This window comes from Nerophis lumbriciformis, linkage group LG04 (genome assembly GCF_033978685.3).
Source record: "Nerophis lumbriciformis linkage group LG04, RoL_Nlum_v2.1, whole genome shotgun sequence".
Taxonomy (NCBI): domain Eukaryota; kingdom Metazoa; phylum Chordata; class Actinopteri; order Syngnathiformes; family Syngnathidae; genus Nerophis; species Nerophis lumbriciformis.
This window is the reverse complement of record NC_084551.2, coordinates 39859247-39931335: the sequence shown is the minus strand read 5'-3', so window position 1 is coordinate 39931335 and position 72089 is coordinate 39859247. Positions and strand designations below refer to the sequence as shown.

Genomic DNA, 72089 nt, shown 5'->3' with positions numbered 1-72089 from the left:
AAAAAGAAAAGTGATTTTATGGTTCCCTTTTTTTAGAATATGTACAGTTAATACATGTGATCGGTATCACTTATGGATAATGGGTACCGGATTTGGCAGCATCAGATTATTTTGAGATGCCACCGTAGAAAAGGAACCTTTGCACTGTAAAGTGTGCAAATTAGAAATGACTTTTAATGCACAAGCACTTCAAAAGGCATCAAGGGCGATTCTCCAAGATGGCGGAGGAAGTCAAAATGTCCCCGAACAAACAACATGCACTTCCAAGTTCTGCATACAAGAACATTGTTAGTGTATCTTGGGGGGAATACATTCATACATTTTAGATACAGTTAAATAGGAAAATAAATGAATCCCCCCAAAAAACTAATCATGACAGGTTTGGACTTTGTTTACTTATGTTCCTGTGCTTTGTATTATTTCCTATCCATTGCTCTTATTTTAATTACCACTTCCTGTTTGTCATCTGTTCTCCAGTCTGAGCGCTGACCTCCTCATTTGTCCCTGATTGACAATCGGACACACCTGTTCCTGGTTGCTAATCAGGGATGCTTTATATGCCTGGATGACGCCGGGTCATTGTTTTGCCTTTCTTTATCTGGCTTGCCTTTGCGCCACTTCCCTGTTGCTCTCGTTTTTTTCTGTAATAAATAAATGTTTAGCTGCACTTTGCCTACCGTCTCTGCATCCAGTAGTCAATACAAACACTACAATAACACGTTCTGAGCTCTGCTTCACTGGAACGTAACACAATAGATGAATCAGTTCAAGAAACAATGGTTGGTATGTTGGTTAGCAGCATGACATGGGGTTGGACTCTACCCTTTGCTCTCCACAAAGCAGGAGGAATGCTTATTGTGTCACAAACGTTTTGAATTTTTTATAAAATTTGCAACAAAATTTAAAAGAATATTGCTCAGCCTCAGTGTAAATATTTGTGTAATGTTTCCGTTAACTTGGTAACAAACAATCAAACTTGGTCTTCCACCTAGTGTGGATGGTTTGTTTGCAACGTGTAGTTTCCCAGTGATTACTTTTGGTATGTAAACCAACAAGATGATACACAAAGGGACTCTCTTCTTACCTAATGTCTTAAATGGTAAATGGGTTATACTTGCACAACACTTTACCTTCAAGGTACTCAAAGCCAGAGGTGTGGACTCGAGTCACATGACTTGGACTCGAGTCAGACTCGAGTCATGAATTTGATGACTTTAGACTCGACTTGACAAAATGTGAAGAGACTTGCAACTCGACTTAGACTTTAACATCAATGACTTGTGACTTCACTTGGACTTGAGCCTTTTGACTTGACATGACTTGACATGACTTGCCACTTTCCCCAAAATCCAAAGCTTAAAAAGTTATTTGGGAGCGCTGCGTATTTTTCATTTTCTTCGTCTGTCTATCAGCGTGTTATTGCTGTCAGCTGGTGTGCTGTCAGTACAACAGCCAATCAAATTAGATATACGTTGTTTTCATCACACAGCATTCATCCAATCAAATTGCAGGACAACCAATGAGGAAGAGTTGTCCAACAACGTGCCAGTGATAAACAATTATGTTAAAGTTGGTTTCGTTCGGGTATAAAAACTACGACTTGGTCAACAAAAAACGAATTGCGGTATGCAAATCACGCAGTTCGAATATTACAGACGGAGACGCAACAACTTCCAACTTCGTTCGACATTTGAAGTTGCACAAAGAAGGGTAAGTTTTGAATGTAAGATAACGTTTATTGGCTAAGTAACGTGACTTTTATTTGCTGTGTAGTTAAATCAGTGAGGCTGCAAACTCACTGCTAACGTTATAACCATAGACATCTTATAAGTAGACGCAGCATCGAGCGCTACTGCCTACTGGCGCAGACGAGGCGTGTGGCCGCCATCTTGGAGTGGTGATCCGCTCCACTCAGTGCAATTAATTTGGCAGGAGCAATGAACTGTCAGCGCATTTAATTCATTTTACCTCACTGAATACGACTGATTTTCACCCCCTTTTTTGTCATACGTGTAGCCATGATAACAGACACATGTTTTGGCGTGTTTTATTATTCATAGTTTGCTTAACAGTAATATAATATTCTTATACACTATAAATGACCAGACGTCCGAGATCAAAACTGGGAATATAATCCCAGAGAAGGGGGAAAAAACGGTAATCTATTTTTAAATTGAAGAAACAATATGATTAGGTTATATATACATATGCGTGTATTCTACACAAACAATGTATGAATACATTAGATATCTATATATCTTAGGGACCTATAGACTGTATCTCTGTTGCTTCAGCAGCAGAGAGTTTATTCTGTCTTGACACTTTGTATTGATATTTTCTATTACATTCTTCCCTTAAATGATAATGTTTGCAGTGATTGTTTTATATGTATTATTTTATGTAAGTCGCTTTGGATAAAAGCGTCTGCCAAATACTTAAACATATATAAACACCTGAAAGTCTTCATATCAGCTAAAACCACCAATCTGTTTCACTGGATTCAGAATAAAACCAAATTCTGTTCAACCCAACAATGTTAGTATTTGAATATTGTTACTTGAAGACTGATTCCTGGTTACAATTATACTGTTAAGAAAGTATTGTCTTATACTTTGCCTAAAATGAGAATGCATCATAATCAGTGGAGGCTGGTGAATTTTGTTTTAGGTGGGGCTGAAAGTTTGTAAACCAAACCCCTGTAGGGGGGTCATCCTCCCCCAGAAGATTTTTTTGTGATTTTCACATACAAATATTGAAGATCTTTGATCCTTCTCAACTCTGTGGTAATATTATTTTCATAAAATACAACCAATAGTACGTTAATGTTAAATCTCACTTGTGAAAAGTAATCCCCCGATTCCTATTTTCAACAGTCCGCTCATTTGAGCAGGAAAACGGTGAACACCACCATCTTTGTTTTCTACCTGTCATCTGTCAGTTTCGGCTGCTCGCCGGCTCCTCATCAGCACTTCAAGATGGCGGCCAAATTGCTCACGTCACAGCAATCAATGCTGCGTCTACTTATAAGATGTCTATGGTTATAACGTCATTGCAAACACGGCAATCTGTTGCGTCCACTGCAGTTTGCTACCTTATTCATACTTTTTGTCAAGTGATTTTTTTTTAAGCAAGGTTTCATGAGGTACCTATACATAACGTTACGTTAGTCCATGTATCACACACAGTAACGTAACGTTAGTCAATGTATCACACACAGTAACATTACGTTAGTCAATGTATCACACACAGTAACATTACGTTAGTCAATGTATCACACACAGTAACATTACGTTAGTCAATGTATCACACACAGTAACATTACGTTAGTCAATGTATCACACACACTAACGTAACGTTAGACGGTGGTCAGCAGCACCACGTATTTTAGCCACCTACAAAAAGACAAACATAGTCAAATAAAGGTCAGTTAAAATGTATACTATATTAAGAATATGTGTACATATTGCATAGGGTCCTGACATCTAAAAAGTACAACTCTGTTCATTGTTATGTTCATATATTTGTTATGTTTTTCATGTGTACGCACACATAAACACACATACAGTATGAGATGAGATCAATGAGATAAGGTAAGAACAGGATAGAAACTGCTGTGGAACTAGTTACAATGCAATATGCCATGGAAATACAATGTTAACACTTTTGTGCAAATAAGTACAGTTGCACTTGTTTTTTTTTCAAATGTGTTTATTCTGTAAAGGAATGAGTTACATGTTTAAAATGACTGGTTAATAGTGCTATTTTGAAGTGCAATGTCAGCACTATCTTTTTCCCTGCAATTTCAAATGCACTTGTTTTAATAAATAAATACAGCATTTTAAAAGCATACACAATCTGTGTAAATATATTAGTCTGTGGTTAAATGACTTGAAAGGACTCGAAACTCAAAATGCAGGACTTGGGACTTGACTTGAGACTTTCCAGTCTTGACTTTGGACTTGACTCGGACTTGCCCTGTCTTGACTCGGGACTTGACTCGAGACTTGAGGGTAAAGACTTGAGACTTACTTGTGACTTGCAAAGCAATGACTTGGTCCCACCTCTGCTCAAAGCGCTTTGACACTATTTCCACATTCAACCATTCACACACAAGATGGCGGGAGCTGCCATGCAAGGCCCTAACCACAGCCCATCAGGAGCAAGGGTGAAGTGTGCTGCTCAAGGAAACCACGGACGTTACTAGGATGGCAGAAGCTGGGGATCAAACCAGAAACCCTCCAGTTGCTTGCACGGCCGCTCTACCAACCGAGTCAAGAGAACCAAGTTTAAATGACACTGAACACACCTTTTAATGTTACCTGTTAATCATACAATGTTTTAATGACTGTAATTATAAGTTTTACAGAGTAGTTACAATACCAGTCCGACCTTTCTGCTGGAATATATTTTAGTCTGTAAGTGTATCGCGAATGTGTGCCATTAGCTTGTTGCAAATCTTAAATATGTGCCTTTTTTCAACTCTAAATCTGATAATACACAAATTGAACTACTCACACTAGGCCCGATCTCCTAATATCCAAATACCACAAACTATAAACTAGAAAATTGGGTGTATTTACAAACCCCGTTTCCATTTAGTTGGGAAATTGTGTTAGATGTAAGTATAAACGGAATACAATGATTTGCAAATCATTTTCAACCCATATTCAGTTAAATATGCGACAAAGACAACATATTAAATAAATAATCATTAACTTTAGAATTTGATGCCAGCAACACGTGCCAAAGAAGTTGGGAAAGGTGGCAATAAATACTGATAAAGTTGAGGAATGCTCATCAAACACTTATTTGGAACATCCCACAGGTGAACAGGCAAATTGGGAACAGGTGGGTGCCATGATTGGGTATAAAAGTAGATTCCATGAAATGCTCAGTCATTCACAAACAAGGATGGGGCGAGGGTCACCACTTTGTCAACAAATGCGTGAGCAAATTGTTGAACAATTTAAGAAAAACCTTTCTCAACCAGCTATTGCAAGGAATTTAGGGATTTCACCATCTACGGTCTGTAATATCATCAAAGGGTTCAGAGAATCTGGAGAAATCACTGCACATAAGCAGCTAAGCCCGTGACCTTCGATCCCTCAGGCTGTACTGCATCAACAAGTGACATCAGTGTGTAAAGGATATCACCACATGGGCTCAGAAACACTTCAGAAACCCACTGTCAGTAACTACAGTTGGTCGCTACATCTGTAAGTGCAAGTTAAAACTCTCCTATGCAAGGCGCAAACCGTTTATCAACAACACCCAGAAACGCCGTCGGCTTCGCTGGGCCTGAGCTCATCTAAGATGGACTGATACAAAGTGGAAAAGTGTTCAATGGTCTGACGAGTCCACATTTCAAATTGTTTTTGGAAACTGTGGACGTCGTGTCCTCCGGACCAAAGAGGAAAAGAACCATCCGGATTGTTATAGGCGCAAAGTTGAAAAGCCAGCATCTGTGATGGTATGGGGGTGTATTAGTGCCCAAGACATGGGTAACTTACACATCTGTGAAGGCGCCATTAATGCTGAAAGGTACATACAGGTTTTGGAGCAACATATGTTGCCATCCAGGCAACGTTACCATGGACGCCCCTGCTTATTTCAGCAAGACAATGCCAAGCCACGTGCTACATCAACGTGGCTTCATAGTAAAAGAGTGCGGGTACTAGACTGGCCTGCCTGTAGTCCAGACCTGTCTCCCATTGAAAATGTGTGGCGCATTATGAAGCCTAAAATACCACAACGGAGACCCCGGGACTGTTGAACAACTTAAGCTGTACATCAAGCAAGAATGGGAAAGAATTCCACCTGAGAAGCTTAAAAAATGTGTCTCCTCAGTTCCCAAACGTTTACTGAGTGTTGTTAAAAGGAAAGGCCATGTAACACAGTGGTGAACATGCCCTTTCCCAACTACTTTGGCACGTGTTGCAGCCATGAAATTCTAAGTTAATCATTATTTGCAAAAAAAAAATAAAGTTTATGAGTTTGAACATCAAATATCTTGTCTTTGTAGTGCATTCAATTGGATATGGGTTGAAAAGGATTTGCAAATCATTGTATTCCGTTTATATTTACATCTAACACAATTTCCCAACTCATATGGAAACGGGGTTTGTACATGAGGTTTGTACGACGCGGCTTTCACCATGGAGACACTCATTTACTGTACATTATGTTATCATGCTCTTACCTGTGGTGTTTTGTTATCATTTCAAACAAGCAGCGGACAGTGTACACATTTTTATGAGCTTTTTACAAGCAGTCCTGCAGTGCATCTACGGCGTAACCCACGTTTTTAGCGCGCTGAAGGTGCGCCTCGGGAAATCCTGGCACTAATTGCGAACATGCCCTGGAATGTTCCAGCAGCAATAAAATGCATATTGCAAGAAGTCTTTTTTCATGTACATGAAACAACTGCAGCAGACGCCAAAATACATTAATTTAATGTGTTTTATCTAGCACATTAAGTCATTTAGCAGCTATAAATTTATAAAATGATATTGCGGAAGAGACGATGTGTCTGATTTTTTTTATTTTTGACAGTCCATATATGTTGACAAGCTTACGAAGGACGGAGCTGCGGTGTGATCGCCTCCTGTGTCACATATTTCTGTGCATGCTCATTTCCAGACCAACTAAATATACTGTAGATACAAAACAGTGGCCACGGAACACTTTCAGCCTTGATAAATCACACTGAATGGGCTAAATAATTGTGTAGTGGAACCTCAATGTACGAACCCCTCTACTTGCAAACTTTACGATTTAGGAACTTTTAGATCGCTGAAGCATTCGTACGTTCATTCGCTTTGTAGAGGGAAAGCCCCCTACGTCATGACCTGTTAACACGGTCCATTACTCGGTCACCACCTGTCAGTGTGTGTTTTTTTCTCACCATTCACCAAATTCTGTTTATTTACATACACTTTACAAGTGTATGTAAACTTTTGAACTTTTGATCACGACTATATATACAGGTAAAAGCCAGTAAATTAGAATATTTTGAAAAACTTGATTTATTTCAGTAATTGCATTCAAAAGGTGTAACTTGTACATTATATTTATTCATTGCACACAGACTGATGCATTCAAATGTTTATTTCATTTAATTTTGATGATTTGAAGTGGCAACAAATGAAAATCCAAAATTCCGTGTGTCACAAAATTAGAATATTACTTAAGGCTAATACAAAAAAGGGATTTTTAGAAATGTTGGCCAACTGAAAAGTATGAAAATGAAAAATATGAGCATGTACAATACTCAATACTTGGTTGGAGCTCCTTTTGCCTCAATTACTGCGTTAATGCGGCGTGGCATGGAGTCGATGAGTTTCTGGCACTGCTCAGGTGTTATGAGAGCCCAGGTTGCTCTGATAGTGGCCTTCAACTCTTCTGCGTTTTTGGGTCTGGCATTCTGCATCTTCCTTTTCACAATACCCCACAGATTTTCTATGGGGCTAAGGTCAGGGGAGTTGGCGGGCCAATTTAGAACAGAAATACCATGGTCCGTAAACCAGGCACGGGTAGATTTTGCGCTGTGTGCAGGCGCCAATCCTGTTGGAACTTGAAATCTCCATCTCCATAGAGCAGGTCAGCAGCAGGAAGCATGAAGTGCTCTAAAACTTGCTGGTAGACGGCTGCGTTGACCCTGGATCTCAGGAAACAGAGTGGACCGACACCAGCAGATGACATGGCACCCCAAACCATCACTGATGGTGGAAACTTTACACTAGACTTCAGGCAACGTGGATCCTGTGCCTCTCCTGTCTTCCTCCAGACTCTGGGACCTCGATTTCCAAAGGAAATGCAAAATTTGCATGGTTGGGTGATGGTTTGGGGTGCCATGTCATCTGCTGGTGTCGGTCCACTCTGTTTCCTGAGATCCAGGGTCAACGCAGCCGTCTACCAGCAAGTTTTAGAGCACTTCATGCTTCCTGCTGCTGACCTGCTCTATGGAGATGGAGATTTCAAGTTCCAACAGGACTTGGCGCCTGCACACAGCGCAAAATCTACCCGTGCCTGGTTTACGGACCATGGATTTTTCTGTTCTAAATTGGCCCGCCAACTCCCCTGACCTTAGCCCCATAGAAAATCTGTGGGGTATTGTGAAAAGGAAGATGCAGAATGCCAGACCCAAAAACGCAGAAGAGTTAAAGGCCACTATCAGAGCAACCTGGGCTCTCATAACACCTGAGCAGTGCCAGAAACTCATCGACTCCATGCTACGCCGCATTAACGCAGTAATTGAGGCAAAAGGAGCTCCAACCAAGTATTGAGTATTGTACATGCTCATATTTTTCATTTTCATACTTTTCAGTTGGCCAACATTTCTAAAAATCCCTTTTTTGTATTAGCCTTAAGTAATATTCTAATTTTGTGACACACGGAATTTTGGATTTTCATTTGTTGCCACTTCAAATCATCAAAATTAAATGAAATAAACATTTGAATGCATCAGTCTGTGTGCAATGAATAAATATAATGTACAAGTTACACCTTTTGAATGCAATTACTGAAATAAATCAAGTTTTTCAAAATATTCTAATTTACTGGCTTTTACCTGTATATATATATATATATATATATATATATATATATATATATATATATATATGTATGTATATATATATATATATATATATATATATATATATATATATATATATATATATATATATATATATATATATATATATTCATGAAGACAGACACGCTAAATGGATTGTGCTCATTATTTTGCTCACTAAAGAGACACAAGTTTAGTAGATTGTGTGCTTGTGCAATTAAGTTTGCCCGTGTGTTAATACACTCGCGTATTAGATCATGCCCTATGTGTATTGGTCCATTTTCGGCAACTTTATTCTGTTTTTGTGCAAGGTTCCAACAACAAAGATGGTTCATTTTAATAACAGGAGTGAGGATCTTTTTTTAGCATAGAATTATAAAATCAATGAAATACTGCCAAATGGCATTTATGCCAATAGCATGTACACACTATATATATATATATTTTTTTTTAATTAAAAAAAAAGGAAAAAAAAAAAGACGTGGTAACAGAACTTGGCTGAGATCTTTTACCCCCACTTGACTTTTTATGGTATTAACAGGCCTGAGTGAAAACCCAAGGACAAGACTAATGTCTGAAATGTATCACATTTTTATGTTATAAAAAAAAACAAAAAAAAAACACACAAACTTTTTTGGTCAAATCTAATTTTAGGGAGCATGGCAGGCAACAAATGCTATGATTTCATGTTTAAAGGAATGTTTTGCATCACATTTATCAAATATACGTTCAAATCAATGTGCTAAAACACTTTATGTTGTTACAAAAATGATTTTACCATTGTGTAATCACGCGTTTTATTTCCTGGGAACACAAATGGCACAGATGATGATGTATTATGTAACTCAGCAATCTTTTATTAATTAAGTTCCAAAGAACAATTAGTAGAGTGTGGCCTTGACAAACATGTTTGTAATTAATGCATCAGAAGACAGGCTGCGGGAGTGTCAACATTTGTTTCCTTGTTGGCTACAACCTCTTCTTTGATGTCGTTTTTGGACATGCCTCAGGATTACTCGCCCGCCTATCACCGATCAATTCTAACCGCTCGTCCATTCCACGCTTTACCAACCGTGTGATGTGCCGAAAAATAAACACACACATTTCAGACATGTGCGTGCATGAGCTTACCTTAAGAAGGCGTATTCAGCTTCAAGGGGTGTGGAGGGATGCACGCCTCCAACTAAATGTGTTTAGTGTGTGTGTGTGTGTGTGTGTGTGTGTGTGTGTGTGTGTGTGTGTGTGTGTGTGTGTGTGTGTGTGTTCTTTTATTATTGTATTATTACCCTTCTTGAGACATCAACAAGGAAAAGTACCTTCCATATGAGGACCGGTGAACAAGTCTGGACATAAATCATGGTCCCAATACGGAAAACCATTGCATCTAATAGAGAGCCAAATACTCGAGTCTGTGAACATTGCTCCAAAGTCAGGATTTTTTGTTGATTTAATGTGCATACAAAAGTAAACATGGACAGGTGCAAAGGCAGCAATATATGATAAAACAAGACGGCAGCGAAATAATGACTTCCCTATTCATCCCCGAAAAGGTGAACAGCTGATTTTACGACTTCCGGTGCTGCCGTAAGACAACCCGCGTCCCATATGTGACCATAGGATGAACAAATACACTACGGTACTAAGACTATAGTGGCCATTAACAGTTAGCTTCTACAGCTGGGTTGCCCAAAATGCGGCACAGGAGCCATCTGTGGTCCGTGACTTGTTTGTCCCCGACCTTGAGCACATTACAAAAAACAAAAAATACAGAATGTCTCATTTGCACCCCTGGTGGTGAAATCTATCAAAATGAGGGTGGTCCCAAAAAGGAGGGATTTTTTAAATTGACTGTGTGTCGGTTTTAAAAGTGCTCCCCCTCTGGTCAACATATCAAATAACAAGTGTGTGTCAAAATTTGAAGTGCTCCCCCTGTGGCCAACATATGTAATAACAAGTGTGTGTAAGAAATTGAAATGCGCCCACTTTGGCCAAAATTAATTTAAACAAATAAATAAAATATGTATATAGAGACATACTGTAATAACTTGAAGTACGGTAAATAAAAATACAAAAATAGAAAAATTTACTAAAAGCAGTCTTTTTCTCACTATATGTCGACTTGTTTCCTATAAAATTGGTAACAATTTCTCGTATTATTTCTGTTTCCGTAATATTGCATTATTTTCTCGTAAAATTATTACTTTTTTATATGAAATTATTAGTTTTTGATGCAAAATGGTGAAATTTGTCATATGAAATTATTAGTTTTTGATGCAAAATGGTGAAATGTGTCATATAAAATTCTGACTTTTATCACAATATTGCCAATTATTTTGTTGTTCTTGTAAAATAGTGCCATTTTTTGAGTAAAATTATGACTTTCGTCATAATTTTGCCAAGCAAAATTCCAAATATAATATTATAATATTGCCAAAATGTTTAAGTTTTCTTGTAAAATTGTGACTATTGTCGAGTAAAATTGTGACTCTTTTCATAAAATTGCCAAAATTCTAAGCTTTTATTATACAATTGTGACTGTTACAGACTAAAATTCCAACTTTTATCATAATTTTGCACAAATGTTCAGTTTTTCTTGTAAATTTTTGACTTGCGTTGAGTTTTTCTTGTGAAATTGTGACCTTTTTCATGTGAAATTGTGACCTTTTTCTTGTGAAATTCCAACTCATTTCACAAGCTTTTTTATATTTGCACAGTATGTAAATATTATTATTAATTATTATTATTATTATATCATTAATGTTCTAAATACAAATCCTTATTTGTCTAGAAAGGGCGGTCCTAAAGAGGTCGCCATTGAATACATTACATATGCATAAAAATGTTTTCTTTTGTACAACTTTTTTAAATGAATTAAGTAACGTTAATGACAACCTTTTTCCAAAACACAATATAGAATGTGAGATATGACAGGATAATGCATACATTCATCATTTGTTTTCAAAACAGTTACAAAAAAGTGGGACCCCAAAAATTTACTGTGGGACCTCATTTAAATGACTTGATGGGGTCCCAGGGACCCCATTTTGAAAATACCTTGCGCCAACACTGATGGAGTATTGGTGCGTGCAAAACAGCAGCAGGTGGCTGTAGCCTGTGAGCCAGTTCTCATACTAATCAAATATCATCAAATAATTCATTTGCGGGCCGGATCTGACCCGCGGGCCTTGACTTTGACACCCCTGCACTAGACTGTCTTGAGTTTTATCCTGCTTTTAAATGTGTATTTTACCTACAGTGTAGCACCTTGTGAACTTTAGTTTTTTATTTTCTGCTATGTAAAGTGGATTGCATTGGATGTCTGCGTGACCACAGGATACAGGGACAGAAGGCGGCGTGCAGGTCAAAGAATTGAGTTATTTACTCAGAGAACCAAAGGCCGGTGCACGTAGCAGTGTAATACATACACGCTGATAAAAAGGCATTCTGTCACTGTGCAGCATTTCTAAGTTAAAGTTAAAAGTTAAAGTACCAATGATTGTCACACACCAACACCGGCCCGTGGCATAGGCCGTATAGGCAAATGCTAAGGGCGCCATGCCAGTGCCACAAATGTTGGAGAAAAAAAAAAAAGAAAAAAAAAGTTGTTACTATTATTTCTAAATACAAAAAAATAATCTCACGTTAATTAAAATGCAAAGTAAAGCCTATTTAATAGAAATATTATTTGTTACAACATTACGCCCCCCCTCCCTTCCCGTATCATGACTCTTGTTGGACGTCACCACATCAAAAAATCAACACAAGATGTCAAAACGGCCAAAACTGTCAGGTGCCCAGGGAAGAAAAAAGAGAAAAGAAGAGGAGGAGAAACGAGAAAAAGACAGAGGTAGCAGGTAGGTAACGTTAGCCTACATGAAATTATTTGTCTGTTACAGAATGTGATAGTAACCTGGCTTTTTAGCATTAAGCTAATGTTACATGATTCGGCAATTGCTAATCAATAAATAGCTAGTTCTGTTTTAACGTCGGGTTAATATTGTGGAGGGGGCTAAATTGTTATGGAAAATAATAATGTAACATTAGGTAATTACAGTACTCCCACCTTACATTCCTCAGGGACATTTGTATTAGATCTTTTAAGCAGGTGTTTTTTGTTTACATTATTGCCTTCTGGTTAGCTAATGTTTGCCCTGCAGGTAATAGTCACTTTTCCACCCCTTTATATATTAGGTATAGTTGTAAGTAAAAAAAAAAAGGTCAAAGACAAAGCTATTCGGGTTCTTGTGAGTATATACACTTCACTGCCGATGTGGGGGGGCGCCACCTAAAATCTTGCCTAGGGCGCCAGATTGGTTAGGGCCGGGCCTGTCACACACACACTAGGTGTGGTGAAATTTGTCCTCTGCATTTGACCCATCCCCTTGTTCACCCCCTGGGAGGTGAGGGGAGCAGTGAGCAGCAGCGGTGCCGCTCCCGGGAATTATTTTTGGTGACTTAACCCCCAATTCCAACCCTTGATGCTGAGTGCCAAGCAGGGAGGTAATGGGTCCCATTTTTATAGTCTTTGGTATGACTCGGCCGGGGTTTGAACTCACAACCTATGTGAGTTCAAACACTCAACCTAGTGGTTGAGTGTTTCTCAGGGCGGACACTCAACCACTAGGCCACTGATTTCGGCTGTTGGCGTGACCCCAGGATGCAGAGACCAAAGACGACATGCAGGTAAAGTATCATTTTATTGTCTTTAGTAGTAGCAAAGGAGTAAGGCAGAAATAAAAACACAAATCACAAGGAAATAATGACAAGTTCTAAACTGTCATGAGATCATGACATCCATCCATCCATTTTCTACCCCTTGTCCCTTTTGGGGTAGCGGGGGGTGCTGGAGCCCATCTCAGCTGCGGAAGGCGGGGTACACCCTGGGCAAGTCGCCACCTCATCACAGGGCCAACACAGATAGACAGACAACATTCACACTCACATTCACACACTAGGGCCAATTTAGTGTTGCCAATCAACCTATCCCCAGGTGCATGTCTTTGGAGGTGGGAGTAAGCCGGAGTACCCGGAGAGAACCCACGCAGTCACGGGGAGAACATGCAAACTCCACACAGAAAGACCAGGAGCCCGGGGATCGAACCCAGGACCTTCGTATTGTGAGGCACATGCACTAACCCCTGTTCCACCGTGCTGCCTACCATGTAAAATCGGTATTGATAATCAGTAGCAGGTCAATAGCAAAGCAAGTGTATATTAGCATCAAGCTAGCACATTTTTTGGAAAAGTTGAGCATTACTTTACTTACGTTGTTTGAGTACTTTGCTTTGTTAGCATTGGAAATTGCAACATTAGACAAAGTCCGCTCTCAGACTCAGACCCCGGGGATCAAACCCAGGACCTTCGTATTGTGAGGCGTATGCACTAACCCCTGTCCAACCGTGCTGCCCTAGATCATGACAATAAGGCCAATAATAAAAAAAGACGGGGGGGGGAAATGGAGACCCCTGCTTTAGACGCTCATTGAGCTGAAGTCTTGCAGGCATACTTGCCAACCCTCCCGAATTTTCCGGGAGACTCACGAATTTCAGTGCCTCTCCCGAAAATCTCCCGATTTCCAGCCAGACAACTATATTGGGGGCGTGCCTTAAAGGCACTGCCTTTAGCGTCGTCTCTCACCTGAAAAGGAGACTATTATATATGTCTCCGTTATCCATAGGTTTATCTATAACCCATAAAGTAGGCTGGCACGGAGCTATTTCTCAGCGTGTGTTTATTCCAGCTGGCACATTAATACACTGACACACAACATCCGGATTCCCATCATGCATTGCTTCAAAACTACGGCAAGTTGTAATATCCAAAATCTCCAGCCGGACAAACAATATTGGTGGCGTGCCTTAAAGGCACTGCCTTTAGCGTCCTCTCACCTGAAAAGGAGACTATTATATATGTCTCTGTTATCCATAGGTTTATCTATAACCCATAACACGGTGGCCGGATGGATATAGTCACTCATGAACGGTCAGAGAAGCACAAGGCGGCAACAATGCAGTATTATGGGCCACCTTGCAAGCAACATTCCTTTCTCATTTGCGGATGTTTTCAACAAATCCGTGAAGGATATGTTCCCGGATTCAGAGATCGCTCGCCAGTACTCAAATGGCAGAACAAAGGCTACTCAAATAGTGAAAGGTAAGTGTTATTTTTATTTTTAAGTAAGCAGCAAGTACAGTACAGTTAGTAGAACAACTGTATTTTCATTACTGTGTACTGTACTATATATACAAACCCCGTTTCCATATGAGTTGGGAAATTGTGTTAGATGTAAATATAAACGGAATACAATGATTTGTAAATCCTTTTCAACCCATATTCAATTGAATGCACTACAAAGACAATATATTTGATGTTCAAACCCATAAACTTTATTTTTTTTTTGCAAATAATAATTAACTTAGAATTTCATGGCTGCAACATGTGCCAAAGTAGTTGGGAAAGGGCATGTTCACCACTGTGTTACATGGCCTGTCCTTTTAACAACACTCAGTAAACGTTTGGGAACTGAGGAGACACATTTTTTAAGCTTCTCAGGTGGAATTCTTTCCCATTCTTGCTTGATGTACAGCTTAAGTTGTTCAACAGTCCGGGGGTCTCCGTTGTGGTATTTTAGGCTTCATAATGCCCCACACATTTTCAATGGGGGACAGGTCTGGACTACAGGTAGGCCAGTCTCGTACCCGCACTCTTTTACTATGAAGCTACGTTGATGTAACACGTGGCTTGGCATTGTCTTGCTGAAATAAGCAGGGGCGTCCATGGTAATGTTGCTTGGATGGCAACAAATGTTGCTCCAAAACCTGTATGTACCTTTCGGCATTAATGGCGCCTTCACAGATGTGTAAGTTACCCATGTCTTGGGCACTAATACACCCCCATACCATCACAGATGCTGGCTTTTCAACTTTGCGCCTATAACAATCCGAATGGTTCTTTTCCTCTTTGGTCTGGAGGACACGACGTCCACAGCTTCCAAAAACAATTTGAAATGTGGACTCGTCAGACCACAGAACACTTTTCCACTTTGTATCAGTCCATCTTAGATGAGCTCAGGCCCAGCGAAGCCGACGGCGTTTCTGGGTGTTGTTGATAAACGGTTTTCGCCTTGCATAGGAGAGTTTTAACTTGCACTTACAGATGTAGCGACTAACTGTAGTTACTGACAGTGGGTTTCTGAAGTGTTCCTGAGCCCATGTGGTGATATCCTTTACACACTGATGTCGCTTGTTGATGCAGTACAGCCTGAGGGATCGAAGGTCACGGGCTTAGCTGCTTACGTGCAGTGATTTCTCCAGATTCTCTGAACCCTTTGATGATATTGCAAACCGTAGATGGTGAAATCCCTAAATTTCTTGCAATAGCTGGTTGAGAAAGTTTTTTCTTAAACTGTTCAACAATTTGCTCACGCATTTGTTGACAAAGTGGTGACCCTCGCCCCATCCTTGTTTGTGAATGACTGAGCATTTCATGGAATCTACTTTTATACCCAATCATGGCACCCACCTGTTCCCAATTTGCCTGTTCCCCTGTGGGATGTTCCAAATAAGTGTTTGATGAGCATTCCTCAACTTTATCAGTATTTATTGCCACCTTTCCCAACTTCTTTGTCACGTGTTACTGGCATCAAATTCCAGAGGTGGGACCAAGTCATTGTTTTGCAAGTCACAAGTAAGTCTCAAGTCTTTGCCCTCAAGTCCGAGTCAAGTCCCGAGTCAATACAGGCAAGCCCCGAGTCAAGTCCAAAGTCAAGACTGGAAAGTCTCAAGTCAAGTCTTAAGTCCTGCATTTTGAGTTTCGAGTCCTTTCAAGTCCTTTTAACCACAGACTAATATATTAACACAGATTGTGTATGCTTTTCAAACGCTGTATTTATTTATTAAAACAAGTGCATTTTAAATTGCAGGAAAGAAAATTGTGCTGACATTGCACTTTATAATAGCACTATTAACCAGTCATTTTAAACATTAACTCATTCCTTTACAGAACAAACACATTGAAAAATAAAGTGCAAATGTACTTATTTGTACAAAAGTGTAAACATTGAAAAAACATGACATATACGTGAACATAACAAAAAAGTTGTACTTTTTATATGTCAGGGCCCTATGCTGCATTGCATTTGCAAAAGACCAAATTAGCCAAGAGTCTGTCAGTCATTTGTGCACGATGGGGGCGTAGTATGATGCCACCATGGCTGAAAACTCGCTCCACTGGAGCACTGGAGGCAGGCACTGCCAAGACTCTCATGGCCACTCGGAACAGTGAAGGAAGAGTCTTCATGTTCAATGCCCAGAACAAAAGGGGGGAGAGAGTTGTTTTGGGTTGGTGCACTACTTGTAAGTGTATCTTGTGTTTTTTATGTTGATTTAATTAAAAAAAGAAAGAAAAAAAAATTATTTCTTGTGCGGCCCGATACCAATCGATCCACGGACCAGTACCGGGCCGCGGCCCGGTGGTTGGGGACCACTGAGGTAAACAACCAACAGTATGTCAGAAAGCTAGCTAAAACGGTACACATATTCATAATATAGTATACATTTTAACTGACCTTTATTTTACTATTTTTGTCTTTTTTTAGGTGGCTAAAATACGCGGTGCTGCTGACCGCCGTCTAACGTTACGTGTGGTATATTGACTAACGTAACCCTGCTTAAAAAAAATCACTGAACAAAAAGTATGAATAAGGTAGTGAACTGCAACAGATTCCCGTGTTTGCAATAACGTTATAACGTTAGCAGTGAGTTTACAGCCTCACTGATTTAACTACACAGCAAATAAAAGTCACGTTACTTAGCCAATAAACATTATCTTACATTCAAAACTTACCGTTCTTTGTGCAACTTCAAATGCCGGACGAAGTTGGAAGTTGTTGCCTCTCCATCAGTAATTTTCGAACCGCATGTGTTGCATACTGCAAACCGTTTTGTGTTGACCACCTCGTAATTTTTATACCCAAACAAAATTATTTTAGGTATCATTTTTTGTTCACTGGCGTGTGGTTTGGACATGTCTTCTTCGTTGGTTGTCCTGCAATTTGATTGGATGAATGCTGTGTGATGAAAACAAAGTAGATCTAATTTGATTGGCTGTTGTACTGAGACCACACCAGCTGACACACGCAACGCTGATAGACAAGTACACAATGAAAAATACGGAGCGCTCCCGAATAACTTTTTCATCTTTGGGTTTTGGGGAAAGTAGCAAGTCATGTCAAGTCATGTCAATTCAAAAGGCTCAAGTCCAAGTGAAGTCACAAGTCATTGATGTTAAAGTCTAAGTCGAGTTGCAAGTCTTTTTACATTTTGTAAAGTCGAGTCTAAAGTCATCAAATTCATGACTCGAGTCTGACTCGAGTCCAAGTCATGTGACTCGAGTCCACACCTCTGTCAAATTCTAAAGTTAATGATTATTTGCAAAAAAAAAGTTTATCAGTTTGAACATCAAATATGTTGTCTTTGTCGCATATTCAACTGAATATGTGTTGAAAATGATTTGCGAATCATTGTATTCCGTTTATATTTACATCTAACACAATATATATATATATATATATATATATATATATATATATATATATATATATATATATTTATATATATATATATATATAAGAAATACTTTAATTTCAGTGAATTCTAGCAATAAATATACTCCTCCCCCTTAACCCCCCCTCCCAATCTCCCGAATTCGGAGGTCTCAAGGTTGGCAAGTATGCTTGCAGGATTTGCCACAGATGAATTCATATATTCAATCAATCAATCAATCAATGTTTATTTATACAGCCCTAAATCACAAGTGTCTCAAAGGGCTGCACAAGCCACAACGACATCCTCGGTTAAGAGCCCACATAAAGGCAAGGAAAAACTCACAACCCAGTGGGACGTCGATATTCAGCTGTGATTTAGAAATAACCCTCAATCGCCTTTATGAACTCTTCCAGCAAAACAAGTGTAAAAAGAAGTGAACCACTGGCAAACTTGACAATGAACGCCTCATGCTGACGTCAATTGAGATCTTTATAAGTTTGAATTCTTCCCCCATGAAGCGTTGCGTTGACGATGTTGCAGGGAGTTTACAGCCCCTCCCCCGCACTGAGGGACAGCTTAGCCACAGCTCCTCCATATTTAATTGTTATGTTGAATTATTCTGGCTCAGCCCCGTGTTGTGCCACCGTGAATTGGGCCGTGGAGTTCAGCGTGTGTGTGTGTGTGTGTGTGTGTGTGTGTGTGTGTGTGTGTGTGTGTGTGTGTGTGTGTGTGTGTGTGTGTGTGTGTGTGTGTGTGTGTGTGTGTGTGTGTGTGTGAGAGTGTGGACAGGGACGAAAGGAAGCGTTACGCGTTAGGATAGCTCCTGAGTTTGCCACGAACACCGGAGGCCTCTGGGAAGGCAAAGCCATAGCAACAGAATGAATTAATGAACAGGACCCAAATGCGACGTTTAACACAACCAACATGCGCCGTCTTGAACACACACACACACACACACACACACTTAGTGACAGCTGGTGGTTTCATATTCAACACACTGCTAACCTGGGGATGCAGTTTGAGCCTAAAGTCGGGTTTATAATGACAAAACACATCAGCCACAAGTGTAAACATCTTTAAAGCTCTCTTTTAAGTGTGGGAAAATTGTGCTTTTATTGTGACAAAATGATTCCAGACTAGATGGGTTATTGATTATAAATCAGCTTTTACAATCAATAACTAGTAGTTATGAGCTTCGGTTATGTTTGCCAGAAGTCATTGACAATGTTTCCCAAGGCATTGCTTTGAATAGTAGTCTGCAGCGCCCTCTTCAGGAGACAAACGATAGCACCTTGCACGAGTCAAGTTACACTGCAGGTAGGAAGTGCAACATGACTTTTAGAAGCACTCATTTTTTTAATTGTGTGATGGGATGCATTCAATTAGTCTTGATTTTTCTCAGCTATAGGTTAGAAGTGAATGTTTTAAAAGGCATGCTAAAATAAATACAAATGATAGTAATTAAAATGTTTTCTGCTCTGTGAAATCAGCATGAAAGTGAAAAATAATTCACTTTTAGCTTGAAACTAAGATAGATTATGCTGAATGAGTGGTTTTCAAACTTTTTTTTCACCAAATACTTGTTTTTCAGTAGCATGGCAGGCCCAAGTATTCATTAAAACAAGTCCAGGGTTTAACAAGTACCGTATTTTTCGGAGTATAAGTCGCACCTGCCGAAAATGCATAATAAAGAAGGAAAAAAACATATATAAATCGCAATGGAGCCTGGCCAAACTATGAAAAAAACTGCGACTTATAGTCCGAAAAATACGGTATATTTAATATTTTTAACATTACCCCCAGGTTGAACACTATCTGATTAGTTGGCGTACCACTAGATGGAGCCTGTGTATAACAATCACTGGTCTGAATCATCACTTCGGAATAAAATCAACAATTTTATTTCTTTTTTTTTTTTATTGTACAAATAAAAATTACATTTTGTACAAATGCTTTTAACAAAAAAATGTTCCAGGCTGCAAGGATGTATTTTTTTTGTAGAAGAGAGGATGCCTGAAATGAATCTAATTGTCCGAAGGCGCTGCTGTGTCGAGGCTGTGGACGAGAACATCTAAGTGTTGAAAATGTCCCACATAAAAATCCAGTTTTTATGTGCTTGGTACTGGTGGGAGGAGACGATGGGGTCGGCGGTTTGGTCCTGGTCCAATGGGTTAAGATGGCGAGGGTCGGCGGTCATTAAGAGCGGGTGTATTTTCCCCAGATGTGAAGCATGAAAACAGAGGCGATGAAGAGCAAGCTCATCACCAACACTGGCACGGGGCCGCTGTGGCGACAAAAAACACGTTTTTGGTTAGTCATTCCTTTACATGGCCTGTAAACGCTGACATTTGTCTGCATCAATGATAGCAACACAGAATGCAAACGCGGAGTCACTAATGTATTTGGAACCATCTAATCACCATTGCTCACAAACGCTTGTCAATCCCTTCATACACACCTGGTATGCCAGAGCATAAGAAGATGTAGCAGGAGGGGTCAGTGATTCCAACTTAGCAACTTTGTGTCTATATTCAGTGACTAATTAGACCGCAGAGATACTTGTTTGTTTGTTTTTCTAAATCACAGAAGCTCTTAAGAGGGTGATATGTCTTCTACAGGGTTTAACTGGTTTTATTTTGGTGGATGCATTCAATTGTGACTGTCAGAGACAGTATGGCTTTCTAACAGAGTGACAGGAAAGCACGTATCGCTCTTTTCCACGAGCAGCGGGGGGCTGCTGTGGGTCCCTCCCCCGTCTAAGGTCACTTACAGGCGGTTTTGTTATGTTTGTGGACAACAACAAAAAACAACAAGCAAAGAGGGGTGTGAATCTTTGGGTACATAACCATTAGATTTGTTTCCGATTCCTGGGGTGAAGATTCCATTCTGAATCGCTTCAACACCACTCTCGATTCAAACCGATTTCCACAATGTATTCTTGGGTATAATAATTATAATTAAACTTTATCAAAACAGGTGACAAGTTACAAAAGCTCCTTCTGTTTGCATGGAGATGGTCTAAAAACACATTTTAAAACTGATTCTTATGAAAATAAAAACAGATTTTTGAAAATTCGGAACCGATTTAAAACAGATGCGAAACATATGTTGTGTTAGGGATGGGTACGAATTTGATACTTACCTGATACTGATTGATGCACGTAAAATCAAAAGGTAACATACTTCAATACCTTTGTTGCATGTGATGTCGCATTTAGTTTCAGACTAAACATCGGCTCAAGCTCTTGGCGGGTAAACGAGCACTCACAGCGGACTCAGCCTCAGCCTATTACCTTGAGGCAGGGCTGGGCGATATATCGAGTTTGTAAGAATTCAAGAATATATTTTTAAACACGAAATGAATTAAGAAAATATCGTAATATCGATATCATTTTTTTCACGTTAAAATGACCAAACGCCGCTTATTTGTTGTGTTCCTTGTTCTCCCCCGCAATACTCCATGGGCTATTAAACCCCTCCCCTTCCCCCTTCCAAGCGGTGCTTGTCGTCTACCCCCCACTGCACTGACCCACAACAACAACAACAACAACAACAACACAAGCAAATATGGAGCCTGACTAGGGATGATGTTCAAAAAGCGGTTCTCCCGATTGTTCGATAAGAAAAGAACCGATTCCATGGATTCAAATCCTTTTTTTGAGAACCGGTTCCCGTTATTGAAGCCACTATACCGTATTTTCGCGACCATAGGGCGCACCGTATTAAAATGCGCCGTGTCAGTGCTAGTTCTGTATTTAACGCATAAATAAGGCGCAGCGTATTTTTGGGCGCAGGCATGGTTAAACATACGATATCTTAAAACATACGCTAGCATGCATGGACGCTGTTTTAAAAAGGCAGCAGGAGCAAAGCTGAGTTGGGTTGTACTTTATTGAAGTATTTATCAATGTACTCACATTATTTTTTGATCAACCCTCATCCACAAATCCATCAAAGTCCTCATCTTCTGTGTCCGAAATGAACAGCTGGGCAAGTTATCCATCGACACGCAAGATTCCCTCTCATCATTTTCAAAGTCAGTCTCGTTGTCCATTAGCATAGCAAGCTAGCACAACAATAAAAGCCGACTTCTCTTGCCCCGTTGTGCGTATCCATTCGCTACCGTGCTGGTCCCCTTCTTCTCCACAGTGTGCTTCACCGGAATGTCGAAAGTGAGCGGCAACTCGTCCATGTTGGTGATGTTTGTCTGCAATTTGTTTTATTTACAACGCACATAGCAGCACTATATGCTCACTGGGGGCGTGCCTTTAGCATCCTCTCTCACCTGAAACCTTCACCCTATAACGGCCGCATGCTGTCCTCAGTCACGTCCGCTTTTCCTCCTTATAAACAGCGTGCCGGCCCAGTCATATAACATCTACGGCTTTTGGAACTCATGGCACATACAACAACCTATCTGGATTCGATAAGAAAATCGAGAAGGAATCGGTTCGATAAGAGGATTCGATAATGGCATCGACATCGATAATTTCTTAACAAACATCATCTCTAAGCCTGACTGTGCCACCAGCAGCGACACCAGCAGCTACGTAGCTTAACTACATTTCCCAGTAGATTGGCAGTAGCTTCGCCACTTTTTAAAGTACCAACGATGATCACACACACACACACTACTACACGGTCTAGCTCCAGCCTATCTTGCCGATTGTATTGTACCATATGTCCCGGCAAGAAATCTGCGTTCAAAGAACTCCGGCTTATTAGTGATTCCCAGAGCCCAAAAAAAGTCTGCGGGCTATAGAGCGTTTTCTATTCGGGCTCCAGTACTCTGGAATGCCCTCCCGGTAACAGTTAGAGATGCTACCTCAGTAGAAACATTTAAGTCCCATCTTAAAACTCATTTGTATACTCTAGCCTTTAAATAGACCCCCTTTTTAGACCAGTTGATCTGCCGTTTCTTTTCTTTTCTCCTCTGCCCCCCTCTCCCTTGTGGAGGGGGGGCACAGGTCCGGTAGCCATGGATGAAGTGCTGGCTGTCCAAAGTCGGGACCCGGGATGGACCGCTCGCCTGTGCATCGGTTGGGGACATCTCTGCGCTGCTGACCCGTCTCCGCTCGAGATGGTCTCCTGCTGGCCCCACTATGGACTGGACTCTCACTATTATGTTAGATCCACTATGGACTGGACTTTCACAATATTATGCTAGACCCACTCGACGTCCCTTGCATCTGGTCTCCCCTAGAGGGGGGAAGTCACCCACATCTGCGGTCCTCTCCAAGGTTTCTCAGTCATTCACATTGACATCCCACTGGGTTGAGAGTTTTTCCTTGCCCTTATGTGAGCTCTGAACCGAGGATGTCGTTGTGGCTTGTGCAGCCCTTTGAGACACTTGTGATTTAGGGCTATATAAATAAACATTGATTGATTGATTGATTGATTGACTAGATGTGGTGAAATTTGTCCTCTGCATTTTACCCAACCCCATGAGCAGTGAGTAGCAGTGTGCACCGCGCTCGGGAAAGTAGCGATTTACGTAGCTTAGCTATTTTCAGACCCATGTAGCGGTTAGCTCAGCTACATGCTACAAAAGAAGTGAGAGGGATAAGAGAAAGAACTGGACTAGTGCAACTCTACGGGCAGGTGACAACATATACGGGAAAGATCAATGATTGGTTGGTTTACGTATAAGAACATCCATGATTGGTCAGGTTGTTTACTATGATGAGTCAAGGTTGGTTAAGAGTAGAGCAGAACATTAGGCACAGGCCAATCAGAGGCAAGATAGGGCGGGTCATGGAACCAGGAAGGGAAATAACAGACATCCTAAATGACGACGAGAGTCAGAGAAGAGAAAAGAGAATTATTAAGCGAAATGTATGATGAAGTGAGGAGGATCATAGCCGCACAATTAAGTAAAGTCACTTACTTTGCGTGGACCACTTCTAGTAGGACGCAAGAAACGGACGTATGTGTCCATTACATCATCGATTGGGAATTAAAAAGTGCCTGCCTGCAAAAATGTTTTTATCTGAGTTTGATACATGTTGTATTATTTGCGCAGCAATGTTATTTATTTTATGTAGAAAGAATATTTTTCCATTTTATTTATGTTATGTAATTATGTGCTACTTAAACAGTTTATTTTCTGTGTTGTAAATACCCATCTTGACTAATTGGGTTAATAAAAGTGCCACTGACTGTTTACAGTACAGTTGTCATTCACTTCAATTTCAGTGAATCTCGCTCAAAAATGAATATCTTTATATGTATATTTTCACCGAAAAATATATTGAGATGTATATCGAATATAGAGTTTAAGCAAAAATATATCTATATACTTTTTCGTCCATATCGCCCAGCCCTACCTTGAGGTAGTAATACCATTGTCATGCCAACAAACGAAGCAAGCTTGTAAGGCTCCACTTTTAAAAGGTTTTTGCTTTAGTTCAGTTTTTGTGTAGTATTGACCGTTTTGAATAAACAATTGTATGTAAGAAAACAATGAACTTTTTAAAATATTGTGCTGATATTTTAAATTGTCAATAGTAGGTGTGTCAAAAAAAATAAATGTTTGAATGAATTGTGATTAATGATTCTTAATCTATTTTTTTAAAAAAAGATTTTTTTTTTTTTGTGTGCGAAAATCTGTCTTGTCCAGCCACTTAAGTAAATGTTTAGGTAGAATTTTATCAAACAAAACCAGTTTTCTTGTAAGTAATATAGAAATGTATCAGAGCTGTTTATCCAAGTATCTACAAATGTAGTTAATCCCAATGTTATTAAAAAAGTATTGATTTTTGTGTTGTCCCCAAAGATTCACAGCTCTCGTCAATAGTACTCATCATAAATAAATACAGTTAGTACATATGAGCGGTATCGGCTAAACTCAATTATGGATGATCGGTATTGGAATCAGCAGCACAAATCACTGATCGGAACATCTAATAGTATTAGTTAATTTTGCCATTGTTATGCTTGAAAATGCTTAATTTCAAACAAAGAAGTTTTAGAATATGCTTAAAAAAATGTAATATCGACTATGTGGTGGACTCTATATAATACTTGCAAAGGAGACTCAGAAGTATAAGGAAAGAAACATTACAACTGGACAGCGCATTTATCATTATCAGTTAAATGTTAAACAAAATAAAAACATTTTATTGTTAAAAAAAATTACATTGATTACTACAAACACACCAAAGTACAGAAAATGTGTACCAGAGAGTACTGTTATCAATTCCAAGGTACTGGGAAATGGTACCGCATCGGTTCCAATTGTGCTTATGTTTCTTTACTCACTTTTGGTCTCCCACGTTATTCCGCTCTTCTTTAGCGTTCCAAAATTACACGCAAAAGAATTATAACCAAATATGCAAATGAGACACCCACCATTGATTTTCTGTGGGAAACACCGACCTGTGTGTGAAAGGAATGCTACAACGCCAGGGAGTGTTTTGACTGTGGGTTGTTTTGTTGCTGTGTGAAACGCACATTGTTGTGTCACCTGGTTCTGTATGAAATGCACAGGCGAATAAATGCTTCTTTGCAGAATCTGTGAAAGAGGCTTAGAGCTGACATTTGTTTATTCATTTTCTTCAGATTATTAGGGTCTAAATAAATAAATGTAAGCGGCTGCTGCCAGCTCGTAGTACCTCGCGACGTCTCTGTGAATCAAATTATGGATATGGAAACAGTCCGTTAGAGTAGAAGCATGTTTGTGTTTGAGAAATTGCAGGGACACACAAAGAGGATAGAACGTTTGTAGCAGAGAGAGAGCGATATATATCTATCTATATATACACCAGTGTTGGCGTTAACGCACTTTTTGTCATTTTACGCATTGAAATCCGAAGGGATGCGTTTTTCCGGAAGTCCGCGCGTCCCAAGGATGCAGATTTTTTTTTTTTTTTACCGCCTGGTTTGCTAGTTGTTGTTTTTTAATCGATTATCACTTTCCGCCGGTCTTTTATTTTGTTTATATTTGCTGGGTCGAATTTTTAATTATCGGTCGACTTCAAAGTAATGCACTTTCCGGTACATTTTCTTAAATTTTGATTCGCCGAACGTTTTATCGATCACAAATCACAAATAAATACAAATCAGGACTCCCGCGTGTTATCGTTTTCGTCATGGCGAGCGATAAACCCAAGAAGCGAAGCTTCAATGAAAAGTGGCTACAGGGCTCACTTATGACGATGGAAAGATGTTATGCACGCCATCTAAACGGGCTAAGAATAAGAACACCTTTATGACTGGGTGCACTGATTTTCAAAGATCCAGGCATCAAAACTATGAATGAACACATGTGGAGTTAGACTTAGACAAACTTAAATAATCCACAAGGGAAATTGTTCTACACAGTAGCTCAGTTACAAAGGATGGAAAGTGTAAGGATGGAAAGGACAATGCAGGTATAAAACAGACTAAAAATGTACCGTAGTAGCAATATAAAATATAACATGGAATAAGCGGTAGAAAATGGATGGATGGATGGATATGTAATATTTACATAATATATGTTATGTACTTAACAAAAAAAGGTGAAATAACTGAAAACATGTTTTATATTCTAGTTCCTTCAAAATAGCCACCCTTTGCTCCGATTACTGTTTTGCACACTCTTGGCATTCTCTCGATGAGCTGAAATGGTTTTCACTTCACAGGTATCATAGTTTTGATGCCTTCAGTGACAATCTACAATGTAAATAGTCATGAAAATAAAGAAAACTAATTGAAATGAGGTGTGTCCAAACTTTTGGCCTGTACTGTATATCTATATATCCAGGGTTTCCCACAGCGCTTTGTTAAGGCAGCCGCCTTAACAAAGAGCCACTGCCTAAATTAACATCTTAACAAGATCTCCAGCCACACGTGCGCATTTAAAAAACTATCTCTGTCCTCAAGCAACCGCATTTGGGGGCGCTGTAAGACCACTTCACCCTTGCTCCTGATGGGTCGTGGTTAGGGCCTTGCATGGCAGCTCCCACCATCAGTGTGTGAATGTGTGAATGTGGAAATAGTGTCAAAGCGCTTTGAGTACCTTGAAGGTAGAAAAGCTCTATACAAGTATAACCCATTTACCATTTACCATATATGCACTGCATACCTAATAATGCATAATACAAAATGTTGATTGTTACGATCATGCCTTGATGAAGATGTTAATGTAACTTATGTTATATGTCTACCTAAATATTGCTTTTGATGTCCTGTACATTAAAAAAAACGTTTTTTCCATTTTGTAATTTTCATACCGCTTGTCCCTCACGGGATCACAGGGGGCTGGAACTTGCCTATCCCAGCTGCATTCAGGCGGAAGGAAGTCAGCACTTCATTTATCAAACTTTTTTTCAATTGATTTTACTTGTCTCTCGCGATATATATTGATACCACTTTATTGCTCAGCCCTATTTGGGTCTAGGCTACAGGGAATTATTTATACACTTGTGCCCTCTTATTGCTACAACTGTATGTAACATTGCATTCCATCTAGTGTGACTTAAAAAAATACTTGTCAGATGGCGACAATTGTTTTCAACACAACAGGGAGAAACAAAGTTTGCATTCGGGTTGCTGGTATTGCAGAATCCCCCTGACACGGTCCCCCATCAGTACATTTTTGAAAAACAAACCAATATTTGTCAATGTAATACAATTATAAGAGATCATGGTATGTATGATCCTTTCCAATATATTATCCTTATGATGAGCCTACTTTACCACTCAGCAGCCTTGATTAACCCAAGTTACACCTCAGCCATCAAAGTACAAAGAAGTAACACATTTAAAAAAAGTCTCATTAACTTTCAAGTCCAAGTACTTTGTGGAGAGTCTCCTTTTATTGATGAGCAACTGACACGAGGAGGGGCTCTCTTCTCTGAAGGAGGGACGGAGTGGGGGAGGAGTGGTGCAGCTCTACGCAACAGCATCGCCATGCCAACCCTCTCCTCCCTACAATCCCTGTCAGAAGGCTGTAATTGAGTTGACCTTTCAGAGTGGATCCTTTAATGAAGCTTTGCGAGAGCCGTCTAAACGCGGGAACAAACGTGCACTCAATATATGGCGGCGTGCGAGGAGTGTGCCCTCCTTCGACGCCAGGAGACACACACTCGATAAGCAGCACAGCGCCATCGATCAACCACGTTCGCCTGCGACTAAGGGGCAGGATGCTGTCTTTAATAACTGGAAGGCTGCTTGACGCAGGATTGAAAGTTATAGGAGTTTGTGTTGGTTTAATATGACATTAAAATTGAAAAATACTTACACTTTGAGTCCCGGCGAATCCTCGGTGTAGAAGCGCCACATTCCCCCGGTACCGGCGGACCCAGTGGTCCTGCCAGCACTACGGGTACCACTGCTGGTTACTTTCCTGCGCAACAGCAAAGTATATGTAGAATAAACCATGTGTTAATAAATATGTTCAAAAAATACTTAAAATGTGCCTTTGAAGAACTAAACAGAAAATATTGCACTTCGGGAAAAACAGAAAAAGTTACAATGCAAAAAAATCAATTAATCAATTAATACATCCAGAAATTGTTTTTGAATTCAACAATAAAGAATATCATACTGCTCCTGAAGCAGGAAATTTTGCTAATCGAAATAAAGTGTCATGTCACAAGAAAAACATTGCATCAATGAGAAAAAAAATATGTTACAATGTCTTATTGTAAAGATAATTTGTCACATGGGAAAAGGACAGATTTTTACTCCCCAATCAAAATTACCGCATTTTTCGGAGTATAAATCGCTCCGGAGAATAATTCGCACCAGCCGAAAATACATAATAAAGAAGGAAAAAAACATATAGAAGTCGCAATGGAGTATAAGTCGCATTATTTTGGGGAAATGTATTTGATAAAACGCAACACCAAGAATAGACATTTGAAAGGCAATTTAAAATAAATAAAGAATAGTGAACAACAGGTTGAATAAGTGTACGTTATATGACGCATAAATAACCAACTGAGAATGTGCCTGGTATGTTAACGTAACATATTATGGTAAGAGTCATTCAAATAACTATAACATATAGAACATGCTATATGTTTACCAAACAATCTGTCACTCCTAATCGCTAAATCCCATGAAATCTTATACGTCTACTCTCTTACGTGAATGAGCTAAATAATATTATTTGATATTTTACGATAATGTGTTAATAATTTCACACATAAGTCACTCCGGCCAAACTATGAAAAAAACTGCGACTTATAGTCCTAAAAATACGGTATGTTGTTTACTTATTAACCTTTGAGTCTGCTTTGACCAGAAAATTCAAATTTGTTGCGTTTTTATCCATCTTTGACAAATCAGTTAAATTTAAAGGTTAAGATAATCATTTATACACAAAGAGCCTGATTTACTAAAGGTTTGCGTGTACTAAAAACATGTGCAAACCTCAAAGCACATGCAAAGCTCATCTACTAAACGTGTGCAAAGTGGATTGTGTCTGTTAAGTGAGCAGAAAGGCGTGCAATCCATTTTGAGTTGGTCTTCATTAATATGCAAAATATATAATGATCATCAAAACGCCCACAATACTGGGAGAAGAAAATGCAAATATAATTATTTAGCACGCGCAATGTGGTTTATCAACACCCATCACTGTTTTGAGAGTACTATTTACGTTTTATTTAGCATATGTCAGAAGGACATGCAAACAGACAGTTTCACACATGGCTGTAGGATAAGTGCTCGCGCCGCAAAGACAGACGATGGACAGACGAGAATCCTCCGTCTTTTGTGTGTGTGTTAAACATTTTGGACAGTCAGAAATAAAAAATAGACCTATCGTCTGTACAGCAATTTTCTTTCATAATTTTATAGCTGCTGGATGACCTATGGGGCTGATTAAAGTGAATTCAATTGATGCTGAACATTTTTTAATGGGTTGTTCGTTTCTTTTTTAAATAATTAAGAACTATATTACTAAATCTCCTTCATGAAGGCGTCCTACTATGGATATTGTCTAGCTCCAGATGCACGGGTGCGCTGGTGATGCGATACACAGCCTCGCGCAAAGAATTAAGTGTCAATGAGAATTAAGTGTCAATGTGTATATGTTTCTGTTGTCTAGATTGCGATTTAGAAAAGGTGTTACGGTTTATAGATGTGTGCCGCCAGTTCAACACATTGCACACAGGTAGGAGAATAATCGTCTTTGTGGTAAAAGCCCTGCATGCATGCAAAATCCTCATTTAAACAAGGCGAACTGCACCACTTTTCAAGTGCACACGCAGTTTTAGTAAATCACACGCAACATGCCCACTCATAGAATATGCTATTTTATTTCTTGCATACGCGGTTTAGCGCGTGGTATTTGGATCTTAGTAAATCAGGCCCTTAGTCACTTTCTAAATTTTCTTCCCTATTAACTTATATTGTAACACATATTTTTCTATGTAACAAACCTGACACGTTATAATTCTTTCACCACAAATACGGAACGAATCTAAGCATCTCCCTTTGAAATACAAGGAAAATGTATCTTGGGTGTAATTACACTTCTCAACCACTAGTTAATGTGTGAGACAGATATGAATCATTCATACACAGTGCATTTGCATATATTCACATGACTTGAATGCAATTTAACAATGAACGTGGTGGGTTGTTATTGCTACAAAAGGTGTGTACATGTGGTTATTAGGACATTTTGTGTTGACTGTCAGTGTGTATATATGTACAGTGGTACCACTAAACCACTAGATAACCGACAGATTATGTGGATTATAGACTACAATGCTTGCAAAGGGGCAGTGGACCATTTACACAAGGTAAGCACAATGATGAATTATATATATAGTATAAATTGTAGTGTAATGGTGTTTATTTACATGTTGGTTGCTTGGAGGAGTGGTGATAATCCTTTGATACCAGACGAGAGGAAAGAGAAATCCCTGTTATCACTGCTACTCTACTATTATCATTATTATTACCACCACTGTCACTGTGTGATGTATAATTCTTTGAAATAAAGTGGTCTACTTTTAGGACTTGAAATAAAGTGACTATTTTTGTATCAAAGCAATAAAAGGATGTTTGTCATCTGATGTAATCTGATGTAATTTTATCTTTTTGCTCAAATTATTGATCTTATAAAGCAGCGTTTCTCAAAGTGTGGGGCACGCCCCACTGGTGGGGAATAGAGACATGACAGGTGGGGCGCGAGGAACGGGAGGACATTTCACTTAAATTTTTTTTTTTTTAATTATATTCTTAGATTTTTTTTTTTACTATGCTTTCATTTTCTATACACACTGTAAATCACTTTGTGATTCTGTCTGTGGAATCCGCTATATAAATAAATGTAAATTACTTATTTTTCCTGTAGGCTTTAAATTTTTCGGTAGGAGCGAAAGTTTGACAGACATAGCAACAGTAACTAATGGGGGCGGGGCTAAGCGGATCAAACTTTCGCGCGGATGGGTAGCAGGCTAATGTGTGGACCACAATTACACAAAATGGATACATTTGTGACTGGCACCTCAAAGGTCGTCGAGCCAGAGCCAGAGCCAGCGCCTGCAGAAAAACAAAAATCTGACGGGCCTAATCAACCATAAAGCCAACCGAAAAGAAAATATGATGAAGGGTATCTTGCTCTTGGATTCACGGCAGTGGTGGTGGAGGCAGAGGAGAGACCCCTGTGTGTTCTGTGTCTAAAAGCGCTAGCAGCAGACAGCATGAGACCCAACAAATTAAAGAGACACCTCGAGACCACACACCCCAATCACGTCAATAAGCCACTTGATTTATTTCAAAGAAAACTGACAGAGTACCGTCAACAGGAGAAGCGCATGGTAAAAGCTACATCAGTAAACAGTAACGCTCAAATAGCTTCATATAGAGTTGCATACAGAATTGCACAATGCAAAAAAACACATGTTATGTCCTCGGTTTCACCTATGTGCTTATTTAGGTGTCTTAATTTAATAATAATCAGGCAACACGTTTCAACTCAATGCCTCGGATCGCTCCTGTTTATTAACAACTTCGAGAGTCCAAACTCTCCCTCCCTCCCGTGACGTCACACACTGAACACATGCTACGGTGGCTCGGACATGACAAAACAGTACATGACACCCTCACACAATTGCCGAGCAGCTCATTCTCCCCGCTGCAATAGACCTGGTGTCAGTCATGCTTAGTTATTTTATTTATTATTGAACTTGATGCAAGTTATACCACAGCTGCACAGTTATCTTATTTATTATTGAACTTGATGTTATGTTATGTTATTGAGTTTGAATGTATACAACTTGATGTTATTTGATGTTCAATAAATTTGAAAATGTTAAGCTTGGCATTAGCGTTCTGTTGGGGCGATGGGGGCAGGTGGGGCTTGAAAACTCCCCCTTGTCCAAAGTGGGGGATGACAAAAAAAGTTTGAGAACCACTGTTATAAAGGCTGTAATTACCTCATCTAAAGTACCGAAATTCCACTTTGCAACTAACTTTTGGAAGATTTTTTTTTTTTTACAAAAATAAGATAAAACAAACATTACAAATACATAAAAACATATCTATAAATATGGTCTGAAGCTGTTGAAGAATCTGCAGCGTTGAAAGTTTAAAAAAATAGCATATGAAAAAATCTAAAGTGTTGAAAGTTAGAATATATATATATATATATATATATATATATATATATATATATATATATATATATATATATATATATGTATATATGTGTGTGTGTGTGATAACAATTTGAGTGCATCAGTTTTTTGGCTAAAGAGGGATCTTGTGTGTTTTTCGAAAAAAAAAAAATTTCCAATGATAATAAGGCCTCAAAATCAGTGTTATGAATTAATGACCGATTAAAATGTGTAATTACCTCATTTTAAGTATTCCACTTTGTAACTAATTTTTGGAAATATTGCATATTTTGTGTTCTTTCCATAATACATATTTTTTGTCACAAAAAGAACAAACCATTAAAAATATTACAAATATGTAAAAAAAAACATATCTATGGATAGGTCTGAATCTGTTAAAGAATTTCAAGCGTTGAAAGTCAAGAAAATATTGTCCGTTTTCTGTCGCTTGACGTAGTTTTAAATTAAGTAGATTCAAGAGTTAAACAAGAAAAAAAGTTTAAATTAAATACATTCGCGAGAACTAAGTTATAATATAAAAAGTAAAAAAGTTGGAAATACAGGCACTTTTAACAGAATAAAGAATATTTTTTTGTAGTTTACCATAATTATGATATTTACACAGAAAAAGGTTCAGTGGAGTGGGCATGACAGGTAAACATGTTTTCCAAAATAAATGTTTTATTTTAGAGTAATAATTTTTTCCCCCCATAATAAAGTCATGCTATTAGGAAAATAGTTGTGCAAGAACACAGAAATATTGCAAGTAGGGCTTGCCACCATTAATTATTTTAGTAATTGAAATCGATTTGTTTGTTCGATTGAGTAATTCGATAAAACGTTTTATAGACTCACTGCGTATTTCAGGGAAAGTAGTTGAAATAAAAAACAATTTTTTTGCTTGCCATAATCTTCATTCATTGTTTTCTTACAAACACACATCAACATACAAAATTGTCTTTTAAAGTGTGTGTATTAATGAAAATAAAAAATAAATAAAACTCTGCGCTGTATCGCGGCAGCCGTGCAGAAACCATATTAGCTTATTTAAAGTTCCGGGCAATTCATGCAGTCTGAATTTTATACATTTTTCTTAGTTACACTCAAACGATTAATCGAAGCAACCATTTAAACCAAAGCTTTATTTCTCTAATCAAATTAATTGATTTAGGCGATTAATCTTTGCAGTCCTAATTACAAGGATAAAAAATATAGTTACACATCCACTCGTTAAAATTCCTACTTTGTCCTCATGATAGCAAAATTACGTTTTTTTACTACATTGTTTTCCTCTTCGTTGTGGTCCTTTACATTTAAAAGCAACAGTAGCTCAGTTTTGTAATAAAACCATGGATATCGTTATGAGCCGTCTTGTCAGTGGAAGGCCAGCTAGAGCATATGATGATAGGGAGTTATTTGATGGGATTAAAAAGATGTTAATGAAGAAGCTTTATAACGAGACAACAGTGCACCCTCTTGATTGGGCAGCGATTACGCCAGCGGTGAAAACATCTATCTGCAATTTTAATCTCCTGATGGAACACGCTTGCAGGGAGAATGAGGTTGTTTAAAAGCAATCATGGTACGATCACTTTAGGAAAGAGGTGTCAAACTTATTTTTAATTGAGAACCATATCACAGTTATGGCTGCCCTCAAAGGGCCGCTTGTAACAGTAAAAATAGTGTATACAATTGTAAATAAATTAAAGCCTTGTATTTAAAATTATAAATTAAAAGTGCAAATGTTTAGGTTAGGGGTTCCCCAATCTGATATTGCCCCTGGTTGATATCAACAAAAAAGTTTGTATTTTCTTCTATTTTAGTTAAATATTTTGCAAAGGTTAAACATGGTAGGCGAAAGCTACTAGGAGCTAGCAGTTATACAAAAATTAAGCACACTATAGCACACAACCTTTGCATACCTTATTTTTCGGAAAATGAGGCGCACTTATAATCCTTTAATTTTCTCAAAAATCGATAGTGCGCCTTATAAACAGATGTGCCTAATGCACATACCGTATTTTCCGCACTATAAGGCGCACCTAAAAACCACACATTTTCTCAAAAGCTAACAGTGCGCCTTATAACCCGGTGCGCTTTATTACGATTAATTTTCATAAAGTTTCGATCTCGCAACTTCGGTAAACAGCCGCCATCTTTTTTCCCGGTAGAACAGGAAGCGCTTCTTCTTCTACGCAAGCAACCGCCAAGGAAAGCACCCGCCCCCATAGAACAGGAAGCGCTTTAAGCAACCACCCGCCCCCGGAAGAAGAAGAAAAAACGCGCGGATATCACCGTACGTTTCATTTCCTGTTTACATCTGTAAAGACCACAAAATGGCTCCTACAAAGGACAAGGATCCGGTTCATAAAAAGACGCAATCTCTCCATCCGCACACGGATTACTACCGTATTTCACAGCAACTGATATTCCTGTGAACTGCACTGTGGAACGGGAGCACGTACGGTGAATATTCGCACCACAGGGAATGAGAAGTCATCCTTCACTGTGGTTCTAGCTTGCCATGCTAATGGCCAGAAACTTCCTCCCATGGTGATATTCAAAAGGAAGACCTTGCCAAAAGAGACCTTTCCAGCCGGCGTCATCATAAAAGCTAACTCGAAGGGATGGATGGATGAAGAAAAGATGAGCGAGTGGTTAAGGGAAGTTTACGCGAAGAGGCCGGGTGGCTTTTTTCACGCTGCTCCGTCCATGTTGATATACGACTCTATGCGCGCCCACATCACAGATGGTGTCAAAAAACAAGTGAAGCACACAAATACAACACTCGCCGTCATTCCGGGTGGATTAACCAAAGAACTCCAACCGCTGGATATTGGTGTCAACAGGGCATTCAAATCACGAGTGCGAACGGCGTGGGAAAAATGGATGACCGAAGGCGAACACACCTTCACTAAGACGGGCAGACAACGCCGGACGACATACGCCAACATCTGCCAGTGGATTGTAAATGCCTGGGCAGATATTTCGGTCACAACTGTGGTCCGAGCTTTCCGGAAGGCAGGATTCACAGAACTGCTGCACAACAACAGCGACACTGAATCCGATGACTTCGAAGAGACGGAGCCGGCCATTTTGGAACCCACGCTTGCGCAACTTTTCAATTCGGACACCGAAGACGAAGAATTCGAAGGATTTACCGGTACGAATGAAGAATAACTTCAGAAAGTGAGCGCTATGTTTATTTTGTGTGTTGTGACATTAACGTTCGAGCAACATTACCGGTATGTTGCTATTGCTCTACACCATTTTGAATTTTACTATGTTTGTGATTGCACATTTGTACATTTTGGGACAGAGTTGTTAGAACGCTGGTTTTCAATATATTATTAAAGTTTGACTGAACTATCTGACTGTTTTTTTGACATTCACTTTAGCGCAGCGTTTTTTTGACATTCACTTTAGCGCAGCGTAGGCGCGGCTTATAGTCCGGGGCGGCTTATTGGTGGACAAAATTATGAAATATGTAATTCATAGAAGGTGCGGCTAATAATCCGGTGCGCCTTATAGTGCGGAAAATACGGTACTAATTCTGGATGTGCTTACCGAGGTGAAGCAATTATAGTTGGTACATGGTGTAATGACAAGTGTGACTAGTAGATGGCAGTTACACATAAGAAATATGTGAGGACTGCAAGATGATGCTAGCAAGGCAAGCCCAAAACTGTTGTTTCATTGAGGATAGAGAACATTACACCCTGCACATTTGAAAATATGTCAAGATGTTTTAATACGATTTTGGTAAGCTACGAAGCCGCACAGCTTAATGGAACGTGGAGCATTACGGCTGCTCTAGTCAGACGTACTGTGCTTCAACATACAGGTATTATTATAAATGTGTATATATGGTCCCCAAAATGTCACCTATTAGGAGACGTATTATCTGGCGTTTTGTTTCGCAATATTATGCAAAACCAATTTTCTTGCCTACAGCTTGTATTCCGACACATGACTTCTTCCCGGAAATAAAAAACAGTGGTCAACCAAGCCATTATGGCAGCATGCAAACTTAGTACGCAAGAGGCATAGATCTTCCTGAAAAAAGAAGATGCAAGCAAAAACTATGCAATGAAATAGGTCCCTATACTTTTATTAAAAAAATATGTTTGTCAAGTGATAAAAGATTATTCGTTGGTCGCGTTTCCAGACATGTTGAACTATCTTGGGCTCCATACATCATTCTACACGACAAAACAGATGAAAACTTGGAAAAGCATTGAAACCTACAACTTCTTTGTGTATGGCTAAGTCAAGGAAATCGGTATCAGGATTTTCCCGGATAAATTTGCATCGTTTGTGCTCGGGTAATGTTGCATTTCATGATTTAACTTTGCATCTACACCAATGTTTGTTGCACATGCCGTTTATGAGTATGCATGTTTTTCCCCGTCTTTTCAAAATTAAACTATAGATGTCAACTTTGTGCTGAAAGCTTCATATATGATTGTTGCTTTTGGTAAAAGCTTTGCTCTTCTTGGTTTTGCTCACAAGACTTTTCACATTGTTATTATGGAGTATTGTGTGTAGAATCTTGAGGACCAAAATAGATGGAATAACATAACATAACTAAATGTAGAAAAAGTAACAGCGCTGTGAATACTTTCCGGATGCACTGTATACTGCTACACAAGCTTTACATTGACTACTCAAGTATATCCAAGTTGACTTTTTCTAGTACTCTTCCTTATATTATGAAGGCCTTACTATTTTTTGGCAGACACTGTATTTACTGCAGGTCTTCGTCTTCACTCTTCTCATTGGGAGTCTGAAAGTGTCACTGGCATTCCTCGAGCGTCTCTTTTGAACGAGACCTTTTTAAACGTGTGTCGGGCTTTCTTTTACTTAAAGTCGCCGAGTTGGTGCTTCACGAAACACTCGTATCAAAAAGGCTTTTTAAGAAATACAAATAATATCAAGATAATACTTCCATGGGAAACACTAAACGTCAAAAGTATATGAAACAAACCTTTAACGAAAAGATCACTACAAACTCATGCATTCTTCAACTTTGCTCCCTTGACTGCAGTGCGTGCTACTTTTCTCGTCCTCGTTTCGTAAAATCTTTCAGTCTTCCGTCCCTCTTGATTACTTCTTGAGGAACTCTGAAGAAACAATTATCCTTTTTACAATTTGGGCGGTTCGTACAGCCGAAAACAACGCAAACATAGGGCATTTTTCTTTGAGAAAGGCTAAATTGCGCCAAGTATCTATTGAGAACAGATGCTGGCTTGACCACAACGCGTACTAAATGAAACGGACGTGAACCGGATGTAGCGTCATATGCAACCCAGCCATTGGTAGCTGTTGATGTGGAAACTGCATAAGTTCTGAAAATGTGCGCGTGTCCGCCCTTGTAGTCTGTGCCGACTACGTAGTCAATAAGCTCTATTTCTCTCTATTCTCTTGTTGTGGAGCATTCATCCTCCGCTGTTGCCATTTTTAATACAAAGTAGCATATAGTTTTAACTTAAATCTGTCAGTAGACTCGCTATGAAAGCGCTAAACTCTACGGGCGTAGTAGGTTTCTGGGTAATTCACTCAGTGAGCCCTGGATGAGGAGATACTGCTGTGTTGTTGATTAAAGCATAATCTGAATGTCATCAAAACAGATCCATCTTTTAACACTCTTTTGACTCCTGTTCTTACACGCTACATCTGTATAACAAAGATGACGGGGAGAAGATGCTGTTGAAGTGAAGCTAGGTAAAGACGGTCCACAAAACATCCCGAGGAGACGGTCAGAAAGCTTGTCGGTCTGTAAAACATCATCTATACCACATTTTGGCCAAAGAACCACCATTACATGTTATGTAGATCACAAAGAAGTGTAGAAAAAACAATATAAAATGACTCATCAGCAGTGCGCTTTATAATTCGGTGCGCCCTCTGGTTTGAAAAATACAGTATATTATAACTGTCATTAGTTGAACAATAATGGCATCAATATAAGAAAGAATTAAATAATTGTAGTTGCATATTACTTAACCATACATTGTTTCCACGGCCAAAGTGTATTAGAAAGTATCCAGTAACAAACATGTCCGCATCATTTAACTTAAGGCATCAATAGCTTAATTTAATGAATAACTGAGAACACTAAGTGTTGCCAAAAAACAACTACCACTTGACTTCAACTTGAAGACAGCAGAAGTCTGTCTTAAGGTTAGTAATAAATACAGGACCGTGCGGTGCGACCAATTTACTTGCAAATGCGCCCAAAAATAGAAAGTGCAAATTTAAAAAAAATATCGCACATGTGCGAAAAGGGATTTCCACCATTTCATCACATTTTGCTCCTAAAGTAAATCCATTCAAATTTGATAAAACTAGAGAAAAATGTTTTTTGGATTACATTTTTTAGCATTTTTGAAATAAATTTACACCATAACCATAACCAAATAGACAAGTGATTGATCAGTTGCGCTGAGAGCTGTGTAGCAGGTTGGTGTTCAATGCTAAAACCTGTGTGTGTCTGTCTTATAAAAATATTTACCTATAAAAACAATCGTTAACACGTCAATTATTTTCATGTTGCTGCTAACCTTTAAACATGGTACTTTATTTCACATGTTATTTTGTTTTTTTGTTATCTGAATAATTGAGCATAGGTAAAATGTTTTTTTTAAAGGATTTGCGATTATCTTTGACTTTTCTTGTATTATTTTCAAGGCATTTTCTTTTTCTTATCTCAAAACACCTCTTAAATTAGGATCTTATTATACAAAACCTACTTTCTTATTTATTGGTACCGTTTTTTGTGTACGGTATTTGGGATCCCCATCAGTCCTGAAAATTTGAAATCAAGGAATGGTGGGGATATTTAGATACGTCAACAAATATTTCCATGTATGGGTTAGTTTATGGGTAAAACTATATCAGGATATAGGCCCATACACGTGGTAGCGACAGTGCTAGCACAGTTTAAAGACGTTCTCTGTGTTTAATTTAGCGTTACAGTAGGCCTTATGATGGCATTGTGTTTATATATGCACACGTTTACCTTGTTTGAGTGTTAATAATGAAATTGTGATGTTTAGGACATTACATATTGCTACAAAAAATGTTCTGTGCTACAAAAAGATTTGGTGCTACTGTTTTTTCTTTTCCATTTCGTAGCACCGGTGCTACTAGTGACAAAGCAAAATATACAGCACTGAAATAGGTGAATGTTTTTCAAACCTATTATTGTTCTGACTTATTTCACTTTATCTTAACCTTTTGTAACATTCCACACTTCTATGATTCCAAAAGATATTGTTTAATATTAGAATCACCCAATACTCAAAGCTCTAAAATTAATTTCGTATCAGAAGTGGAAGAAGTTGAACACGGGATTATCCAAGTATTTATTTTTTGATAAAACATTTTGTGAAATATCTTGTTGCATGATCAAATAATTATATAGTTTGGAACAGGGGTGTTTTTATTTTCAACAAAAACAATTTTTGAATATATGTATAATTGTTGCATGATCAGATAACAAAGTTTAAAAGAAAAGCAGTTACATGTAGTACTTGCAACTTTTCTGACAAAATTGAAAGAACAAATACATTTAATAAGAAAGATGAAGATCCTTATTGACGCACATTATTACCGGCCTTTTGCGGGCCATATAAAATGCTGGGGTTTGACATCTGTGCTTTAGGAGGGTCGATTGTGTGTGTGAAAATTAGTGTGACATGTTTTCTCCCAGAGCAGTGATTCTTCATCTGTGGTTCATGTGCTCTATCTAGTGGAACGCAAAAGAACCACTTGATTAAAGTACAGTGTTTTATTTTCCTAAATTCAAACAGTGTTACCGCTCAAACTGTGTGTAATGTCACAGTGGCCAGAAATTACAAATATATTTGTTAAATAAAACATATTCCTTGTTTTTATTGAATACATAGGCTTACTGCGCTACTGTATTTCAATGTCATTATGGTGGTACTTGGAGAGCCAAGTTTTTTTTGAGGTGGTGAAGTGAATTATATTTATATAGCGCTTTTCTCTAGTGACTCAAAGCGCTTTACATAGTGAAACCCAATATCTAAGTTACATTTACACCAGTGTGGGTGGCAGTGGGAGCAGGTAGGTAAAGTGTCTTGCCCAAGGACACAACGGCAGTGACTAGGATGGCGGAAGCGGGGATCGAACCTGCAACCCTCAAGTTGCTGGCACGGCCGCTCTACCAACCGAGCTATACCGGTGGTACTCTGTAAAAAAAAATGTTTGATAACTACTGTCTTAGAGTACTTAGCTTCATTTACAGTATCATGGGCAGTTTCCTCCAATTAGATTAATCTCAAGTTTAATCTCGCAAATCTTTGTGCAATTCGAAATGAAATGTCAACTGAAGCTGCAAAATTGTATTGAAGGGAATAAGCGGTAGAAAATGGATGGATGGATGGATTTTCAGCCACTTCAACTATTGCCTTACCAGCTGGTCTCAGGCTGGTCAAAGTTAAAAAAAAAACACAGGACAAAAAAATGTATAAAATGTAAAAAAAAATACAGTATTTTAAACTGTGACAGTCTTCACACATTTGCAGACTTAAAATTGACCTACAAAGTACTGCATGAATTGGCTCCAGCAGAGTTCATCAGCCAAAGAAACAGCCGTGAGCGTGTCACTCAAGGCTCTGTCAGAAGTGACTGTTATATTCCTCTGCGCAGGAGCACTTTCAGTAAGTCGGCCTGGTCAGTAAGGAGCGCAAATGTGTGGAACTCAGTACCTGGGGAGGTTAAACTGGTCACTACTTACAAGGCCTTCACAAAAAAATGGAAAATGTGGCTTATCAACGCCTACAGCTGCCAGCACTAAAAGATGAGCCTGTATTGATGCTAAGATAAATGTTATGTTGTGATGTTGTATTTTATTTTTCATCATATTGTATATGTATTGTGTGTTTTTTTCTTTTTCTCTCTCTTTCTTTTAAACTGTCATTTTTCTGCCTTTTTTACATCATGGCCAGGGGACTACAGATGAAAACTAGCCTTCTGGCTAATTCTGGCTTTTTAAACCATTAGTAGTCATGTGTTTTTATGAAATTGCACTGTCCCCTTTGAAATAAACTAATCTAATATAAAAGATAACTGTTTCAACGTGCATTTATTCGTAGGCAGTTGCTCATATTACTTATTTTACTATTAATGTGTTAATAAGTCAAACCTGATGCTTTGAGGGCATGTTAGTTTGAAAGTGTGTGTGTTTACCTCTGTCTGACAGTGGAGCCTGCTGACCGGGGGGCCACGGTCTTAGTGGGGGATCGGCTAGAAACCCCAACATTGGTTGCACTTGCAGCTGGTCCAGGCTGGGGGGAAATAGGCCATTAAATACAGAATACAAGTATCTGTCATTACTGTACATTACATCCTTGCAGCAAACAAATGACTAAAGAAACTGCTAACTGAGACATGTGCTGTCTTTTATCCATGTCCATAACATAAATAGTTGTTCACATGGACAGAGTCACAGACATACTTATGCATAATGTATATTAATATCAAATCGAGGGCATTGTGATCGTTATAAACGCCTTAATTCCTTGCGAGGAAGGCCACGTATACAAATGTGGAGCTAATGCTAGCAGGCTAACATATAGCTAAACGTATTTATATTTACAAGCGCTCCGCTTCGTTATAGGAAGACAGCTGCAGGTGAAGACAGAGAATCTTACCATTTTGTTTTATTTGTTTGAAGCGAGCTGAGTCCCTGAGCTCCTTTCCTGATGATGATGAAGTCCACGTCAAATAAAGAGTTGGCAGTGGTGAATGGACAGAACTTGGGAGGGGAAAGAAAAGCTTACACCAGTATTAAAAGGACACGACTGCAAAAACCGAGGACCTTTAGGTGGTCAAATATATGCCTGTCACTAATTCAAGTTTGACACAAAATTATAAAATGTAATCTCAATTATATGATATTTAGTTGAAGTTTTCTTATTATATAACCTGTCGACTATATTTGAGAACATTATTGATGTTTTAATTTGTCAAATATTTATTTCTATTATAGGCAAAAACAACGAACCTCCGTACCATTCTGCGTGACGTGTCTTGTACGAGTCGTGTGTTTCTCAAGGGGGAAACTGGCGCCATTTTGGCGCGAGCCGGAAATTCAGTTTGCTTCATCTCCAAGGAGAATTTAGAGCCCCTATGGCGGCAATGCACGTAAGTTTCATGACAGCCGCTTTGGTAAGCGACAGTGAGACGCGCGACATCCCAGGTCTCAAAACTTGGATAAGATATCACAGAAGGTAAACGTAAAATGTTTTAAACGTAATGTATAAACACGCTTTGGGTGATATATAAATACGTACATTTACATATATGTACTATATCTTTACATACGTATAGTTTTCATTTGTTGTTATTAGCGAAGCATGCTGGCTAAATTAGTGTAGTGTATTGTTATTCATGGCATTTAACTTTTTATCTAGCTTTCCAAAAAATAAATAAAATGACTGTACTGACATCTTACATCTACGTCTGCATATTTGCTTATGCAAACTGGCATTGTGTCAACCATGCTTGTTTACTGAGATGTCATGGAATACTTCATATGTAATGAAATGTCCAGGCTTGCTAAATTGCTCGCTTGGATGAATGTCAGTAATTTTTTGTCTGCTGAAATTAATTCTACTGATGCACAATACCCTGATGACTGGTAAAGGTTAGTTCAAGCAGTTCACTTACAGTCTATTCTCTAAAATTTAGCAGACAATGTTCATCTGTTTATTTTAATGAACACTTCATCTCTGTATGTGCATGTCCAGGATGGTGCAGGTGGTGTTTCTTCATCCAGATCTTGGTATCGGTGGAGCGGAGCGGTTGGTTGTCGACGCTGCTGTTACATTGAAGTCTCAAGGATGTAATGTCCAAATCTGGACTGCCCATCACGACCCAACCCACTGTTTCTCTGAGACGCTTGACCCAGACCTACCTGTGGTAAGACAACTATGCAATGTATTTTAGTATTTTCTTAGCTTTATTTATTGACCTGTCAAAAGGCATAGCATTTTGGCAGACAGACTCCACAAGATTGGTCTCTCTCAGCATGGTTTTCTAATTACTTGTCCAATAGAACCCAATGCGTCTAGTTTTCTGGATCCTCTCCGTCTTTCCTCCCTGTAGTAAATGGTGTACCGCAGGGTTCCATATTAGGTTCATTGTAGGGCTGCAACTAACGATTAATTCGATAATCGATTAATCTGTTGATTATTACTTCGATTAATCGATTAATAATCGGATAAAAGAGACAAACTACATTTCTATCCCTTCCAGTATTTTATTGGAAAAAAACAGCATACTAGCGCCATGTTCTTTCAACTTGCCAAATAAAACAAGGAAAATGTTACAAAAATGCACACTTTTGACACCCCTGCTATAGATAATAAAAAAATAAATCTGATATATATATATACTGTACATATATATATATATATATATATATATATATATATATATATATATATATATACATCGCTAAAAAGCAGAGCCTGACGACGCATTCGCGTTCATCACAACTCTCTCGCTCTCTCTGTCTCTCCCCCTCCCTCACGAATGCTGCTGCACGCACAATTTGTTGTGTTTTTAACCTTCTTAACCCTGAACGTACATTGAAAATACACGCAACCCTAACTCAAAATGCCGGACATTTGAGGCATTTAAGAAACACCGCCCGACAGCCCCGCAAAAGAGGACATGTCCGGTGAAAAGAGGACGTATGGTCAGGACCTAGCCCGGTCGCTGCTCGCATGCTATCATCGGACATGTCCTCTTTTGCTCTCATGCTAGCAGCTAACGGGCTACGATAGACTGACCATACGTCCTATTTTCACCGGACATGTCCTGTTTTGCGGAGCTGTCAGGGCGGAGTTTCTCAAATGCCTCAAATGTCCGGCATTTTGAGTATTGTTTACACAACGTGCAGTACGCTACTTAATATGTCCGTGTGGAAACTTGTTCGGTACACCTCCGCACCGAAACGAAATCCCCGTACCGAAACGGTTCGATACAAATACACGTACCGTTACAACCCTATTATTTTGATTATTGTTTCTCAGCTGTTTGTAAATGTTGCAGTTTATAAATAAAAGAAAAAAAAAGAAAGAAAAAAAAAGAAAAACGTAGCCTGTGCGCATGCGCATAGCATAGATCCAACGAATCGATGACTAAATTAATCGCCAACTATTTTTTATAATAGATTTTAATCGATTTAATCGATTAGTTGTTGCAGCCCTAGTCCATTGTTGTTTTCCTTTTATGTAAATAATATCTGTGATAATGTGTTGGCTGCTGCGTTCCATTTTTATGCAGATGACGCAGTCATGTATTGTTTATACCCCGCTTTTCTGAGTACCTTTGAGCTCCTGCAGCCAGCTTTTGATGTTGTTCCATCCTCACTGACTCAGCTCAGACTAATGCTAAATACACAAAAATCTAAGGTGGTGTTATTTTCAAATGGCAAACTATTGGTCATTGAGCACTCCAAAAATATTAACTGCTCATATGGGCAATGGTCACAGTACTTGGGGATTGTTGTTGATAATAACTTGTTTTTTAAATCTCACATTGAAAAACTTGTGGCTAAACTTATAATTAAATTTGGATTTTTCCTAAAAGTTAGGAAACACTTGATTCTGACCACTTTGCTAGATTATTGAGACTTGCTTTTTATGAATGCACCTGACTTTTATTTGAAAAAACTGGATACTGTATTTCACCTTGCCTTACGTTTTATTACTGCTTGTGGCAACCTTGTCCACCATTGCACTTTATATGCAAAGGCAAATTGTCCGTCTTTATCAGTATGCAGATTGTCTCGATGGTTGTGTTTTATATCAATCAATCAATCAATGTTTAATTATATAGCCCTAAATCACAAAAGTCTCAAAGGGCTGTACAAGCCACAACGACATCCTCGGTACAGAGCCCACACAAGGGACGTCGATGTGAATGACTATGAGAAACCGCATATGTGGGTAACCCCCCCTCTCTAGGGGAGACCGAAAGCAATGAATGTCGAGTGACATAATATTGTGAAAGAACAGTCCTTAGTGGATCTAACATGGTAGTGAGAGTCCAGTCCATAGTGGGGCCAGCAGGAGACCATCCCGAGCGGAGACGGGTCAGCAGCGCAGAGATGTCCCCAACCGATGCACAGGCGAGCGGTCCACCCCGGGTCCCAACTCTGGACAGCCAGCACTTCATCCATGGTCACGGGAACCGGAATAACCCGGCGAGGAGGCAGAGGAGAAAAGAAAAGAAACAGCAGATCAACTGGTCTAAAAAGGGGGTCTATTTAAAGGCTAGAGTATACAAATGAGTTTTAAGATGGGACTTAAATGCTTCTACTGAGGTAGCATCTCTAACTGTTACCGGGAGGGGATTCCAGAGTACTGGAGCCCAAATGAAAAACGCTCTGTAGCCCGCAGACTTTTTATGGGCTCTGGGAATCACTAATAAGCCAGAGTTCTTTGAACGCAGGTTTCTTGCCGGAACATATGGTACAATACAATCAGCAAGATAGGATGGAGCTAGACCGTGTAGTATTTTATACGTAAGTAGTAAAACCTTAAAGTCGCATCTTAAGTGCACAGGAAGCCAGTGCAGGTGAGCCAGTATAGGCGTATTATGATCAAACTTTCTTGTTCTTGTCAAAAGTCTAGCAGCCGCATTTTGTACCAACTGTAATCTTTTAATGCTAGACATAGGGAGACCCGAAAATAATACGTTACAGTAATCGAGACGAGACGTAACGAACGCATGAATAATAATCTCAGCGTCGCTAGTGGACAAAATGGAACGCATTTTAGCGATATAACGAGATGAAAGAAAGTCGTTTTAATAACACTCTTTATGTGTTCTTTAATGTGTAGAGTCTCGAGTCGCTACAGCTTAAGGTCACAGGACATACTTAACATGTTTGTTCCTAGAGCTAACACAAATCTTGGAAAAACAGCATTCAGATATGCTTCTCTACGGTCATGGAATAACTTACAAAAGGATCTGAGGTTATCTGAGTTGATCACTTTGGGGGAATTGCAGGCCATTTTAAAGGATTAAAAAAATGTTGCTATTGTGCACTGTACTTGTTTTTGAGTTGTTTTTACTGAAACATTTTATACGCTTTTTAATGTTAATATATGTAAGAAATTCATTTGTAATTGTGGTGTGTGACTGTTGCTGTTTCTGTATATATGTATTTATGTAACTTTTTCTGCTGCCCTCTTGGCCAGGTCACTCTTGGAAAAGAGATTTTAATCTCAATGAGTTTTTACCTGATTAAAAAAAGGATATTGATATTGATTGAGTGAGTGCATTAATCATCTCTCAACCTTTTTCTGACAGGTGTGTGTCGGTGACTGGCTGCCCACCAATGTTTTTGGGTACCTCCACGCCCTGTGTGCTTACATGCGGATGATCTATGTGGCACTATATTTGGTCTTCCTCAGTGGCCTAGAGTATGATGTCGTTTTTTGTGATCAAGTGAGTTGACCGTGGTCTTTTTTGTGTTTGTGCACGTGCCAGACTATTACAATTATATCTCTCCCTTGATAATATTGTGTGGTAAAAAGGCAACTTCAATGATATTTAGAAACTAGAGATTTTTGACGTATGCGAGTATCTGCCTTTTTTATTTCTTATTTTTACTTACTTTTTACTCCAACATAACTACATCAGCAGATACAATATACACACATATGATACCATTATTTACAAATCCCAAAACCAGTGAAGTTGGCACATTGTGTAAATCGTAAATAAAAACAGAATACAATGATTTGCAAATCTTTATCAACCTATATTCACGAGAATAGACTGCAAAGACAAGATACATAATGCTCAAACTGGAAAACCTAGTTTTTGCAAATATTAGTTCATTTGGAATTTGATGCCTGCAACATGTTTCAAGAAAGCTGGCACAAGTACCAAAAAAGCTCATCAAACACTTATTCGGAACATCCCACAGGTGAACAGGCTAATTAAGAACAGGTGGGTGCCATGATTGGGCATAAAAGCAGCTTCAATGAAATGCTCAGTCATTCACAAACAAGGATGGGGCGAGGGTCACCATTTTGTGAACAAATGCGTGAGCAAATTGTCGAACAGTTTAAGAACAGATAACTTCACTATAAAAGTGAATTGTTATCACAAGGAAAGATGAGGTCACCTACCTAGGTTCCATTCTAGAGGCTAATCTTTCCTGTGATAAAATGGCAACCAAGGTAATCAACAAGGTCAACCAACGAATGAGATTTCTCTATAGAATCTCCTCTCTGGTCAACAAAAGCACCATGAAGATTCTGGCGGGAACTCTCGTTCAACCCTTTTTCGATTACACATGCACCTCCTGGTACCCTAGCACCTCCAAAACCCTCAAATCTAGACTCCAAACATCCCAGAACAAGCTAGTCAGATTACTTCCAGACTTCCACCCCAGATCACACTTTACTCCTACCCACTTCTCCAAAGTGGGCTGGCTCAGGGTGGAGGACAGAGTAAATCAACTTGCACTGAGCCTAGTCTATAAAATCCGCTACACCTCCCTGATACCGAAGTACATGTCAAACTACTTCCTTAACGTAAATGACCGCCATAACCACAACACCAGAGGGAGCTCCACTAACCACGTTAAACCCAGATTCCGAACTAACAAAGGTCTTAACTCATTCTCTTTCTATGCCACATCAATATGGAATGCACTCCCAACAGGTGTAAAAGAAAGGGCATCTCTATTCTCCTTCAAAACCGCACTAAAAGAACACCTCCAGGCAACTACAACCCTAAACTAACATCCTCCCTTCCACATAATACCTCTTCGGATTGTAAATAATCAAATGTAAACAATCAAACAACCAAATGTAGACACTTTTTCTTATACTTGCTGATCTCTCTCTCTCTATGTCCACTACTTGCTGTACATATCCTACCAAGTCAGTCCTACACTGTTTCAATATCCATTTCTCTGATGATGCAATTGTTGATGCTGATTGTTGATGACTGAAGTGTTGATACCAACCAAACCTAACCCCCCCGCCCCCTCCATATCCCACACCCCGGATTGTAAATAATGCAAATAATTAAATGTACTGTATATACTCTGATGATTATCTTGTGTGATGACTGTATTATAATGTTAGTATATATTTGATAGTATATATCTGTATCATGAATCAATTTAAGTGGACCCCGACTTAAACAAGTTGAAAAACTTATTCGGGTGTTACCATTTAGTGGTCAATTGTACGGAATATGTACTTCACTGTGCAATCTACTAATAAAAGTTTAAATCAATCAATCAAAACAACATTTCTCAACCAGCTATTGCAAGGAATTTAGGGATTTCCCCATCTAATGTCTGTAATATCATCAAAAGGTTCAGAGAATCTGGAGAAATCACTGCACGTAACATTGAATGCCTGTGACCTTGGATCTCTCAGGCGGTACTGCATCAAAAAGTGACATCAGTGTGTAAAGGATATCACCACATGGGCTCAGGAACACTTCAGAAAACCACTGTCAGTAACTACAGTTACTGGGCAGATTTCCCATTTTTTGAAATGCAAATGTTGATGCTTTTTTGACCCGCATCTTTAGACATATGTAATAAAACTGTTTTTAAAATACTCAGATTTTTTTGGTGCTTAATTAGCCACAACATTAGCACCGCATACAACATTATGTCACTACTGGTCCAACGTTTCCTAATAATAAGCCTTGTCCAACTCTTTACTGACATACTTTTCATGTTTAAATAACTTTTTCTGCAAATGAACCTTGGCTCCAAATATCGATTATCGGCCGCCTTCACTGCTAATAATTGATATCGGCACTGAAAAAATGATATCGCTCGATCACTATAAGAAACTAAATTCTAATATGTTTTATATTGAAATCCATCCCAGGTGTCAGTGTGTATTCCAGTATTGAGACTGTCCCGACACAAGAAGAAGGTTTTATTCTACTGTCACTTTCCGGACCAGCTCCTGACTCAAAGAACATCAACCCTTAAGAAGCTGTACCGTGCTCCAATTGACTTCCTCGAGGAATACACCACTGGCATGGCAGATTTGGTATGTAAAAGAAATTGGAGATTTGTACTATCTCCAAGTACTAACGCTCACAGGGTGTGACTTTGTTTTTTTATCACACTAATTGCATATATAAATAAAGCTAATTATTTAATAATCAAAGTTGATGTTTGCAACTTGCTTGGTTACATTTTTCAAAGCAAAAAATATAACATGAACACCATGGGCTGGCTTGTGTTACCGTCAGTAGTTTAACAGAATATATTGGTTTCAAAACGGTCTATATTTTTTACAATTATTAAGTTTGCGTAATACATTTTACTGGCCCGAATAAAATGCAACACATACGCGCAAGGGGGAGCGTGCACACAAACAAAAGCAGTCAATGAGAAGCAAGGAACAATTTGCAGTCATGTTGTTGTTATGATATAATACACATTTAATGACAGGCAACACTAGCTATCCAAATCACTATCATTAGCCAACAACACCCAAAGCTAATGCGCATGCATGTGTTAGGTATGTACGTAGTTACGTCATTACGTATGAGAAGTCGTAAGAGGGGGGTATATAACATTGGAAAGTTAGTGCTCTCTTGACAGCTGTGTAAATGTTGAAAACAGACACTTTAAGCTGTAAATCTTGAACCTAGGAGATTTTGTGATTTTGTCATAGTGGGGGTCATAGTTTATCAGAAGTAAGTGTTTAGGAGTACAGTATACACGTACAGTGCTACCTCAACTTAAGTGTGCCCTAACTTAAGAGTGTTTTGAGACAAAAGTTGTCTCTCGGCTAAATGTTATGCTTAAAGTTGCAAGCAAAAATTTGAGTTACAAACATCCCCACTATTAGTCGGCTCAGCAAATGTCACAGTTAACCTTGTAAGATCCGCCCAAAACATGTGGTTGTACTTGCTCGCGAGCATTAGCTTACAGCAAGAGATGGACATAACTTTGTTTTTCGACATGGGAAGGAAGAAAATGAGTGTGGAGGACAGTGCTGAGACGAAGAAGTGGAAAATCATTGAATTAAAGAAAACATCAAAAGCATGTCATAGCGTGTAGCCAACTCGGCGAAGCAATTGGAGCATATCACTGATAGGCTGCACCATATTGAAGCAGAATTAATCTAACACCAGCCAAGAATGTTAAAATAATATGTAAATGGCAGATATTTATACATTTAAAAAAATTAAAAGCGGCTGTGTGTTTGACGGCGAAGCAACGGGAAGGAGATCCTGTCCACTCTCCAAGGTAAAATGCTGTACATTATTATTACATCATAAAAACTGCTGTAGTTTCAATCCAATCCAATCCACTTTATTTATATAGCACATTTAAACAACAAAATGTTTCCAAAGTGCTGCACAACAATATTAAACACAATTAAAAACAATAAAAAATTAATAATGATTAAAAACGATTTTAAAAGGTAAAACCAATTAAAACAGTAAATAGAAATCAACATTTTAAAAACACAGAGGACAACAGAGGACCACACAACTCACGTAGTGTTAAAAGCCAGAGAATAAAAGTGGGTCTTAAGACGAGACTTAAAACACTCCACTGTGGGAGCAGTTCGAACATGGAGGGGCAGAGTGTTCCAGAGCTTAGGGCCGACCACAGAGAAGGCCCTGTCTCCCCTGGTTTTAAGTCTCGTCTTGGGCACCACGAGCTGGAGCTGGCTCTCGGACCTCAGAGCGCGCGCAGGATTGTAAGTTTGGATGAGGTCTGAGATATAATGAGGTGCCAGTCCATGTAAAGCTTTAAAAACAAACAGCAAGGTTTTAAAATCAATTCTAAAATGAACAGGGAGCTAGTACAAACTCTTAAGGATTGTAAGAGGATTAAGTGTGTACTATATTGTCTTCAAACAATAGTTATGATCTTAAATATTGTTTTTATTTTAAAAGGCCATGTTACATGTTAGAATTGTACTGTTTTGGAGGGCCAAATACCTAATAAACTGATTTCAATTCATTTCACTTGGCAAAGTTGATTTGAGATACAAATGTTTTGAGTTAAGAACTCCGTCATAGAACCAATTAATCTCGTAAGTTGAGGTACTACTGTATTACCAAATCACCTAAACTATTAACAACATTGTGTCCACTACTGCATGCTACTGATTGCACCAAGGCCAAACACTTCAAACCCATCCATCCATCCATTTTCTACCGCTTATTCCCTTTGGGGTCGCGGGGGGCGCTGGAGCCTATCTCAGCTACAATCGGGCGGAAGGCGGGGTACACCAAGTGTTCTTAATAGGCGGCCCGTGGGCCAACCATCACCCAAATAATGAAACCATAGAGTTTTACAAAAAACTGCTTGTTATTGGAGGAAATATATTTTGAGCGCCAGGTAATGACACTTGCTATCTGAACCTGGGGACCAGGGTACAAATACCAGTCAGGGGGGATGACTAGTACGGGCGGCGTGGCTCGGTTGGCACAGCGGCTGTGCCAGCAACTTGAGGGTTGCAGGTTCGATCCCTGCTTCGGCCATCCTAGTCACTGCCCTTGTGTCCTTGGGCAAGACACTTTACCCACCTGCTACCAGTGCCCACCCACACTGGTTTAAATGTAACTTAGATATTGGGTTTCACTATGTAAAGCGCTATATAAATATAATTCATTTCACTTCACACGTATCATTGTTGTTTGTGTTTAAATATTATTTTATCATTTTAACAATACTGTCCCTAATAGTGTTTGCTAAGAAAAAAATATGTCCCTTTTGGATACCGGTAAATGCAATTCAGGACCCTGGCCCTAAACTAAACATGTCTGAGTCATAATGTTGAGTATTAAGCATTACAAAATGGGTGCTTAGAGCAACGCATATATATATATTTTTTTTTAACCACAGATTCTTCATCTGCTGTATCTGGTGTCTTCACTGCTCCATTCGCACCCTATGCAAGCAGAATGGAACAATAGAAAAACTCCTTTCGCTAGCAAACCTATAAATGGAAAACTGAACATTATTTTATGAGTAAAAATGTTGGACATTGAGTCTCCCCTGAACAAAACATGTAACAGACTCACCTCACAAATTCCCCCCCAAAAAATTGTATTCATGTTAATAACTCAACATTGTATTTAAATTATTTTAATATCTACCCTTATCTTAGCTGTTCTTGCTCATAAGTTCAGGCCATTTTTTATGGAGTCCATGGGAGTTTGTCTGCTACTATCCATCCATCCATCCATGTTCTACCGCTTGTCCCTTTTGGGGTCGCGGGTGTTGCTGGAGCCTATCTCAGCTGCATTTGGGCAGAAGGCGGGGTACACCCTGGACAAGTCGCCACCTAATGTCTGCTACTAGTGTGCGGGAAATAACCAGACGATGACTATAATTTCCTTTTATTTCAACACAAAAATGTGCAGTTGTTCGCTACACCTTTTAACTAACTCACTTCCTGGAATATTATTTCCTCTTTTCATTCCTCTCTCTCTGCGAAGTACTAAAAAAGATACATCTTGGCTTTTACATGCAAATGAAGTGAGCGAACAGTGTCTACCAGAGGACCGCATAGTATCTGTGGCGGGGGTATGATGCCATCGTTTGATATGTGATGCATTTGCTAAAAGTGAGTACACTTAAAAATTCCGTACTTTTATAGGTACCGACCAAAGTCCATCTGTACTACCGGTTCCGATTCACGGTGGCACTGCTTGAATTAATAAACAGGCTCAACTAGGTGACCAAGTATATTGGTTGCCTGCTATTGGTTGTGCTAAAACATGCTTGCATAATGCACATGAAATACAGATATCCTTTAAAGTTTTATAATCATTACACCAGTACTTTAGACATAATAAGGTGGCAGGGGGGACGTGGGAAAACGATACACCAGTCTTCAGCTAGGTGGCATGTAGCTGCTGGTGCCAGCAACTCATTGAGTGGTTTATAGGATAAATAAATATTATCAGGTTATCAATCGTAGTTCAATTTATGTGGAGCGTAAAAAAAATGATGTCCCAAAGGGGGGAAATAAGTGTGATGCACTGCCTTATATTGATTACTTTGTTGCCCGTGACAGTTGCACACTCTGCACCAGCTCAAACACAGCAGTCAAACACTGACAGAGGACTCAGCCGGACTGCCTTCAGGTAATGCTACGATTTTCAATAAGAAGGCGAAGAAAGCTCAAAAGTAAAGTGATGCTCCAGTTCTCAAAATGCGCTCGGTCAATGCTAATTTACATTGTATTTGCCATAGACATGCTAAAGATAAGTATTAGCTATTTTACATGGTGATTTCAACACCTCCAAATTTGTTAATGAAAACTACAACTAAGACGCACGTTACAATCAAACAGCTGCTGTGTAATAAGCACAGTACTTACAGTATAAACCGATTGTAGAGTTCAACAAAAGACAAGACTGGCACATTCAACTTAATGGCAAAAGCTACTTCCTAACTCAGGCAACACACCAAAGTGTGTACAATATCTAATGTCTTTTTTTAAAACATTTAATATTGCCACATTTGAAAATACACAACATTTTCAAAAATTGGTACAGTTGAGTAGCGGTATCGATTCAAATGTAAACAGTACCCATACCTAGTATTTTTTTTCCTCTGGCAGAGAGATTGTGTCATGATTTTATGATCGAGGGCATACAGGTGACCTTATGCGGCGGTCCAAAATTATTTGGGATCATTTTCAATAAATTGATTCATGGTAAACCCTGGCTTAGCAAGTTTTGAAAACATTTTATTTTCCCTACAATGTCTTGTGCCCCCTAGGTGGCATGTGTGTCATATTTTGAAAACCTCTGCTCTAAGTTTTAAGAAAGCTCCTGATCCAGTTTTACTTCCTCTTAGATTCTGGTAAACAGCCAGTTCACCGCAGGCATCTTCAGGGAGACGTTTCGGAGTCTCATAGGGGTCCAGACAGACGTCCTCTATCCTTCCCTCAACACGCGCACCTTTGACCAGCCGTCCAGTGAAGCACATGACCTGGAGGGGCTCCTCCCCGAGGGAACCTCCCACCTGTTCTTCTCGCTCAACCGATACGAGCGAAAGAAGAATTTGGGTTTGGCCCTGGAGGCCCTGGCAGCTCTGAGAAGCACCCTGCCTGCCAGCCAAAGCGCAGGCGTTCACCTGGTGGTGGCGGGAGGCTACGACGAGCGAGTCAGCGAGAATGTGGAGCACTATGCGGAGCTGAAAGAGCTGTCATCACAGCTCCACTTGGAGGACTGTGTGACTTTTTTGCGTTCCCCCTCGGACTCTATGAAGGTGGCTTTGCTGCGGGGGAGCCAGGGGGTGCTGTATACCCCGAGCCGGGAGCATTTCGGGATAGTTCCCGTGGAGGCCATGTACTGCTGCTGCCCCGTTATCGCCGTCAACTCAGGGGGGCCCCTGGAGAGCGTGGCCCACGGCAAGACCGGCTTCCTGTGCGAGCCCACAGCCGAGGCTTTCTCCAAGGCCATGGAGAGGCTGGTCATGGAGCCACAGCTCCGTAGGGACATGGGACAAGCTGGCAAGAAGAGAGTACACGATAAGTTCTCTCTTCAGGCCTTCTCAGGGCAGCTGCACGACTACATTGTCAGCCTCAGCCACTGACATCAAGGCTGTGAATGCTTTTTTCTGGAACTGACTGAGTGTATGTGGGCGTCTGAAGTATGAAAGGGGCGGGGTTCTCTGAGGACAGATAATCAGCGTTTTCTTGGAATGGTTGCTGAGGAACAGAATTCTATACCAATTATGAAGAGACTTAAGTGTTTGTGTAAGTTCCAACACAGCAACGAAAAATATTGATTAACGCGCTGAAATGTTTTTAGAAGTTTTTCCTTATGAGAGCAACATAGTTGTCTGCAGTCCTAAATCAATAAACAGGATGCTTTTCTCCACTTCCTGTCTGCTCGTAGCTTTGTTCCAAAGACGCTGGCCTTGGTCTGTGACTCTGGCTGCCGCACGGACGTTATTAGCAGATGATAGCGCGTGTGTGGCTTCATTAGAGGTCTGGTTGGTGGGCAGCATGCCGCTGTCTGGGTCGTTATCACAGAGGTGAATAGCAGAAGGTCATTGTGTTTGCGCTCGGGCTCCTCCTCAGCCCCACCACGGTATAGACATGCTCCTATTGACATTCCAGCAGTACTAATAAACTACCAAACACAAAGTTTCTCCAGCCGCTTTGTTGGAAAGTTTTGTTCTGTCTTTATTGTGCTTTGTGGGGGCGCTGATACAAGTATGGCCTTTGCTGTGAGCACATGTTGGAAAGCAAAATAATTGAATCTGCTTATTAGGATAATTGATATAAGAGCTTAAGTTTCTGTCTCCATCCGCTGCTGCATTATCAGTTCAAGGGTTGCAGTTGTGTCAACGTGACCGCCGCTCTTTTTCTGGAAGGGAATCTGAAAACAGAAAATGAACATTTATACAGTGGAACTTGCTTATGTCAACAACCTGTCTATACATTTGAACAATTCCAAGTCCTCACTTTGAATCTGGTAATCAACGATTCTTAAATAGGCACGGTCATCGTAAAAGTTTCCATGGTTTACATCAGGTGGCTAAACAGAGGTATTTTTTTAATGAAATGTCCCATTTTATTAACTAGACAAAAATGTCCTGACAAAAAATAAATGGTGGCAGCTATTTCTTCTTCGTTATTCAACGCACATTCAGCCGCTATTTCTTCTAGTCGGGCATTTAAAACTAGGAATTTAAATTTAAAAATTGGAACGATTCCTTGAGAATCGAATGTTAGCCCCGGTTCCCATCGAGGCTCAATGTTGATCAACTCATCAAGTCCTTGTCTACCATAGTTTTATTATTACTAAAAATCAGTCATTTATTTACATTTCGGGTGCTCAAAAAAATTTGCAATTTGTATTTATTCTGTTTCTAAATCAATTCCTAATTTAAAAAAATTAATTAAAATACATGTTCTTTATATATAAATGTACTTTTTTAGAAAATGAAACATCAAGCACAATAAACAACTATTATTGATATAATTATTATTTATATTATTTTTATTTAATTATTATTGATATAATTTATTTAATAAGTATTGTATTTGCTTTTTTTTTTATTCTGAATTGCTTTGGAAATTTCTATTGTAAGTATTGCAAAGCTGGGATTCGGTTGGTGTAGGGGTTGTTGTATTTTATAATATTAGATTATTATAATGTGATTTTTGTAAATAAAATGTAAAAAATACATTTTTAAAAAGACGTTTTTTTAGGCCAACACTGCGCATATAAATCATACCCTAGCAGCAAAGAGGATATTTTGTCAACTGTAACCTGTATTGAAAAGGTGTTCTTATAATTTATATGCAAAATAATATATTATGAGAATCATGTTGAACCAAGAATCGATTCTGAATCGAATATTCACCCCAAAAATTGTAATCAAATCAAATCATATTGTGCCCAAAGATTCCCACCTCTATTCAACAGGTGTTGTAATATTTTTCACACAGCATCAAAAGGTGCTCACAGTGACTTCCTGTTCAGTGCGAAGTAAGCTTAAAAATAAAAGCACGGCAGTATTAAATTTGCTCAAAGTTACAACAAAAAATGCGAGGCTGTCAAATTCATGTGACTGACAACAAGTGATCGCAATCAATCATGTATCACTCAGATTAATAACCCAATATATATTTTTACCTCAAAAGCTTATTTATTTTAACCATGGATGGTTACTTAAATGCGGCACGGGTTATCAGGTTAATGCATACTGTACATCAGTGCAAAGATGAGTGAGGACACTGACCGGTGTGCTCGTATTTGCGTGCCTCTATTTCGACTGCATATTTTCCCTGTCAGCCATGTTGTAGTTTTTAGCGCTTCCACATGGAGTCTACTGACAGATATAAGTTGGAACTATACGTTACTTTGTATTAAAAATGGCAACAGCCGAGGATGCATGTGCATTTATGAGCAAGTCAATTTATACCATCCATCCATCCATTTTCTACCGCTTTCCCTTTCAATCCGCTGACGTGACAAATTGTGCAAATTCCAAATGTCTCGTTTGGAGGAAGGCAAGATTGTTAAGCATATCCCAAATACACAAAAACTGGTACCTATAGGTAAGAAAAGTTGGTTTTGCATAATGAGTCCCTTTTAGAATACACTCTGACGGGACTTAAAGGGGAACTGCACTTTTTTTTTTTGCCTATCATTCACACTCCTTACGTAAAACAAGAACACATATGTTTTTATTTTTTTAATGCATTCTAAGTAGTAAATAAATGTCATCAAAAGTCTGCTTACCAAAGAGCCTATGGGAGCCACTCTATTCTGCCTATAACACCCTTAAAAACATCCAAACCCCTCCATTAGGTTTTTATATACATGATGTAAATATATATGTAATGTAGTAACAGGCACATTTATAATAACATTTAATAGTTGCGTATTTTGCTCATTATAAGCATATGTGGCACATTAATTTTTAAAAACGCATTACTATGTTCGCTTTTTTTTCAACAACATCACTGATTACTACTCACTGCAGACTTTATGAGAGCCAACAAACGTAAAAAAAAACATCACTTACTGTACATGGTCTGCTGTCATCATATATTCCCGTTTAGATGAATAATGACTCGTAATCCTTGCGAGGAAACGAGAAGTGAACTCAAGCATCTTTCAGTGTGTTTCTCGCCATTCTGGGTCTAAATTGGCTGTCAAAGTGTACCAACTTGTCGGAATACGTCCTCATCCTTCTACTATCCAGGTGAGAGGCATGATTTATGATCTTCAATAAACTTCCAAGGAGCAGGGAAGTGAGGAATGTGCTTACTAGTCGATGATGTAAACATAGGGACACACGGTAGTAAACACGTTGCAGCTATTAATAGTTTTTTTATTGGGTTTTATGGTCGGCATAGAGAACCTCCCACTGGCTCCGTTGTAAGCGGACTTTTATTTATGTTTATTTACTATTTAGAATGCATTGAAAAAAATACATCTGTTGTCTTGTCCTTCATAAAGATTGTAAACACTAAAATGGTAAATGGGTTATACTTGTATAGCGCTTTTCTACCTTTTTTAAGGAACTCAAAGCGCTTTGACACTATTTCCACATTCACACATTCACACACTGATGGCGGGAGCTGCCATGCACGGCGCTAACCAGGCCCATCAGGAGCAAGGGTGAAGTGTCTTGCTCAAGGACACAACGGACGTGACTAGGATGGTAGAAGGTGGGGATTGAACCAGTAACCCTCAAGTTGCTGGCACGGCCACTCTCCCAACTTCGCCACGCCGTCCCCACTCGGCAAAATTCCCCCCAAAAAGTGCAATTCCCTTTTACCCTGTCACCAAGTTCTGAGCAAATAAATTACAAATATTTATTAAAACATTATGAAATGTTCTTGTTCGCCATTTTGACAATGAAATTGCATTTGTGTCAAAATATTGGGGGATTTTTTTAAAAGTTAGTTTAAATTATGCAATCAAGTAATTTACTGTGCTTAATCATGATTAATAACGATTCAAAGTGTGATTAATTTGATTGTAAAAAAGTAATCATTTGATAGCACTACTAGTAATACTGTATACAGTGTATGACTTCTTACCATATTTAATTGGTTTGGGTTAGAGATAATGGCTTTTTTGCCAATATCCGATATTCCGATTTTGTCCAACTCTTAATTACCGATTCCGATATCAACCGATACCAATATATACAGTCGTGGAATCAACACATTATTATGCCTAATTTTGTTGTGATGCCGCGCTGGATGCATTAAACAATGTAACAAGGTTTTCCAAAATAAATCAACTCAAGTTATGGAAAAAAATGCCAACATGGCACTGCCATATTTATTATTGAAGTCACAAAGTGAATTCTTTTTTTTAACATGCCTCAAAACAGCAGCTTGGAATTTGGGATATGCTCTCCCTGAGAGAGCATGAGGAGGTTTATAAAAACATATGGAATTTCATGCATTTTCAAAGCTATAAATGACCAGGAAATGGTAAATATTTTTAAAATTTTGGAATTACTAGGAAAAACTGAACATTTGTAAAATTGCAGGTTTGCTTGTGGGTTATTGACATGACATGCAAAGTTTTGTTTCCAAGTGCATTGATAGATTTTTAAATAATGTAAACATTTCATGTTGTAGTTAACTTTAATCTCTAAGTTTTTAAGTATTCAAAATAAAAAATATAATATTTTTAGAATTGTGCCTATTGTTCACAATCAATATATGAGAGACGAGAAGACAAAAGTGTTTAGATTTTTTTTAAATCCAATTTGTAAAAATCGGCTTGTTCTTGGGGGTTGGCAATGCAGCTAATGGGATCGACCCATTCTACCTCTAAATCACTTTGAGATGCACCCAAAAACTGGCAACCATACTTCATTTACGTTCTGTAACCTGTATAATAACCAACCTGTAGCGATGTTGTTATTGTAAGAGCGAACACTGAGGAACTCTTTTTCTAGCGTAGTAACACATCACCTTGGGACAGCATGCTATGGCATTAGCCGTAAGATAGCTTTTGCTCAATAGGACACCAATATGCACTGACTGAAAAACATGAACTCTCATATTACATTGTCTGTAAAGTATTATCCCAAATGTCATGTTTTGTTTGTACACCGCTAGCTCGACAGCATATGTACTGTAGTTGAAATAACAAGCCAGACACTTTGCATGTATCGTGATCAATATTATAGTGACTCACTCAATGGACAGTTGTCTGTTTGGTCAAGCTTTCTGGGGAAGTTTTTCCCAGTTAATTTTTTGGTATGAACGCCATTTATGTCTGCATAGCTTGGCTCCAAGTTCCACATTTACAGCGTAAGTCACACCGACCTTACTCTCTCGACTTCCAATGTCTCACTCTTCCTTCGTGTTCACTTTTATATAATCAGCAGTTCATCCTCTGTAGATTCAGCTTCAAAAAGATAAAGTTGTCAATCCTCATTTGTCCAAAAATAGTCGTTTTCGTTGTCTGTTACCAAGTCTGCCATGATTATAACACATCCACGTTTGTTTCCGGTAGTTGGAACACAGTTGTCGGCGGAAGTCGGAAGTGCGCTTTTATGGGAACTGAATTAAATGTTCTGAGAAAATGTGTTCCGGTATTGCTTAAAATGACCAAAATACAGCAAATATTGTACTTATTACATATGTTTATGAACGTGTCTGTTACTACATTATAGTATATATACTTGCAATCTGTATATAAACGTTGCTGGAGGGTTTTGAAATTGTTCTAGGGGGCTTTGAAGGCTACAATGGTGACTCCCATTAGCCGCATCTTCCAATTGTTTTTTTTTTATCATCTTTAGAATCCTAAAAACAAAAAGACATCGCTCATAATGATTGTGAATGATAGGCAAAATTCCCCCAAAATTGCAGTTCCCCTTTAACTTTTAAAAATTATACTTTAATTGTAGTAAATATGTCAAATGTGTATATGACAACCCAAATTGTACAAATATCAATCATTTTAAAGCTACTGACATAAACTCATCTGACAATGTGTATGTTGTCAAATGTCAGGGAGGCAAAACCAGAAATTATTACTTGTTATTAATATAATTATTTTAAGAGGTAAGAAGTAACAGCAGTAAACAGAATGTTGCATCATCTACAACAGCGTTTTTTAACCATAGGGCGCCCCCTAGAGGGCCGCCAAAAATAACTGTTTCTTAGCTGTGGTCCGTATGGACCGCAGCGGTACTCAGTTGTAATACACTTGTCCACCACTTGTCGCAGTAATGACGATATCAAACAAACAGAAGAAATCTAGAGCTAAAGTCATTATCAAAGTTTTGTAAGCGCAAAAATTATGACTAAAGTGGTGAAGCCATATTTTTATTTGCAGTTTAATTTTAGTGACAGATTAAGAGACATTTATTGTTATTAATTTAGAGTATTTTTTTTTTGTTAATTTTTGTTTTCAGATATTGATAAAAGAAAAAAAAATCTCCTTTAGAGTCATGTGAACTTTTCATGCCACTGTTGAACTGTCAAGTTCCACCCATCCATCCATTTTCTACTGCTTGTCCCTTTCGGGGTCGCGGGGGGTGCTGGAGCCTATCTCAGCTGCATTCGGGCGGAAGGCGGGGTACACCCTGGACAAGTCGCTACCTCATCACAGGGCCAACACAGATAGACAGACATCAGTCACTCTCACATTCACACACTAGGGCCAATTTAGTGTTGCCAATCAACCTATCCCCAGGTGCATGTCTTTGGAGGTGGGAGGAAGCCGGAGTACCCGGAGAGAACCCACGCAGTCACGGGGAGAACTTGCAAACTCCACACAGAAAGATCCCGAGCCCGGGATTGAACTCAGGACCTTCGTATTGTGAGGCACATGCACTAACCCCTGTTCCACCGTGCTGCCAAGTTGTTTTTATCAAACGCTAATACAGGCGTCCGCCTGTTTCATTAGAAATTACAGTAGTGGCAAAAGTCATACGTGGCCACAGGAAGGAATGTTACTAAATTGAATAAATCATGTTGATTTAAGTATAAGATCATGTATTACATTTAATAAATGTTTATTAGATTTGTGATACACTTCACAATTTAAAAGTTATGTATAATTTCACATTAATTTGCATTTGCATGGCTGCTTATTTATGTTTATGATACAGTTTCAATATACTACCCAACATTGCCAGTCCTGCAAAAGTACTTCTTTGCAACCAACATCAAAGTTTCCTTCTTGATGAAGACTTTGCCACATTGCTGCCTATTAAAATACATAAATACAAGCTCACCTGTTTCCACATCACTTGCGAGAGAAGGTTGTTCCACATTCCGTGACGAGCCATCGTTCCTCAGCTCAGGAGAACAAAAAGATGAATCTTTCCGTCAGCTTGTTTAATAATCAGCTTGTATGATATCTGTAACGCCTTCATTATTCCTGATAGCCTTGACTGATGCAGTAAGAAGATAGTCTGTTTAATATGTCACTTATTAATCTGTTACATAAAACATAGTTGTCACGTCTTTTATTGGTCAGCACACAAGTTCAAATTATTTGTGGTGAACTTGTTTTAAACTTAGATGATCATTTTCTATTTTTAATGTCTAATTTGTGCTTTTTAAATGTAATTCATAGATTTTAATTAGGGATGTCCGATAATGGTTTTTTGCCGATATCCGATATTCCGATATTGTCCAACTCTTTAATTACCGATACCGATATCAACCGATATATGCAGTCGTGGAATTAACACATTATTATGCCTAATTTGGACAACCAGGAAGATAAGGTACTTTTTAAAAAAATTAATAAAATAAGATAAATAAATTAAAAACATTTTCTTGAATAAAAAAGAAAGTAAAACAATATAAAAACAGTTACATAGAAACAAGTAATTAATGAAAATGAGTAAAATTAACTGTTAAAGGTTAGTACTATTAGTGGACCAGCAGCACACAGAATCATGTGTGCTTACGGACTGTATCCCTTGCAGACTGTATTGATATGTATTGATATATAATGTAGGAACCAGAATATTAATAACAGAAAGAAACAACCCCTTTGTGTGAATGGGGGAGGGAAGTTTTTTGGGTTGGTGCACTAATTGTAAGTGTATCTTGTGTTTTTTATGTTGACTTAATTTAAAAAAAAAAAAAAAAAAAAAAAAAACGATACTAGAGATGTCCGATTATATATATATATATATATATATATATATATATATATATATATATATATATATATTATCGGCCGATAAATGTGTTAAAATGTAATATTGGAAATTATCGGCATCCGTTTTTTTATTATCGGTATCATTTTGGGGGTTTTTTCGTGAGGAAAAGAACCATCCGGATTGTTATAGGCGCAAAGTTGAAAAGCCAGCATCTGTGATGGTATGGGGGTGTATTAGTGCCCAAGACATGGGTAACTTACACATCTGTGAAGGCGCCATTAATGCTGAAAGGTACATACAGGTTTTGGAGCAACAGATGTTGCCATCCAAGCAACGTTACCATGGACGCCCCTGCTTATTTCAGCAAGACAATGCCAAGCCACGTGTTACATCAACGTGGCTTCATAGTAAAAGAGTGCGGGTACTAGACTGGCCTGCCTGTAGTCCAGACCTGTGTCCCATTGAAAATGTGTGGCGCATTATGAAGCCTAAAATACCACAACGGAGACCCCCGGACTGTTGAACAACTTAAGCTGTACATCAAGCAAGAATGGGAAAGAATTCCACCTGAGAAGCTTAAAAAATGTGTCTCCTCAGTTCCCAAACGTTTACTGAGTGTTGTTAAAAGGAAAGGCCATGTAACACAGTGGTGAACATGCCCTTTCCCAACTACTTTGGCACATGTTGCAGCCATGAAATTCTAAGTTAATTATTTGCAAAAAAAAAGAAAAGTTTATGAGTTTGAACATCAAATATCTTGTCTTTGTAGTGCATTCAATTGAATATGGGTTGAAAAGGATTTGCAAATCATTGTATTCCGTTTATATTTACACCTAACACAATTTCCCACCTCATATGGAAACGGGTTTGTATTTTAGTCCTGTGTCTGCATCTTTTTTATCAAAGTGCTGGCACTCGCAATTTTCTTTGGTCCCATAATTCCCTATTTCACAGTCCATAAAAACACACAGAAAAGTAGTCACCATCGCCTGGGATTCTTTGCAAACGGCTAACTTTGTTACACACGTTTGGCCGTAAGATAATCGAACAACATACGAAAATCTACTGTATTTGTGGCATGTTGAGTGCACTGCATTTTTCCCAACTTCCGCACCTATGCACTCCAAATGTTAAGTGTAAGTGCGGGGGAAAAGCTATTTTGTTTTTGCAGCGCATGTAACATATTTTATATTATTTGGACAAACTTTCCGTAGAAAGTAAGCACAAAGAAGGTGTTTAAATTAAAAAAGAAGGAAGTCAAAGTAGGAGCATATAGGGAGGAGGCGCGGGCGTCTGCCTGGCCTCCCGGTGCCCTGTGGTGAGGTTCTTATTGAGATCACCGTGTGCCTGAGTGACAGCGATAACCAGCACCCAGGTGCCACTGGCACACACCGTTTAATTAATTAATGAGACCGCAGGCTTACTTTTCTAATTCCGACCATCCGGCGCGGGCATAGAGGGGGTCGGCGGGGACGGGGGCGGGGGGTGGCGTACATGTGCTGTAGATATGCCGGCCATGTTGGCAAGGTGTGTTTTCAGGCGAGGGAAGCAGAAGACGTATGAGCACCTCACGACTCTATATCACTTTTCTTGGCACTCTGGGACCTGCTCTCCTTGTTGGAATATTATTACATATGTGTACATTTTTACTGCGTGTTAATCATGGGCTAAATGAAGATGATAATGATAGTGATGAGAAGTACAGAGTTAGTACATTAATTCTTGCTAGCACAGTAATAATAAGCAGGCCATTGACTGTTGGCCCAGAAAACATCCTGCTCGTTAGAAAAAGGTCTCATTACTAACAAGAATGAAGTGACTTTTATTTTTACTTTGCTTTCTTATTATCCTCTCTGTTCTTCTAGGAGACAGGAAATGACACTAACCAATTGGGAACATAATTATGAAGAAAATAATGGCAGTTTCTGCTATTTCTTTGGATTTTTGTGCTTTTTTTGTGACCCTTGTAATTTTTATACGTAGGTATTCATCACAGTCGTTCATTTCGACGTTGTTGAAATGTTTGACGATGCATTTTCATCGTGAATCACCTACGCCAAGGGTCCCCAAACTACGGCCCGCGGGCCGGATCCGCTCGCCAGCGTCCAAAATCTGGCCCGCGGGAAGTCCCAAGTTAAAAAAAACAACTATATACAGGTAAAAGCCAGTAAATTAGAATATTTTGAAAAACTTGATTTATTTCAGTAATTGCATTCAAAAGGTGTAACTTGTACATTATATTTATTCATTGCACACAGACTGATGCATTCAAATGTTTATTTCATTTAATTTTGATGATTTGAAGTGGCAACAAATGAAAATCCAAAATTCCGTGTGTCACAAAATTAGAATATTACTTAAGGCTAATACAAAAAAGGGATTTTTAGAAATGTTGGCCAACTGAAAAGTATGAAAATGAAAAATATGAGCATGTACAATACTCAATACTTGGTTGGAGCTCCTTTTCCCTCAATTACTGCGTTAATGCGGCGTGGCATGGAGTCGATGAGTTTCTGGCACTGCTCAGGTGTTATGAGAGCCCAGGTTGCTCTGATAGTGGCCTTCAACTCTTCTGCGTTTTTGGGTCTGGCATTCTGCATCTTCCTTTTCACAATACCCCACAGATTTTCTATGGGGCTAAGGTCAGGGGAGTTGGCGGGCCAATTTAGAACAGAAATACCATGGTCCGTAAACCAGGCACGGGTAGATTTTGCGCTGTGTGCAGGCGCCAAGTCCTTTTGGAACTTGAAATCTCCATCTCCATAGAGCAGGTCAGCAGCAGGAAGCATGAAGTGCTCTAAAACTTGCTGGTAGACGGCTGCGTTGACCCTGGATCTCAGGAAACAGACTGGACCGACACCAGCAGATGACATGGCACCCCAAACCATCACCCAACCATGCAAATTTTGCATTTCCTTTGGAAATCGAGGTCCCAGAGTCTGGAGGAAGACAGGAGAGGCACAGGATCCACGTTGCCTGAAGTCTAGTGTAAAGTTCTAAATTGGCCCGCCAACTCCCCTGACCTTAGCCCCATAGAAAATCTGTGGGGTATTGTGAAAAGGAAGATGCAGAATGCCAGACCCAAAAATGCAGAAGAGTTGAAGGCCACTATCAGAGCAACCTGGGCTCTCATAACACCTGAGCAGTGCCAGAAACTCATCGACTACATGCCACGCCGCATTAACGCAGTAATTGAGGCAAAAGGAGCTCCAACCAAGTATTGAGTATTGTACATGCTCATATTTTTCATTTTCATACTTTTCAGTTGGCCAACATTTCTAAAAATCCCTTTTTTGTATTAGCCTTAAGTAATATTCTAATTTTGTGACACACGGAATTTTGGATTTTCATTTGTTGCCACTTCAAATCATCAAAATTAAATGAAATAAACATTTGAATGCATCATTCTGTGTGCAATGAATAAATATAATGTACAAGTTACACCTTTTGAATGCAATTACTGAAATAAATCAAGTTTTTCAAAATATTCTAATTTACTGGCTTTTACCTGTATATATCTCCTGATGATTGAGGGAACCCCTCATGAAACAGGCCTGTAGAGATGAAGTAGTCTTGTGATTTTTTTCCCCACACATACATATATTGCGCTCTACCACGGTATCGAGCACTATTTTTTGGATAATCTAATTAAGACATATATATATATATATATATATATATATATATATTTTTTTTTTTTTTTTTTTAAATTTTATTTATTTATTTTTTTTAAATTATATATATATATATATATATATATATATGTATATATATATATATATATATATATATTTTTTTTTTAATATATATATATATATATTTTTTTTTAATTATTATTTATTTCTTTAATCTGTGCTTTCTAATGCATTTATAATACATACATAAAACATCCACTTGCTAATCTCGGTGTGTCCTAGCCGCTCAGGCAAATCATATTGTCTAAAAATGCATTTTCCCATCGATAATGTGACATCATCGCGCTCCGAATATTCATATATATATATATATATATATATATATATATATATCATCGCGCTCCGAATATTCATATATATATATATATATATATATATATATATATATATGTATGTACATATATATATATATATATATAAATATATATATATATATATATATATATATATGTATGTACATATATATATATATATATATATATATATATATATATACATATATATATATGTATGTATATATATATATATGTATATATATATATATATATATATATATATATATAAATAAATAATGATAAATGGGTTGTACTTGTATAGCGCTTTTCTACCTTTAAGGTACTCAAAGCGCTTTTGACACTACTTCCACATTTACCCATTCACACACACATTCACACACTGATGGAGGGAGCTGCCATGCAAGGCGCTAACCAGCACCCATCAGGAGCAAGGGTGAAGTGTCTTGCTCAGGACACAACGGACATGACGAGGTTGGTACTAGGTGGGGATTGAACCAGGGACCCTCGGGTTGCGCACAGCCACTCTACCACTGCGCCACGCCGTCCCTATATACATATATACATATATATATATATATATATATGTATATATATATATATATATATATATATATATATATATATATATGTATATATATATATATATACATATGTATGTATATATATATATATATATATATATACATACAGTATATATATATATATGTAGACAGCCCGGCCCCCCGCAAATTTCTTTTAACCCAATGCGGCCCCCGAGTCTAAAAGGTTGGGGAAAACTGTCAGAAATTGTTAATCATAAGGGTGTACCCTTATGATTAACAATTTCTGACAGTTTTACATTTGTGTGACAGGAAATAGCTCTCATTAAAAACTTGTTACCTTACTTTATAACATTATCCTTTTTTATGCACTATACCAGGGATAATCACATAATTGATTTTTGGGGACCCTTTTCAAGTAATCTAATTACCGGGGGGCCGGACTTCTCCCTTCACTATTAGTCTTATTTTGTATATCCCAGAGAACCAGCGTTCTCTACAGTAGACATTAGATTTTAGTCTATTTGGACAGAGTTTCAGGAGCAAGGACCTTCTGCAAAAAAGATAGTCAATGATCACCTCTATGGCAACATTTTAGTGTTTTTAAGAATCTGCTGCACAAATGTGAGTCCCTCACAAGTTTTGGAACTGAACTCGCAGGCCACCAGTTGAATAGCCCAGATGATGAAAAAGAGAAGACCTAAGATGGAACCTTGAGGAACCTCACTCATATAACTAAAGAAGTTGAACAAATGACTACTGACTGCATCTGAAGTAAACTGGCAAGGCTTTGTTAGTTCGAGATGTTGGACCCCAAAGCAGAGACTCAGTCAAAAAACATTTCAGTGGGTTTAATAACATAAAAGGTAATCAAGGTGTGAAAAATTGCTTAAGGGATCTACCGTATTTTCTGGATCATAGGGCGCACCTGATTATAAAGCGCACTGCCGATGAACGGGTCTATTCTGGTCTTTTTTCATACAAAAAGCGCACCGGATTATAAAGCGCATTAAAAGGGTCATATTATATTTTTTTCCAAATTTAAAACACTTCCTTGTGGTCTGCATAACATGTAATGGTGGCTCTTTGGTCAAAATGTTGCATAGATTATGTTTTACAGATCATCTTCAAGTCGCTTTCTGACAGTCGCTTCAGTATGCGCCGTTTTGTGGGCGGTCTTATTTACGTGGCTCACCTTCAACAACGTCTTCTCCCCGTCATCTTTGTTGTAGCGGTGTAGCGTGCAAGGACAGATGTGGAAGAAGAGTCAAAAGATGGCGCCAACGATTTTAATGACATTCAGACTTTACTTAAATCAACAACGGAGCAGCATCTTCTCATCCGTGGCTCACTAGTGCAACAACGCCGGAAATGTGTCCCGTGAAAAATACGTCCGACCAGAACTCTCTAATAATTAAAATTCCGTGGGTGATTTATGTAAACCCACTACACTGGTAGTTTTTAGCGCTTCCATAGCGAGATATAAGTTAGAACTTTACGCTACTTTGTATTAGAAATGGTAACAGCAGAGGGTGAATGTCCCATAACAAGAAGATAGTGAAAAAGAAGAATCTTATCAACTACGGCATCAGCACAGACTACAGTGGCGGAAGTGCGCAAATTTTCAGTATTTATGCATATCTCAAATACACATGAGCAGGTACCAGAAAGTATGAAAGGTTGGTTTTGCATAATATTGTGAAACAAATAGCCAGACAATATGTCTGCTAATGGGTGCTATTTTGCGGTCCTTATACACACACCATAGTAATACTTGTATCTCTGACTACGGTAGCTGTAATAGGCCGACAACCCATCAAGCGGTGCGGCTTCAAAGTCATACTAAAACATTTTGACAGATTTTTGAGCGCCGTGTGTATTGTTCTTTATTTTCAATGGAACATTGAAAGTTTTGGTGTTGTTTACTGGCGTCATATTGCAGTCTACACGTATCTCTTATGTGTGACTACCGTCTACTGGTCACACTTATCATTACACCATGTACCAAATAAAATTGCTTCGAGGTCGGTAAGCACAACCAGAATTATTCTGTACATTAGGTGAACCGGGTTATAAGGCGCACTGTCGATTTCTGAGAAAATTAAAGGATTTTAAGTGCGCCTCATAGTCCGAAAAATACGGTAAGTCGAAAAACAGAGAGACAGAAGCAAAAGAGGATTGCGGAGAGACCAAAAAACAAGAGGCACAGTACAAATAAAAGAGGGCAGAACCACAAAAATGCACAAGGAAAACCGACAACCACGTGCTCATTAACAAGCTGGAACTGGCAACCAGGATGGCTGACAAGAAACCAATGCAGTCTGACAATCTGGCGACCAGGCTTGTAAAGGCCCTGATTGAAAACAAGCAACATGTGTGAGACTGTAGCCCCGGCCCCGGAACATCCAGAAGGTGCAAGGATCATGGCAGCAGGAAGGGTGGAAAACACACACACCCACACACACATACACACTCCCCTTTACAGGACGCCCCCTGGTGGCCCACCTGGTTTACCAGGAAGGTGACAAGTGGAAAACCGCTTTCATTACTCCTCTCAGACATTTTTAATCATGCCCTTCGCTGTAATCCAGACTCTCACCAACAATGTCCTGTCCTGATTGGATGTCTTTGGTTCGTGTACCGAGATCAGGGGTGTCTAAACCTTTTCCACTGAGGGATCGAAGGTCAAGGGCTTAGCCACTTACGTGCAGTGATTTCTCCAGATTCTCTGAACCCTTTGATGATATTACGGACCGTAGATGGTGAAATCCCTAAATTCCTTGCAATAGCTGGTTGAGAAAGGTTTTTCTTAAACTGTTCAACAATTTGCTCACGCATTTATTGACAAAGTGGTGACCCTCGCCCCATCCTTGTTTGTGAATGACTGAGCATTTCGTGGAATCTACTTTTATACCCAATCATGGCACCCACCTGTTCCCAATTAGCCTGCACACCTGTGGGATGTTCCAAATAAGTGTTTGATGAGCATTCCTCAACTTTATCAGTATTTATTGCCACCTTTCCCAACTTCTTTGTCACGTGTTGCTGGCATCAAATTCGAAAATTAATGTTTATTTGCAACAAAAAAAAAAGTTTATCAGTTTGAACATCAAACATGTTGTCTTTGTAGCATATTCAACTGAATATGGGTTGAAAATTATTTGCAAATCATTGTATTCCGTTTATATTTACATCTAACACAATTTCCCAACTCATAAGGAAACGGGGTTTGTATATCCAAGATCAAACACTTCACGGAACTGGACTTTGAGACAAAATAAATGAGATCATACGTTTTCATGAAGGATAGTTATTGGTGTTTCAGATACAAATACAGAAAGGTAAGAACCACTCCAAATATTGTATTTATTTTATTAAAGCAAATGGGACGTATGTCATACCAATTTTATCAAATACTTTATGGTCCCCTTGATCAAATTGTAATATTATTATCGTAACGTTTTTATGAAAGTGAACTACTCCTTTCTTTTTCTTGTTGTTTTAATGTGAAGCTTGTATTAACAATGATTAAAGCACATGAATTTAAGTTAAAAAAAAGAAAAAGAAAATTCCAAAGGCATTTATGTCTCACCTTATGTAAAGGTCTTCGCACGTCAGATTCAAAAGTCACTGCAAGGAACGGCCAATGCAATTTATAGTGCTGCAAGTTCTTCGAGACAACAGAAACACTCTAATCTTTTTAGGAGTTTGCTGCAAAAAATGTTTGTCTCCCAAGTTTGGAACTGATCTTAGTGGTGTCATTCCCCAGCCGCATTGAATAGCGTGGCACTCTTCTTAACAGCGTTAAACTTACTTTTGTGAAACTGAAATTCTGACGGTTAATTTGCTTTGTGAATCCTTTTGGACTTTACAAGTCTTTTTACGTTTATTATTGACTTATCGGTTAACTTATTTTTACGCTTGTTAAAAACGTGAAAAAAGTGACTTTGTCTCGCACGTCACCGTTGTCATTATAATTAACACTTTTACACAAAATCATTTAGAATTTTTTAATATTGACAACTTACTTGTAAGTGAAATGAGAATGTTAAAAAGTCCAAATGTTGTCATTATATTTAAAAAATTATTGTGCGTTGTTATTGATAGAGGTTAACTTATTTTTACATTTAAAATAAAAAATGTTACAAAGGTGAGGTATGGAGGGTAAAATGGGACAAAATGTAACAAGCAAATAAAACATAAAAAAAATTAATTAAATGTGTCATACATTAGTTATAATG

At 38.7% G+C, this 72089-nt stretch overlaps 2 protein-coding genes across 2 annotated transcripts; one reads left to right on the top strand and one right to left on the bottom strand.

Annotated features, from left to right (window-relative positions):
• Window positions 1-20005: 20005 nt before the first annotated feature.
• sec61b (SEC61 translocon subunit beta) lies at window positions 20006-42529 on the bottom strand. The gene is made up of 4 exons (XM_061954877.1): window positions 42362-42529; window positions 41898-41995; window positions 28346-28450; window positions 20006-20404 (listed from the first exon to the last, which is right to left on the bottom strand). Exons 1-4 carry the CDS (start codon window positions 42362-42364, stop codon window positions 20317-20319), a joined length of 294 nt encoding a protein of 97 aa, XP_061810861.1. The 5' UTR covers window positions 42365-42529; the 3' UTR covers window positions 20006-20316.
• A 131-nt stretch (window positions 42530-42660) lies between these two features.
• On the top strand, window positions 42661-55881 carry alg2 (ALG2 alpha-1,3/1,6-mannosyltransferase). Its single transcript, XM_061954866.2, has 5 exons — window positions 42661-42940; window positions 43460-43631; window positions 47037-47174; window positions 49595-49762; window positions 54553-55881. Exons 1-5 carry the CDS (start codon window positions 42840-42842, stop codon window positions 55291-55293), a joined length of 1320 nt encoding a protein of 439 aa, XP_061810850.1. The 5' UTR covers window positions 42661-42839; the 3' UTR covers window positions 55294-55881.
• Window positions 55882-72089: the final 16208 nt, after the last annotated feature.

Bases quoted from the DNA above. Each gene is read 5' to 3' on its own strand.
- sec61b (XM_061954877.1), bottom strand. The intron at 28,451-41,897 runs GTAAACACACAC...GCTGTTGCGCAG, and splicing joins GGCTCCACTGTCAGACAGAG to GAAAGTAACCAGCAGTGGTA. The intron at 20,405-28,345 runs GTAAGTATTTTT...TTGTCGCCACAG, and splicing joins GATTCGCCGGGACTCAAAGT to CGGCCCCGTGCCAGTGTTGG.
- alg2 (XM_061954866.2), top strand. From the start codon at position 42,840: ATGGCGGCAATGCACGTAAGTTTCATGACAGCCGCTTTGGTAAGCGAC. The intron at 47,175-49,594 runs GTGAGTTGACCG...AATCCATCCCAG, and splicing joins ATGTCGTTTTTTGTGATCAA to GTGTCAGTGTGTATTCCAGT. The intron at 49,763-54,552 runs GTATGTAAAAGA...ACTTCCTCTTAG, and splicing joins CCACTGGCATGGCAGATTTG to ATTCTGGTAAACAGCCAGTT.